General features: G+C 37.2%; 2 protein-coding genes across 6 annotated transcripts; both read right to left on the bottom strand.

Moving 5' to 3' along the window:
• Positions 1-15,558: 15,558 nt before the first annotated feature.
• On the bottom strand, positions 15,559-29,472 carry wsb1 (WD repeat and SOCS box containing 1). The gene is made up of 9 exons (XM_079823736.1): positions 29,106-29,472; positions 27,744-27,912; positions 26,071-26,342; positions 23,537-23,668; positions 22,654-22,754; positions 19,099-19,271; positions 18,892-19,005; positions 17,948-18,055; positions 15,559-17,565 (listed from the first exon to the last, which is right to left on the bottom strand). Exons 1-9 carry the CDS (start codon positions 29,143-29,145, stop codon positions 17,403-17,405), a joined length of 1,272 nt encoding a protein of 423 aa, XP_079679862.1. The 5' UTR covers positions 29,146-29,472; the 3' UTR covers positions 15,559-17,402.
• A 4,364-nt stretch (positions 29,473-33,836) lies between these two features.
• cuedc1b (CUE domain containing 1b) lies at positions 33,837-65,145 on the bottom strand (the record flags this gene model as incomplete). Of its 5 annotated transcripts, XR_013817126.1 has the most annotated exons (12): positions 64,904-65,145; positions 46,515-47,143; positions 44,816-44,943; positions 44,363-44,489; positions 41,121-41,337; positions 40,700-40,768; positions 39,366-39,455; positions 38,836-39,254; positions 38,639-38,694; positions 37,993-38,051; positions 36,411-36,480; positions 35,726-36,276 (listed from the first exon to the last, which is right to left on the bottom strand). XR_013817126.1 is itself a non-coding variant. In XM_079824598.1 (11 exons), coding segments are annotated over exons 2-11 (1,152 nt in total). In that variant the 5' UTR covers positions 46,812-47,143; positions 64,904-65,145. The 5 variants fall into 5 exon arrangements, 3 of the variants coding, with proteins under 3 accessions (XP_079680724.1, XP_079680725.1, XP_079680723.1); XM_079824598.1 differs by lacking the exon at positions 38,639-38,694 and having other exon boundaries at positions 33,837-36,276; positions 39,161-39,254; XM_079824599.1 differs by lacking the exons at positions 38,639-38,694; positions 64,904-65,145 and adding an exon at positions 51,266-51,622 and having other exon boundaries at positions 33,837-36,276; positions 39,161-39,254.
• Positions 65,146-65,862: the final 717 nt, after the last annotated feature.

The following is a 65,862-nucleotide window of genomic DNA, read 5'->3' as shown; positions in this document are numbered from 1 at the left end:
GCTATACTATATAATTTGCAGTGAAATAAATATTAAAGAACTGAGACACCATGTCCCATTGTAGCTGGCATCACCTTAAATAATGACAATGAACGTTAGATAAAATATGATTTTTTTTGTGCTTAATATCAGTATATTATACATTTACAATCCTTTGTTGGAACTTGTTTTGTCACATATCTGCTCTCTTGTGCTGGCTCAGCGATACAGTGTTCCCATTATGTCAGAGGCACACTTTGTATAAGGGCTGGAAAAACATGTTGAGTGTGTATATGCGTGTGTGTGTGTGTGTGTGTGTGTGTGTGCATGTGTGACTATTTACAGGTACTGATCTGCCCACTCAGATGAGAAAAGACTTGTTTTTTTTTTTTTTTTTTCAACTGAGTTATAACTTGCTGGGAACCCTTGAAGTGAATGTATTGTTTACAGTAATGAAATGAAATGAATATATTGTTTATTGTAAACTAACAAACAGGACGTAGACTGTTTGTGTTTGTGAAAATGTTTCCAAAGTGCTGCTTTATGTTACATAATGCACTACTTTAATGCATGTGCTGTCAGCATTTAAGCGACTGAGATTGTAACAGAGAGACAGCACCAACTTTCTGTTTGAGGCACACACTTTCCCATGGGAAAAATCTCTTCTCCTCCACAGCTTGCCAAGAAGGAGACATAATTTCAAAATTAACAGTAAGGAGGACTGAAGCCAGAGAAGAGGCACCGCAAATTGTCTGAGACAGTGAAGCAGAGACACTAAATTAAAAGGAAAAAATATAACCAATTTGTATTTTAGCTTACAACACTAAGAAAAAATGATTTGGCAGTTATTATGTCCACATCAGCTGCATGACAGAAGCTTGGTGGTTCTGTGAGCTGGTTGAAATGCTGCTCTAAACCTAGCCGCACACACCCGGTATCCTCACAGTAATGACACCGCAGAACAGGTTAGGCTTAATAACCACACTCTAAAACAGACACTCCCTCCATTCTAGGAAAGCATTCGTTTTTCTATGTATCAGTCAACATGTTCACACACTGGGCATGAACTGCATAGGTGGATGGCAGGCAGTTGTTCAACTATGGCTCCGCACATTATTAGCAGGTTATATAAACTGCAGCAGTTTGCAAATTATGTTATCAGATGTGAATTGAGACTTTATAACTCATATAACAGTTTAAGGAAATACATTCTCAATACTTGAAGAGGGAAATGTGCTTTTAAACAAATTATTTTAAATAAACGAAGAAAAAGACTAAAGCTGTTGCTTAAAATCACTTTCAATGCCATTTGGATGATGATCCTGAATAGGTGCATAAGTGAATATGGGTGAGCATATAGTGCCTCCTGCTGGACAAAGAAGTTAAGTAGCAAATTTATAATGAAACCCGGCTAACTCTAAACGTTTTGTAACATTATTCTGGCATATTGTTGATGTCACTGTTGAAGTTTACATCTTTGTTCCAGAAAATTCGTTTTCACTTTAGACAATTCACGTGATCCACACAGAATATGTCCTGGTGTGGTGCAACATCATGCAGGAAGTGATTCACAATCAGAAAAGTATTTAGTTCACAGGAAATTAGGACAATTGAAGGAAGGCAAAAAAAAAGACAAGAAAAAACCCACAGCACTAAATGTACAGCACGATTGCTACAGAACCGTCAAGGTAATGGGATTTTACCAAATAACTTTTGTTTGTTATATTATTATATTAGTGTATATACATATATCACATCATTAGAATTTATCATAAGAAAAAACACAGATCAGGCATAATATTGTGTTGGTCCCCCTTTTGCTGCCAAAACAGCCCTGACCCGTCGAGGCATGGACTCCACTAGACCCCTGAAGGTGTGCTGTGGTATCTGGCACCTTTCTATCAGAACCAGCATTAACTTCTTGAGCAATTTGAGCTAGAGTAGCTCATCTGTGTGATCAGACCACACAGGCCAGCCTTCGCTCCCCATGTGCATCAATGAGCCTTAGCCGCCACTGTTCACCACTGTTCTTCCTTGGACCACTGCAGACCGTGAACACCCCACAAGAGCTGCAGTTTTGGAGATGCTCTGACCCAGTCGTCTAGCCATTACAATTTGGCCCTTGTCAAACTTGCTCAAATCCTTACGCTTACCCATTTTTCCTGCTTTTAACACAGAAGGACAAAATGTTTACTTGCTGCCTATGTTATGCCTGATCGGTGAGATTTTCTTTTCAAGCGTCTTGGAAACGTTGTCTGTCTTATTGTTTTCTGTTTCTTCATGTAATCACAGACTGACTCGATGATGGTGAGATCAGATCTCCGTGTGGGGCATATGGTGTTGTCAGACTCCTTGTGCATACAAGAATCTCACTAGATTATTACAATTAATGGCAAAAGGAATGTTTGGAAATGTAAACTGATACTGACACACTACAGCAAATAATTGCCAGGAATTTACAGTATTAAAGAGTATTTTACAATAAATTACTGTAGTCCGAAATTGACAGTGAAATTAACGCATGCTGGGTCATTTTCTTACGAATTACTGTTCATTCATCTTTTTCTTTTACTGTGGATTCACATGATAAAGTTGTCTTTAACCATCCCACTGTAAGAAATTATATAGTTTAGTATAATCACAATAATGGTGATTAGTGTTCCATTTGCTTGGGATCTTGTATATTCATATTCAAATTTCAGATCTAGCCAAGTTGGAAGTGTGATAAATGAAAACGTGTTAAAACAATGTCAATCTTGAATATAAAATAAGCTAACTGGCTGATTTTAAGTTAGTAAAACCATACTATTATTAGCGTTAATTCAGCATAAAGATTTACTTTACATTTTTTAAAAGATTAATTTCAAATTCATATATTTTATAGATGTATATTTCGCAATAGTTAAGCAGCTGCTGAGACTTAATTTTGAAAGGTGTGATATCATTTTGCAACACTCAACTTTTTCCCCCATTGCCTCATGATGCACAGACATCAAACTCGACATACAAAACACAGCAATGGTGACACTCAACAAAGAATAATAATAAACAAAAAACACCAACTGCAAGTGAACCAAAAATAGGTTCAGCAGCACAGATAAAACCCACAGCACGGTGCACTGCATGCTGGGTACCTTCAAAGTACATGTGACCCTGGACCACAAAACCAGTCACAAGTCGCACGGGTATATTTATGGCAATAGCCAACAACACATTATATGGGTCAAATTTTAAAATTTTTCTTTTATGCCAAAAATCATTAGGATATTAAGTAAAAATTATGTTCCATGAAGATATTTTGTAAATCTATCTGTATATGTATTATTAGTAGTAATATGCATTGCTATAAGGACTTAATCTGGACAACTTTAAAGGCGATATCTCAATACTGCCATTCAAAAATTTTTGCACCCTCAGATTCCAGATTGTTCAATAGTTGTATCTTGGCAAAATATTGTCATATCAAACCATACATTAATGGAAAGCTTATTTATTCAGCTTTCAGATGATGTATACATCTCAATTAAAAAACAAAATTGACCCTTATGACTGGTTAAGAGTGCATATATTGTATATACTAAAATTTAAATAATAATAATAATAAAAAAAAAAAAAATAAAAAAAATAAAAAAAAAAATATATATATATATATATATATATATATATATATATATATATATATATATATATATATATATATAGCGCACACATATATTTTATTTACATTTTAGTCAAATGACGTCACAAGCTAATCTGCTTAAACACTTTTGAAATGTAATCGTTACAGTTTGTTATATGGTCAGCATGTAACAATCTTGACTGTTTCCTTCTCCCTTTTAAAAATTACATAGGTAGGCAGGCCCTAAATGTTTTTAGTGTGTGCAGACATGCACACACATCAGTCTGTCATCCCTGAACATACAATATATTATGCAATAAATACAAAAGGTAGATAGATAGTTGGTAGGCATAATATATTTTTCATGTAAACTTTCTTTTAGTGCTGTTTTAAACTAGATTAATCACACATTTTTCTGTTTAAAACACGTTTAGAGCACATTGTAAAGTGTGTTTGGCCTAAAGCGCTCCACAGAATATTTCTTGCATGCTGCCTTGAATGGGAATTCATTCATTCAAGTCATAGAGACAGAGCGTATTTAGGCCACGCCCACACCGGGGGGGGGGGGGGGGGCAATCCAACGCTCTCCATTGACTTTGCATTGCGGGAGGCTGCCTCATTGTCATTTCGGACTTATAACAAAAAACAGAACAATGTCTAAAAGCTGATATGTGACAAGGTGTACAGCAAACAAGCTAAAAAACACAGAAATACGTTTTTATAAGCTGTCGACCCAAAAAAACGAGCGTTTAAGAAGATAAAAGTGGATACAGGCTTCTGTGTATCCAGAAGTGACGCTTCAGCAGGATGAATGGGTAAATTTTGGGATCCTGACACTCAGTATGTCTCAGTATGTGTATGTGTGCAGTAAACATTTTGTCACTGTTAAGTCAAATATCCAAATGTCCGTTTTATATATTATATTTACTATCGCTGACGACGTTCCCCTCTAGTCGCCGTAGTTCTCAGTGTAATATGACCTGTAGCGCTCTGTCTCAATGGCCTGAATCCACTTTTTTGTCCTTAAACGCTCGTTTTTTGGGTCAACAGCTTATAAAAACGTCTGGGTTTTTGCTTCTGGGTTTTGTTTAGCTTGTTTGCAGTTCACTTTGTCACATATCAGCTTTTATACATTGTTCAGTTTTTTGTAATAAGTCCGAAATGACAAGGAGGCAGCCTCCCGCAATGCAAAGTCAATGGAGACGGTTTGATTGCCCCCCCCCCCCCCGGTGGGCGTGGCCTTCAGATTATGACGCGTGTCGCTCTGTCTCTATGAGGCTGAGTCGGCCAGCAGTTTTCTTTCAGAATATACAGGCCCTGAGAATATAGTAGGCTATACCCGTAACACCTAAAGAGTTTGCCACTGTTATGGATGCTATTCCATCTGGCATCTGCATGCTTTTCAGGAACAATACACACCTGTAGCCTAGCAGGTGACATATGTTTCGCCCGGAAAAAAGGGAGAAATGATAAAATAAGAGCTCTATTCCTTGAGAACAATTGTCTCTGCCCCTCCTGCAGTCTCGTAGGCTACTGGAACAACCTTTTTGATAATTTAAATTGGAAAAATATATGGTCCATTCAACATAGATTTTTCCTTACCAACAAAGTTAAAGAAATATCTTTCAAATTACTCCATAACATTTATCCTGTCAAACACTTTCTTAAAAACAAATTTAGATCTAATTTTGACTCTAAATGTTCCTTTTGTCAGAATGACACTGAAACTCTTGTTCATTTGTTTTGGTTGTGCAATTATACTTCCCAGCTCTGGAAAGATGTTAGTTTATTTATCTCAAGTTTTATCTTACAAGGATTTTCAATGAACCTTAAATTAGTTATTTTTGGATTTTTTGAAGCAGATTCAAAAGCCTGCTTTATAATAAATCTAATTCTTTTTCTGTGTAGATTTTACATTCATAAATGTAAATTTGCGAATTGTAAACCTGTTTTTGTAGTATTGTTACAAGAGATAAAACATTATTTACTTACAATTTCAGTCTCACTTAACAAAAAAGCTCTTAGAACATGTACAGTTTGCACAGCCTACAAACTTTTCACTGTACTCAATCTGTAATTGTTATTCATTTGTGTAATGCCCTCTTTTGTCCCTTTTCTTCCTTTTTTCTTCTTTTCTGCCAATTTGTTTTATTTTGAGCTATGGTATTGCTTGTTTTTTTCTCTCTTTTAGTGATGTTTTTCGTAATTATTGTTATGTTCTAAATTTGTTGTACCATATTGCAAACTGAATGTTCAAATAAAGCATAAAAAAAAAGAGTCGGCCAGCAGTGACTATAGCTGCAGCTAGATAGCGCGCGCTCACTGTGTCCTTTTCACGCACAGACTGACTACTACGGTGGCCCAGTAGTGCGCAACACAACTACATTTAAAGAGCAAACATAAGTTCACTACACAACAAAATCAAGCCACAACACAACGGAATCAATAGATATTTGTACTGCAGCTCAGAGAAGAAGAGACCCAAGGGAGCAGCTGAAGCAATCTGGACAGTGTGCGCATGCATACACAGACTGCGCATACGGTCACACCGACCGTCGTGTCTCAGATTGTAGTAGCCTAAACTTTGACTGCATTTACGGACTGGAATTTCCTAATGTTGCTTTGCAGAGGCAGCATAGGCCTATAGTATTGATTTTCGTTTGTCAGAAACAACATCATATCATATAATTGTAGCCTATATATTTTATCATTATTTATAGCCTATAGGCTAATTATTATATTTTATATTATAGGCCTAATAAAAACATATTGTGGATCATTTAATCTCAAACTCTCAATCTCTGACATGTTACTTTTTTGTTTTTTTTGTTTGATTAAATACAACGCGTAAAATCATTAACATTAAAATACATCAAACATGGTAGTGACGTCTTTAGAATTGCCATGACCGGATGACTGATTAAAAAATGTGCTAGTAAAGTGACCCCCACGTTTTTTCCCATAACAATTCTTATCATAAGGAATATTAAAACGCTGCTTTGAGCTAAATTCAGTATCTATTAATGTAGCCAATACATTTGGGGGAAATAAGCTTTTATTTTTAATTCTAAAATCAGAAGTGCAACAATACCTAAATACAATTTATGTTTAAAAAATAAGAAAGCTGTAAAATGTGTTTCTACTTGTAAACAATTTTTTAAGTTTGTCACTATTTTATTTTATTATTGTATTTATGTTTTACTCTGTTTATTCGAGGTACACCTGACTGTAGGCCTATTTGTGTTTGTATTTCTTTAAAACCAATAATTTTTTTAAAAAAAGTGACAATAGTCAAGCAATAGGTTGCTTTTCAAGATAACGTGTGTCAGTAGCCTACTGAACTGGAAACTTGTGAATTTGGTGGATGAGCGAAAAATAAATAAATATGACTGACAAGCGAAAAAAAACAAAAAGAAACATTTGCCTCAATAGCTTAGGCTACTATTAATTTCCTTTTAATTCCTATTATAACTATTATACTATATATATTTTTATTTTATTCACTTATAACTATTTTAACTTCATTTCTGTGTAAAGCACTTTGAATTGCCACTGTGTATGAAATGTGCTATACAAATAAACTTGCCTTGCCTTACTATTAAAATGAATATCTTGATCACAAAAAATAATTACAACTTAAAAGTAGGCATATTATTTATTGCATATTAGACGGGCAAGGTTTATTTTCTGAACACATCTGAGTTGCAAACAGCACCCCACAAAGTGACTGTATAGGCTATAATAAAATATTCTTTCTAAATAATAACTACATAGGTGTAAGTTTACATTTGTCCATTTGAGGACACATTTGTTTATCGTATCATGTGGTATGTTTTGGCTTGATGACCCACAGGCTGTCTAAATGATTTGAAGCTCTGATGTGTGTCATAACCCTGAATCCATCTGCTCATTCTCATTTTACACTTTTAGGTTATAAATAGCAATCTTTGGATTCCTTAGATTGCAGGATATAGAAGTGACTGTATCTGTCCACACTGTGCTTTCGTTTGACTGCTATGCATCATTCTTTGACATCAATAATTATTTTCTTATCCTTGTAGCAAAAACTTTTCTTCTTCTCAGGGCCATTAAAAAGGCCAGTCTTTGTGCCCCCACTCAAAAAAAAAAAAAAAAAAAAACTTTATACTAACTCGATTAAATTATGGACAGTGGTTCCACACAACCAACTTACTTTTATTAATATTAAAGGTTTATTTTTAATCTATGCAAAATCCTTTGACAACACAACTGACCGAGGAAGAATCGATTTAAAATGTTTTCTGAACATGTTTAGGTCTAGTAATAACTCTCCATTTATACAGTGGGGAGAAGTATTTGAAAATCCAGAAAATCACATTGATTGATTTTTTAATAATTAATTTGCATTTTATTGCATGACATAAGTATTTGATTACCTACCAACCAGTTAGAATTCCGGCTCTCACAGACCCGTCAGTTTTTTTTTAAGAAGCCCTCCTGTTCTCCACTCATTACCTGTATTAACAGGTAATTGTTCAAGATGACGGTCAATCTCCCTCGGTCTGGGGCACCATGCAAGAGCTCACCTCGTGGGGCATCAATGATCATGAGGAAGGTGAGGGATCAGCCCAGAACTACACGGCAGGACCTGGTCAATGACCTGAAGAGAGCTGGGACCACAGTCTCAAAGAAAACCATTAGTAACACACTACGCCGTCATGGATTAAAATCCTGCAGCGCACGCAAGGTCCCCCTGCTCAAGCCAGCGCATGTCCAGGCCCGTCTGAAGTTTGCCAATGACCATCTGGATGATCCAGAGGAGGAATGGGAGAAGGTCATGTGGTCTGATGAGACAAAAATAGAGCTTTTTGGTCTAAACTCCACTCGCCGTGTTTGGAGGAAGTAGAAGGATGAGTACAACCCCAAGAACACCATCCAACCATGAAGCATGGCGCTGGAAACATCATTCTTTGGGGATGCTTTTCTGCAAAGGGGACAGGATGACTGCACCGTATTGAGGGGAGGATGGATGGGGCCATGTATCGCGAGATCTTGGCCAACAACCTCCTTCCCTCAGTAAGAGCATTGAAGATGGGTCGTGGCTGGGTCTTCCAGCATGACAACGACCCGAAACACACAGCCAGGGCAACTAAGGAGCGGCTCCGTAAGAATCATCTCAAGGTCCTGGAGTGGCCTAGCCAGTCTCCAGACCTGAACCCAATAGAAAATCTTTGGAGGGAGCTGAAAGTCCGTATTGCCCAGCGACTGCCCCGAAACCTGAAGGATCTGGAGAAGGTCTGTATGGGGGAGTGGGCCAAAATCCCTGCTGCAGTGTGTGCAAACCTGGTCAAGAACTACAGGAATCGTATGATCTCTGTAATTGTAAACAAAGGTTTCTGTACCAAATATTAAGTTCTGCTTTTCTGATGTATCAAATACTTATGTCATGCAATAAAATGCAAATTAATTACTTAAAAATCATACAATGTAATTTTCTGGATTTTTGTTTTAGATTACGTCTCTCACAGTTGAAGAGTACCTGGGATACAAATTACAGTCTTCTACATGCATTGTAAGTGGGTTCTTGTTCTCCCCACTGTATATTGTCCTGTTGAAGAAGCAAACATAATCATGTTGGGCTGGTTTAATGAGTGCTTCTTAGACTAAATTGAAAGACATATCTCTCTATAATTTTGAAATACAATATAAACAGATTTCAAATAGAGGACCTAGAAAACATACAACCCCAAATCAGAAAAAGTTGGGACAGTATGGAAAACGCAAAAAAAAAAAAAAAGAAGTGATTTCTAAATTTACTTTGACTTGTATTTCATTGCAGACAATATGAACAAAAAATATTTCATGTTTTGTCTGGTCAACTTCATGTCATTTGTAAATATGCATCCTTTCCTGTCATTCAGACCTGCAACACATTTAAAAAAAAGTTGGGACAGTAAAGCATTTACCACTTTGTAATGTTGCCATTCCTTTTCACAACACTTAAAAGACGTTTAGGGACTGAAGACACCAAGTGATGAAGTGTTTCAGGTGTAATTTTGTCCCATTCTTCCTGCAAACAAGTCTTAAGGTGGGCAACAGTACGGGGTCTTCGTTGTCGCATTTTGCACTTCAAAACTCCACACATTCTCTATTGGAGACAGGTCGGGACTGCAGGCAGGCCAGTCAAGTACCCGTACCCTCTTCCTCCGCAGGCAGGACTTTGTAATGTGTGCAGAATGTGGTTTTGCATTGTCTTGTTAAAATATGCATGGACGTCCCTGGAAAAGATGTCTTCTTGAAGGCAGCATATTATGCTCCAAAATCTCTATGTACTTTTCAGCATTAATGGTGCCTTCACAGAAGTGCAAGTTAACTTTGCCATGGGCACTGACACAACCCCATACCATGACAGACCCTGGCTTTTGGACTTGTTGCTGGTAACAGTCTGGATGATCCTTTTCTTCTTTGGTCCGGAGCACACAGCGTCCATTCCTCCCAAAAAATACCTGAAATACTGATTCATCTGACCACAGTACACGTTTCCACTGTGTGATGGTCCATCCCAGATGCCTCCGAGCCCAGAGAAGTCGACGGCTCTTCTGGACACTATTAACATAGGGCTTCCTTTTGGCACAGTACAGTTTTAACTGGCATTTGTGGATGTAACTACGTATTGTGGTACTTGACAAAGGTTTGCCAAAGTAGTCCTGAGCCCATGTGGTGATATCGCTTATAGATAAATGACGATTCTTGATGCAGTGCCGCCTGAGGGATCAGAGATCACGGTTGTTCAGCTTAGGCTTGCGCCCTTGTCCTTTACGCACTGAAATTCCTCCAGATTCCTTGAATCTTTTAATTATGTTATGCACTGTTGAATGGTAAATATCCAAATCTCTTCCTATCTTTCTTTGAGGAACATTGTTTTTAAACATTTCAATAATTTTCTCACTTATTTGTTAGCAAACTGGCGATCCTCGGCCCATCTTTGCTCCTAAAGGATTAGACCTTTCTTGGATGCTGCTTTTGTACCAAATCATAATTACAATCACCTGTTGACATCACCTGTTTCAAATCACATCATTATTTAACCATTTTACCTCATTACTAGCCCTAAATTGCTCCTGTCCCAACTTTTTTTGAAATGTGTTGCAGGTCTGAATGACAGGAAAGGATGCATATTTACAAATGACATGAAGTTGACCAGACAAAACATGAAATATTTTGTGTTCATATTGTCTGCAATGAAATACAAGTCAAAGTAAATTTAGAAATGACTTCTTTTTTTTAATTTGCGTTTTCCATACTGTCCCAACTTTTTCTGATTTGGGGTTGTAGCATATTTGGAGTCAATATTTCATTTCTAAATAAATCTTGAAAATAAGTAAAAACTAGAGATGGAAGGAACTTACAGATGCTTTTATACTCCACGGGCATAGCCTCTTACTCTTACTGGGCATGGGTGGTCCAGGAAGGGACTGTGCAAAGGTATTGGGCTTTTGCCGCCTCAGATGATGAGGGATCCAGCATTTCCCTTGCTTTATGATTCTATCGAGCACTGACACAGACCTTCTGGCATGCACAGGCGCTCCCACTGGGATCCTGCCAGGTAAAGGTGTATCCTGTGGTGACTTGGCAAGCATGGGTGCTACTCCTTGTACGGAAGAGGCTTGGGGCTTTTTTTTACAGCAGCAGCTCCTTTCTCAGCAGCTCAGGGATCTTCTCTGGGACCTTGCCAGGGACAGGCGCTCCCTTCTGCTGCAGCATCTCCTGGCTTCAGTGGCTCTGGGATCTTTAGGCTTTGCCTCTTAGAGATATTGTCAGGCAGTTTTCCTGAAGAGAAGATTTAGGCTTCTGCTGAAGTAGCTCTTGTCTCAGTGGCTCAGGGATCTTTAGTTTTTCCCTCTTTGACGTTTTGTCAGGCATGGGTGCTCCCTGAAGAGAAGAAGCTTGAGGCTTCTGCTGCAGCAGCTCCCGTCTCAGAGGCTCAATTTGGGGAACATGGAGGCACTTTTGGGGCAGGCCCAGATGCTTTCTGTGGGGACTCGGCAGCCACTGGTGCTCCCTGTGTTTTATTTCTGCCTCCAATTTATCCGCTGCTCCGTGGTCTTCAGTTTTGCATCTGAGTGCAGGGCCTTCTCAGATGCATCACTGAAGATCAGGGGTCACACAGGTGCACAGGTGCTCCCTGTTGGGACCTTGCAGCCTCAGGTGCTCCAAATAAGGACAGGGCATGCACTGGTGCACCCTGTGTCTCCCAGTCGGGACCTGGCGGGAATGAATCAAAATAAATTTTTTAAAGGCCTACTTCATCATTGCCTGTTTAGCCCCGCCCACCGATTTGTGCATGACATGAATAGGTAGCCTAAGGCCCAAACACACAGTATGCGTTTTTGTAGCGAGAGGTGCCTTTTTTTAATAGATTTCTGTTGGCAGAGCGTTATGCGCGCTGCTTATGCGTCCCGGGCGCATCTCGCGTTTTAGAAGGAGTGCTCTGAGCACCTGAGGTTGAAAAAACCCCCCAACTCTGAGCAGAAAAGCGGCCGACGTCATTGCGTTTGTTTTCTATTTTCCATTCGAATGAATGGAGAGGCGGGCCTTCCGTTGTGGTGACGTTACCTTGATGAGACTGACAGGACAGCTGATTCGGGGGTTTCCTAGCAACATAAAAAAATAACGCATCACGTTTTCGAACCTGAAAAATGTGTTCTGTGTGATCGGGGCCTTAGTAACATAGGCCTTTGTGGTGTTAAACCAGATCGAGCTACCAAGCAATCAACATGCCGTTGAGGATACTGCCTGGACTCGACAATAATGCAACGTAAGTAACTGTGCAATGTACAATGTTCATCTCTGCAACATTTCATGCCACGATCTTAATATAGGCTAATGCCATAGATCTAAATGTAAAAACTGTAATAGTAAAAACACGCTAAAAGAGAGAGTAATACTTAGCTATTTCAAATGGAAAGGTGTTAGCCAATCACAGCAGTTGGCGTTTACTCGGAATTCTCACAGCAGACACGCCCCTTAAAACAGAGCGTTCAAACTAGAGGGCTAAAAAATTATTTTTCTTTTATTTATAAATGATGACAAATTTTGATGTAAAAAGCATTCTAACATTTTAAGAGCACCCCAGGAAACATCATAAAACAATAAAACGACCCCTTTAAATAAAGTGTAAAAGTGCTTTAGGCTGTAGAAACATCTGGAAGTTGAGTAACTCTAGAGTGGTTGGAACATACATACAAAAAAATAAATATACTTCATATACCAGGCCAAGGCCGTCATGACTTGAATGTGAAACATAATGATTTTGTCCCTTTGAAGCTTCTGTTTTATTGGCAGTATACTTAATATTTAACCCGATTACTGCATTACTGGTGCTAGTCAATTATTAACCCGATAATGACCTATCGTGCCTTTTGGACAGAGTCTAAAAACACTAAAGCTGTTCAGCAAGTTTCCACACTCTGTGGAATGTAACCAAGAAATTATTAAATAATTTATTTAAAAAAAAACTGTTTTGAATATGTCACCAAAAAGTGACATATCTAACTTATGTGACATATCATTACATATCTAACTGTAGCAATTTTAAGTTGCTAAGGGCTGAAGGTTGGAATGCTGTTCTCTGTAAGGGTTCTTGAGGAGTGACTTGTTTTGAGGAGCATGGGAAGATTAGCACAGCTGTGAAATCTCACAGTGATTGTTGTTGTTGTCACCAACTGGGTCAAATGTCCCACTGAACAGAGCTACCAACCTCTTCTTCTTTATTTAGCTTGTTTTGCTTCACATTTTTCTTTGTTATAATACCACTAAATAAATATTCAAATATAAATAAATAATTAGCTATAAATAAATTATATTAGCTATACTCTCATTCCTGCGTAATGATCAAGGAACTTTACTGCCGTAACATGAGTGCAGCGGCGCAATGATATTATACAACGCCTGAAAACAGGCTAACTTCCGTCAACATAACCAACGTGGCAACCTGCTTGCACAGAGAGCGTGCTGGGAACCATTTTCAGGCGCTGTGTAATATCATTGCGCCACTGCACCCATTGTACGGCAGCAAAGTTCCTTGATCTTTGAGAGTATAGTTCCTATCGGCCTAGAAAATTGTCGGTCTTCGTACACGAAGAGTCAAGTTTTAAATAGGAAAAATATCAAAACTCTTTAGTCATTTTTGAGCAAGATGCTAACGGTCTAATCAGATTCAATGATTTATGCTAAGCTATGCTAAAAGTTATTCTGCCAGACCCAGAGATCGGCTGAATGGATTTGAAAACGGTAGAACTCAACTGTTTAACTCCAGGGGAGTTGGAAAATTAGCCTGATTTAAAAAAATAGTGTCGTGTTCCTTTAAACTTCCTATTCAAAGATTCATGAAGTTTTCACATAAATATTAACCTGTTTAATCCCACCGGTAACAATTGTGACCGTGTCTTTTTTCTTATTTCTGAAAGCTCTAAAAGTGTTGTTGTTGGCTCTGGGCAAGAAATTTAACTTTTAAATGAAAAAATAGATTGTCTTGATTAAAATGTATCAATGTCATGTGACTAGCGTGAAAGGTCACATGACCAGATCAGTTTACTTCCTGCTTGCACATCTAGAAGATGATGTCTTCCTCGGACTACTACAAAAAGAAGTAAAACACTTTAATTAACAAATAGAACTACCATATTTTGTACATATATTCTTGAAATGGTCTACTACTGATATATTTAGAGAATTATATTCCTGCATATATATTTTGCTCGTAAGATGTGTACATTTGTTAACGGTCACAATTGTGACCAAAAGTATAACACAGTTTCAATTGAAACAACAGGTTTTAGGTGTTAATCCTAGTTATCATTTGTTTGTTTTTTTACACAGTTTAAAACTATCAGATGTGTTGGACCTCCTTGAAGAATGTGATCCTCCAAGTGCTGTGTGCAGCATAACCATCATCCCTACACTTGGAAAAAGTGGCAATTGAAAGTGATTGTGACAGTGATGGCTCAGATTGGGAGTACCAGGGTGAAACGGCCCATTTGCCAGGTAGATTATTGAATGGCGATGCAGATGTTCATGAAAAACAATTTATGTGCCCCATCCCATCACCTCCCCTAACTCAGAGGGCACAAATAAGCCTTTTTACAAAGTACGGCCCATCTTCAGTGCACTGAATGAATCTTACAAAATGATGCCATACCAAAAATGGTTATCGCTTGATGAAAGTATGATACCTTATAATGCAGGCATGTTTCCAAGAAATATATCAGGCGCAAACCAATCAGGTTTGGGTATAAGTTGTGGAGCATTTCATCACTTACAGGGTACATGTATCATATGGAGCCCTATTGCAGGGTGGTGTATGGTTTCCATGTCCTGGCTTCTGTTTTACATAAATTAATGAGCCTACCTCAGATGAGTTTGCCAAATGTGTTTGTATTATTGTATGTTTAAACATTGTGTAACATGAACAATAGAAATACATTTTTGAAGTAAATTCTAATCATATCTTATTCTTATATGTTGGATATGTTACTGTTATTTTAAATGTGTAAATGGGTCTAATTGAAGAATTTGAATGAATTCTGACTATGCTGTTTCCCACCGGTCACTATTTTGACCAAGTATTAAACCTAATATTTCACTAACTTAACCAACATAAAATCAAAGAAGGCATAAAGTTTGTGTGTTACGGAGGTCGGAGTAAATTGCATGTACTCAAATTGCAAGAAAGAATTTGGGATTAAACGATTTAAGCAGCACAACGGTTTTCAACATTGATAAGTCTTTTTTCTTTAGCATAAAATCAGCATATTGGAATGATTTCTAAAAAATACAAGGTCATACTGAACTTGCGTAATGGCTGCTGTAAATTTAGCTTTGCCATCCGAGGAATAATTTACATGAAAGATTCCTTCATACATATATTAAATGTTAATATATATATATAAAAAAAAAAAAAATGCTTCAAGACAACAAAATGATGTAAAATACTTTATTTCGACAACAATCAAAACAAACAAATCCCACGACTAGAAGAAGAAAAAAAAAAGTACATTCTTAAAATGACTCTTGTTGACAAATTGACTTGCTCCTGGTGAACACAGCATTAGGTATTCTGTCTGAAACAGATGGGCAAATTAACTAGTTTCCAAGCATCTCTATAATCATTAATTATTGAAAAATTCTACCACCGTATTCTAAATAAACTGCAATTCTAACATTTTAGTTGGAACACTGAAGTGCATCTATGCATCTTTTCTAGATTTACTTTATGAGAAGCAGTCTAAAGAAAACCCAATCTGTTGAACATCAGCATTCTTCATACACCCAAGCACAGAATAACAGACATACGTAAAGACTTTCAAGTTTAAGCCATAAACGAGGGAGAGGGAAAGAGAAAACTGACTATGCCAATCACATCAATAAGAACCCAAGGGGATCTTTGGCATCAGCTTTTTCAACACATTTTTATTGCCAAGACTGCATGACCAGCTTCCCATTCTTAAATGCATATAAACAGAATCATTCCATTTTGTTCCAAGACATCCAATAATATAGCCCCCCGCCCCCAATGACCAGTTCCTCAAAACGAGAGGTAGATGAGACATGGCCGCACAAAACCACACTTTGGCTCTCTCTGTTAAAACACACATGGCCATTCATCTAGAATGTCAAAGGGTGAACAGACTGAGGTTTGATTGCGAGTTAAGTTGCGATATAATGGTCAGGACAAGGCGATGTGTCTGGCCAGATCACAAGCACAGTTAAAGTGCCATATTTAATTAATCGCAGATACAGCAAAAGGAAGTCAGAGGCAATTTTGTGGGATCAATGAAATCAAGGATGTGAGATCAGTTTCGCTACTGATCAGGTACACATCTCAACAAACTGGTAGGCAGTCTCTCCTCATAGCAAACTTTTTTTGTCATTCCCCTACAAACCATCATCGCACAAGAGAAAACAACATGTACAGCAGACTTTCAATACAAGCATTATAAAGTGAAGGATGAGAAGCATGAACAAAAAAAACGGAGCTACATATATACATTTATACAAACATATGTATACACACACACTCAACAAAAACGTGCCTTTACAAATCTCTGTACAGGTAAAAAATATACAATTTCTGGAGAAAACAAATGAGCCCATGCGTTACTGTAGTTTTAGGTTTGTGACAATGAACATAAGGCCATTGCTGAAGCAGCATAAGCGTGTGGAGTTTATTTTCTCTAAAGAGGCACGTAAAGGGGAGGCACTGCCTGTGTCCCTGAACTACCAAACTCCGTTCCGTCTACAACATGCACGCGTTCATACACACTTTCACATTGTCATTTCCCTTCAGTCCCTCTCATAGCCAGCACGGAAAAAGAAAACACTGCAGAACATTTGGGAGATGATCCCCCGTCACATTGCTTTTAACTCAGGAATACCTTGAACTGAGTCCAAAGCAAGCACAACTTTCACCCATCATTTAGCATCTCCTAAGGTGCTGTACAAGTTGTGCCAGATGAAAAAAAGAAAGAAAATCACAAATGAAAAGGACGAAACATGGTCCACTGATATATTAAGGCTGTCTGTGAAGACCACTACCTGATAAGGACATAGGGGGGAAAAAAAGACGAAAAAAAAATCTCAACAAACTAAAAGTACTGAAATATATTTGGAACTAGAAAAAGTCAATTTTTCAAAATAAAAAAGATAAATAAATACAAAAAGAACTGACAGCACCAACTTCAGGGGGTCTGTATGAGCAGAAACAAAATGTTTATAATGTTTGCAACAACAACAAAAAAATCCTTGGTTTCACAGATCGCTGTGGTTAAAGTGTCTTGTAGGCCAGATAGTCTTGCATGGAGAAGGGAATGGGCAGCGTATAAACCTGCTGGGTGGGCATGACTCGTCGCAGGGTCATACGGCACAGGTGCTGGAGGCTCGCAATGCTGTGTGGGGAAGCCCAGAAATGCACACTGCCATCACGAGACCTGCGGGAGGACAAACAGAAGCACTTAAGTTTATTTAACTTGGCATTGAAACATTCCACTGTTTTAAGAAACTTAAAAAAACAAACAGACATCATGATCAAACTGGTTTGTACTGTGTTTATACCGTACTAGTCAATTGAACTGTCAGATTGCGGTCATGCAGAAAGTATAAGGGTGTGACAGCCAACTGATCGCAATTCATTTTATATATAAAGGAAGCTGCGGAATCCAGTTTGCTGCATTTTTTTTAAAATAACGGATCGTTCAAGATACAAGAAAGTGTGATGAATATATCTTTGGCATCATCCCAAAACAAGAACAGTGAGAAAGCAAGATAAAGATTTGATTATGTAGTAACACTATCCACCAAACAGATTCGTACCCAGCAGCCAAAACACTTCCGTCAGTAGAAAAGGCACAACAGAGGCCATTAGTGAGAGGGGCGATGGCTTGAGGACTCTTCTCATCGATGCTCCAGAAACGCACCAGCCTGAAAAATGAAAATACAAGTAGATCGTTTTATAATTTTTAAAGCACACAAAGCATGTAGTTCAAATAACTAGTGTATTTTATACACTAACATTCAAAAGTTTGGGGTCAGTAATACTTTCTTTAAAATAAATGAATATTTTTATTCTGCAAGGATTAAAGGAAATGAATAAACATTGACAGTAAATTTATTTATAATGCTACAAATGATTTCTATTTTAAAAAAATTTTTTTTTTTTTTTTTTTTTTTTACTTTCCTTTAATCAAACAACCCCGAAAAAAACACAAAAAATAAAAAAGTAGCACAACTGTTTTCAACATTTCCTGAGAATCAAATCAGCATATAAGAATGATTTCTGAAGGATCATGTGACACTGAAGACTGGAGTAATGATGCTGAAAATTCAGCAGGAAATAAACAGCTATTATTATTATAATATTTCACAATATTACAATTTTTTTGATCAAATAAATGCAGCCTCGGTGAGCATAAAATGAAAGTAGTGTAATTTAATTTGTACCTAAAAACAAAATCATACATGAAGTAATGTAACTTTCTTTCTCCGCCATTTTGTAGAGCACAAATGGTTTAATTCACTCAGTACGAGAGAGACGCCTCCACCCAGAGTCGGCAGGAGGCGCGGCGAAGGCAAACTAGGCGCCTCATAGTGATTAATGGATGTCATATGAGAGGCATGTGATCTTTCCCAGAAAGAGGCCCTGCTACAAATCACACACTCTTTCTTGAGCCCCTATCGCTTAAAGCAAGCTACTAACTGCAAAACTAACTATCAACATCGTGTTGAGGGCAAAAAACCAACTAGTTGCATAATCTTACCTGTCATCAGTGACGCTGGCAATGTGCCGACCATCATGACAAAATGCGACAGAGCGAACCCATCGATCATTTGCTCCTCCTGCAAATATGGGGGAGGGAGGAGGGAAGAGATGCCTGGGGAAGATAAGAGATCAGTCAAACAACATGAGCTTAAGGCAAGCAAAAGTTTAGAAAGAAAAAAATTTGGTGGTAGAGAAAGTCACATACCCCAGCTCGAACAGGACAGTGGCTGCATGAGGGTCCCACACTATGACACGGGTGTCGTAGGAGGCGGTGGCCAGCAAGGCCCCGTCAGGAGAGAACTCGCAGGACACCACATCGTTATGATGGCCCTCCAGCTTTCGGATCAGAGTGTACTTATCCATGTCCCACAGGAAGACCTGTAATGCAAGAGACATGCGTTATAGCCTACTGTGTTTTTCCACGCCGATCAGAGACAAAGATTTCAAACAAAGAATTAATTCAAATTAAACAATAAGATCAAAATTTGCTCAGTGTCATTTAAGGCAAATCTTAAGCGCTACAAACCAAACCCAGTAAAAGGTAGCACATGCCAAAGAAACAGCAAGGCTTAGTTGCACAAAACTGCACAAATGTCAATCTCTAGCAAGACTTTAAATTACATCACTGCTCAATTTTTTCAAAATTAAAATGCAAACACTACAGGGTACATATCAAATTATATTTATTAAAACATTTTTCCAAGAATTACTACATAATGTGGAAATTAAAAATAAATAAATAAATAAATAAATACAAATAAGTAGTAACTTAAGGTAACATAATGTTACTCCACTGGCATCCCCTTTCAGTTTTAGTTCACTTGAGTTTACAATAGGCTTGCACCGCGCCGGCGGAGGCCTACGAAGAGACACAGATACTGCAAGAGAAGAGAACATTTGATGGCCAAAAGGTTGACGCCTTTGGCAAACACACAATACAGACACGTCACAACTGCAAACTCTACTAAAGAATCAACCATGAGTTTCTAGTGCTTATAACTTTCTAGTGCTTCTTTTGCTCCAGCACAATATTTTTTTATTTTAGAAAGGGTTAAGCTGCGGTCACAAGCTGTTGGCAAATTTTGGATGATATCTCGATTTGACAATAGACAATGCGGAAGGGAAGTTTGACCACAAAATTTAATTAAATGTGATCACACCTTAAAGGGATAGCTCCCCCAAATTCTTTATTCACCCTCAAGCCATCCTAGGTGTATGACATTCTTCTTTCCAAGCGAATACAATCAGAGTTATATTAAAAAATGTCCTGGCTCTTCCAAGCATTATAATGGCAACCCAAAATTTGAAGCCCAAAAAAAGTGCATTCATCCATTATAAAAGTAATCAACACGGCTACACTGGGTTAATAAAGGCCTTCTGAAGAGAATCGATGGTTTTTTTTGTAAGAAAAATAACCATATTTAACACATTATAAAATAAAATATCTGGCTTCCGGCGGACAGCCTTCTGTATTCAACTTACGAAAGTGTAACTGTTGCAACGATGACGTCGACGTAGCGCAAGTGTTTTGAACTGCGAGAAGCACTACACTTTCTTCATAAATTGAATACGCATAATACATTTACCTTATTACGAGTTAAATATGGATATTTTTCTTACAAAAAACCCATTAATTTGCTACAGGAGGCCTTAATTACTGTTAACCCCCCGATAATGGATGGATACACTTTTTGGTCTTTAAATTTTGGACTGCCATTATAATGCTTGGAAACATTTAATATAACTCTGATTGCATTTGCTTGAAAGAAGAATGTCATATACACCTAGGATGACCTAGGTGTGAGTAAATTATGGGATCATTTTAATTTTTGGGTGAACTATCCCTTTCAACAGTGTATTTCTGAGTGCCAAGTAGTCAAGCTCCATGTAATATTAGAGAAACATTTTTGGTTATTTTTCATAAGCTACAGACATTGCACTTGAGCAAAGGTGTGCATATTATTCAATAGCTATTTGCAATTTAAACACTTTGGTGTTGGTGAAGAAACTACAACGGTGTGTAAACAAGGCTAATTTACCATTTTCTCTAACTTTGCAATGTGAGATGAAAGGGCTTCAGGGTGCATGACTACTGCCAGCATTCAATACTAAGACAAGCCAGATATCTTTCACATGGAGGGAACATTATTTTGGTTGTACTAGTGAAATTTTACCTACTGTAGGAAAAATAAATGCATTAATAAGTGGTACCTTATAAATTAGGAAAACATGCTGTTGTTTGCTAAAGCTCTTGACATCATTGAAACAGACTCTGCTTTGAGAACACGATAAATTGGGTTATTCACAAATGGAAAACAAAATGCGCTTTCAAATAGCAAATGCAACCAGCATGGAAAGTACCCACAGGTCTTGCTTCATGCATGACGCAACAGGGAATGATAAATTTGTGTAAACCTGTTTTCCCGATTGGACTAATTCCTCATTAGAGTGACATTATCAATCTGTTGAGGCACAAGGAGCCCTTTCATTGCTCACACATGCAAACAATGCTCCCAATGCATCCCCCACCCCAAATATTAACTCCATTACAAAAACGTCTGACTAGGGCATTACGTACAGAAAAATTGACCAGCGACCGAGCATTGCGACTCAAGGGTGTAGTGAGTTCGGTTAACAAAGGGTACTAATGAGTAGGAAGGGGCTCTACTGGCTGGCTTGTGTACACATACAGCACACACAATGCCTAGCACTCCCGTTTTAGGGGTAAATGTGGAGATAATAGGAATGCTACTGAATATAGAGATGGAAAGGAAATAAGGAAGTACATATGGGTAGGGGGTAGGCGGGGAAGGGGATCTCACTGTCAACTCTTCTGAGAGATAAGGTAAAAGAAGTGAGAACGGTGACAGCGAGAGTTAGACAGACAAGGAGCAGAACCTACGTACAGGAAGCCCTTGTGGGCAGGAGCATGGAAGCCCCTGGGGCGTGGGCACGGGCACATGAGTGTCCAACGGGGGCCGCGATGGCAGCCGTGCCCCGCGTGGTCCGCACCGGCTGCTCTATATGTCAGCGCGGCGCTTCCCTCAAAATCACTCAAACACAGAGCTCTGCCATCACCTGGGACAGGGAAAGCAAGACACTTATGGACACACACAACCGTACAGTTCAATCACTGCAGCCTGTTCATAGGTGGAGAGTTAGGATCCAGAAAGACTCTGGTTTCAGAGACGTCTTACTGACGGCTGGAAAACTTTGCTTGTTGTGCCATAAGGGCTTTCACACGCAACTAGTATGACAATTGTGTTTTTTTTTACAACTTTAAATAGACAAGTCTATTTATTTGGTCAAAAATACAACATTATGTCCTCTATTATCCAGTCTTCAGTGTCACATTCCTTCAGAAATCATTCCAATATACTGATTTGGTGCTCAAGAAACATTTTTTTCTTTCTTTCATAAATGTTGTAAAAATCTGTGCTGCTTAATATTTTTGTGGAAACTGAAACATTTCAGGCTTTTTTAATGAATAGGAAGTTTAAATCTTTAGGGTGGAGAAGAATTATGAGCTTTTTGCATTTCTATCTACATGTGCACAATAATCAGGCACCCATTTGTTTGAACAACAGCAAACCAGAAATCAAAACTACAGGCAGGGTTTATAGAAGCAGGTTATGGCACTGAGCATTATGATAAAGATTCATTTAGCATTCATTGATTGGTCTTAGAATTATTAACAACACACCAAGAAAACACACCAAACAGGTAGTAATAAAGAGGAGGAAAGAACTCCAAAACATACCGCTTTGCCAGCGCCAACAGAACAAAGGACCGATGAATCAGGTGAGAAAGCACTGCAGTAGACCCAGTTTTGATGACCACGGAGTACTTTCACCATGTTACCTATTTAGACAAACAATTTAGATCGTTTATGGTATGGCAATAGCTGTAGCTAGCTTTCTGTTAACATTTTTAGTTGTTACCAAATAATTTCATAGCACAAAAAGAGAAATGTTAAGAAAACTTAAGTTACATTTTACATAAACTTCCCACAAACACTGCAGAATAAAAGCCTTAATCTGAATACAAAATGTATCCCTTGAAAACAATGCTGACGCACAGGGAACAATGAAACAAATTTACTTAATCTAGTAGCTAAGTTTCTTAGCTACAATCTCAATGGTGTCCACTTTGAGACTGGAGGAAATTAAGCTGAACTCTGGCCAACATTCCTTCATGATTAGTTAAAAAAAACCCTCCATTTTATCTCACAGTTCCCAGCATATAAATAAGATTCCTGTGATCCTATTAAAAGCAAGTCTGTCCTAGGATTTCATAAGAAAAAAGAGAAAATATCAGCAAACATTCCTTTGGGCTTGGCATCCAATTATTTTCCAACAACCCCCCCCCCACCCCAAAGTGCTAGAATCTTCGAGAGGGTGTGCACATGCAGGCTTCAGCGTGCGAGTGTGTGTGTGATGAACTCCATGGAGATACGAAAATAAAAACAAAGCAGGCTGCTGTGCAGGAAACTTCAACTGCAGAGACTTTTCAGTTTGGGGTTACGCACTCAGACTTAGCATGTTAATATTATGTAAAGCACTTGCACAAAAAGTTGTCATTTTAATATACAAATTACTCCAATGTGCCAAATTACTCATACAAAATCAACACTTGTTCCTCACCGTCATCTTTGAGGTCCCACACACGTAGGGTCTTGTCTCTTGAGGCAGAAACCAGTACTAAACTCCCATCTGGGGCAAATGTCAGGTCCCGCACAATGTCTGTGTGGTCCATCAGGTTCAGCAATAGCTTTCCTGTAATAAAAGAAAACAAAATTGAGGGGGGAAAAAAAACACTGTTTAAAGCACAAAGTCCATGCTAATCGATACAAACTGTGTCAATGTTACATCAGTATCAACCTCTTAGGAGCTGTATTTCACACACACATTTCACTTTTTAGGAATTTTTTTGTTGTCTTAGGAATCAAAGAGAGAAGGATTATGTTTGGGGCTTTACACTTATTAAGCAGGTGTCAAAAAGGCATTTCCCAAGGCGTCGCAGAAACAGAGTAGGTTATACACCCGATTAAGCTCTTCATTTATAAGCAGTATCGAATTGCCTTGAGGCATATGGAAGTACAATCACTGACACTTGCCAGGCAAATCCGAAAGTAAATCCCTACAATTAGTTGCACCTACAGTGACTAAAAATCTTTAACATGTATTTCTGGAAATATAATTGGGGTTTAGTAACGGCCTATTTGCAAACTGTTTAATGTGATAACATACATTCATTTAGCTCTGTGAATGACGGGTATATATGGCACAAATCCTGTCGAGATACTGTACAATAGACTGCTATCAGATTTCCAGAACGTTTTCAGAGCGGAGAAAAAAATATAATGGCAGTTGGAGGAGGAGTCTCGCACCCTGAAAGAGCAAGTCTGCTGGGTAAATTTATGGCATTGCGGTTTTAGTTAGAAGGGAGGTGGAGTCATCCACTGAAGAAAACATCTCTATCCCCTCAGAACAACCAATGGTGATGTCCGTACAGGACCTGCCCACCTATTAATACATGATGCAGCTGAGCAAAAATTAATTATATAACTGAAGAGCTGCCAGTTCTCTGAAGTCAACAACTACCTCTCAGTTTTAGATTCTCCAATAGCAGATTCACATGTTATGATCATTAGAACTGTGAAAACTGATCGGAGGCACAAAAGCAGAACCTCAGTGACCAAGGAACGAATGCCAAAGCAGTTCAAAGGTTCAAAAAGTAGAGAGATGTACTGTGAAAGGGAGAGCGCACCTCAAAGGTTGAGCAAATATGTACTAAAAATAATTTATTACTAACTGACGACTGCATAAAAATACTAAAAAATTGTCAGGTGGTGTATACAAGAGACACATTTGGAAAACAATGACATGACAAAAAGGTAGGGCTCAAGATCATGTCAACACGTTATATAACCCCTACCTCCCCTCTCTCTTACACACACACACGCATCTGTTGGGAAAATGAAAAACAGGAAGCGGGCATGCAGAAGTGTTAAGAGAGGGCAGCATGGCTGGACTGTGATTTATAAAACATTTACTCAATAGCGCAGAAGCATCAATAAAAAAAAACCAACTCTATTAACCCACCAGTTTATTAGTATTAATTGTTAGGATTATGTTTGTTTTTAACGCCATGCCAGCTTGTGTGGCTATTTTCATGGCGAGAAAAATGTATGGTAAAACTATATCAGGTCTTTACTAAAAGCTCTAAAACTATATTTGGTTTAACTTTGTGTTTACATAATCCTAAGAGTTGCTTTTGAAGAAATTAACAGTCACAGGGTTCCCACTCTTTTTCAGCAACCATTTTCCAGGACATTTTCAATTTTACTACGACGGGAATAAAAGACAAGGATCGTACCAAATATTGCTCTTTAAAAGGCGTACAGTTTATTGCCATGACTTAACTATAACATATTTTTTAATATGAGCTCTTAAAGGCACAGTATGTAAGTTTTCACCTCTTATTCAAAACAATAACAAAGGCGTCGTGAATGAGCATGGAATCATGGGAGTTGTCATCTTCACCTCCACTGCTGATGGAAAGCGATTTGATGGGACTTGGGCAGAAATCATGTTCATGGATGAGCTAATGTATTAAAGTTTTATTAAAGTTGATGTGGTATGAATTCCAGGATGTGGCAGATTCAAATAATTAGACTAATCGTATTGAGTTAGCCTCTATATAACAATGATTCGTTTTATGTCGATAAACCAGTATAAAACACATACTATATAAGTAAAATCAAAATTGTGATTCGGTAACTTCATAAATTGAGCACTTAATAGGATTAGCTAACTGCTGCAAGTGGCCACACAAGACTAAACAAACTCAGCATTTCTGAACATAGCATTTTCTGTAACTAGCGGTAATTGTTTGGCCCAGCGATAAACTATTTATACTCCACTAAAGAAATAACTTTTTTTTTTATGGACAACAGCAATATTTTCCTGTTCATTTCCCCTAATTTTCCATCTGTTTTCCAGGACTGGAAAATTTGTAATCTATTTTCCAGGTCCAGTGGGAACCCTGCAGTCACCTGGACTAATGCCACATGACCTGCAGCCTCACTACTACAACTTTTCCCAGTTGCTTAAACTGATTAACACACTAGATTAGTCTGTGATGCTTGAGTCTGACACCCCGAGAGGACCCTCACCTGTATAGACGTCCCAGATTTTGATGCGGCCATTGTTGAGGCCGGTGGCAAGCAGCAGCTGGTCCTGGCCGAACTTGAACCGGTGCCATTCAATATTAACGCAGCGACTTTGCTTCTCGGGAACAGAAGAGCCGAAGGCCAGGCCCCACACAATGTCACCACAGTCGATGGTGTGCTCTCTGGGCTCGCCTGGCAGCAGACTGCCCTCACTGTTCTGCCGGGAGAGTCGTCGAGGACCTGCACTGCTCGACCGATCTTCCTTCCTTACAGAACTAGGGTGAGGGAAAGAGGAAAAAATTATTGCGGCGTGTTGGTGTGAGAATAATGTCTCCTCCGCTCGATGTAAACAGATAAATTATCTTTGATAAATTAAGAACAGCATGTGTTACTTCTTAAAAAGGTTATCAAGAACGTCTGTTGAAATATGCTGAACATTTTAACTCTTTGGGATATTTGAACCCTAAGTAAACTCCCAGTCTAAGAGATTACAGAAGTGTTGCATCAACTTTGACCCATTTAACGTCACTTGCCCAATTCTACAAGCTCTTGTTCATTAAATGCATCAAGTGTGAGGTTCTAGAATCATTACAAGAAGTTATTGTGTGAATACAAAGCAGGCGCTGCAGAACTGAAATAGATAATGCGTGCCACGTGTCCGCTCAAGCTTTTTATGGCACAGTGGCTTCCTTCTGCTTTAATATTAAAGGAACAGTTCACTCAAATGAAAAATCTGTCATTACTCACCCCCCATGTTTATATTCATTTTTTATTTATTTTAGTGCATCACGTTAAACTAAATAAAAATTAGCAATGTTGCCTTTGCAACTAGCCAAAATAATTGTATTTCACCAGTCTATAATAACCCTGACTGTGAATTATTTTAGTTCAGTAATAACCATTCCTAACTAAACTTAATTCATCTAACAGCTGCCACGTGAAATCCTTTGTGTATATAACTACTAATAAAGTTACTACACTTTACTGTATAACAACTGAAAAAAGTTTTACAATACCATGCTTCTCTTTTATGGACACATGTAGAAACTGTTTGTTTTACTTGCAACTATTGTAAATTCTCTGTTAAACTTTTACCCTGTCTGCATAGTTCATGTTGCAATGTTATTTTTGGTGTTTTTATGAAGGCTACTAGCATGAACAAGTCAGAAAAAACTGTAATAAAAGCACAAGATTTTTTGTTTTTTTACATTAATGCAAAATAAGATTTAATATACTGACCGCGGAAAGAAAAGTTGGATAGATAATTTTGCACCCAGCTCTATTTACATTCATATTGGCAGAGGAAAGTAAATAAACAGCCCAAAAAGTTGCTCAGTTCAAGGCAAGTAGCCAAAGGGCAATGATGTGAACCTCATAATGAGGACTTCACATTCAGAAGAGGACAATGGCTGGTTGGCAGGGCTGCACGCTCCACAGTGGTCTCTAAATCCACAGGGTAAGGTGAGATGATGACTGGTGACCTACGCTGTGCCGCTGAATGCTACACAAGCCCAAACACTGGGCAACACCGTGGCATAGCCACCATGTGAAAGCCCAGAGGACTAGATCAGACAACCAGCACACGCGTAGACTGCCTTTGTCAGTCCATCAACACACAAGCTGTATTGTAACAATTCACCATAGTGGGAAACAAAGAGGTCAGTGTGTATACTCACAAGCTGGCTAAGCATGTTTTCCATGGTACAAGCCTCACAATTCGATGCCCTTGAGACCAAGCAAAGTAGGAACCATCAGGTGCAAAAGCTACAGTCCAAGTCTCCCGTCCAGACTTCTGGTCAAAGGGTGCAACTGGAGGTAGGAGCTCCCCGATGAACTTAGCTTTACCTGTTGCAACAGAAATCACATTTTAAGCCTTTAAAACTTTTCGTAAAACCAAATGTTTAACTAGTTGGCAGACAACTTTATATTACAGCAAATGTGTGTATGAATTCATAGCTTTGAGTTATATCCTAACTGCAATTTCTATTCTATTTTTTGCAAATAAAAACCTATTAAATTGATTTAAATATTTTTTTAAATAGATAGTTCACCCAAAAATAATAAATTCTTTCATAATTTCGTAAATTTACTTACCCTGACGTTGTTCCAAACTTGCATGACTTTTTTTTTTTTTACAAGAAGCTATGTTTGTAACCAAAGAGTTTTGACTCCTTGACTTCCAGTTTATGGAATTTTGCTAAATATACATGTAAATGATGAGAGAATTTTCGTTTTTGGGTGAACCGTCCCTTTAAATCTATTTAAATTATACTTAGGGACTGTTTTAACAAAAATAAAAGTTATGTTGTGTAGCATTTATGTTTGTGTCACTAGCTAGTAAGCAATCAAGTAGTTGAATTTCACTAATAACTATTCATTAGGTATCAGTACTTATTACAAGAGTGAATATGCTACAATTTAACGCATAACGTACTAGTAATCAGTTAAATGTCCGAACTAATAATCCTGCAGAATTAAATGACAAAAAATGAACAATTTGTTACCAGCGGCAACAATGAAAGTTACTTTTCACTAGGATAGCAACAAGAAGTAACATTAGTAGGCTACCTCGTGATACGAGGCACACTATGAATACGCCGATGATATTAGAATATTTCTCCTACAATGTTATTGTTTATATAATTAACACAAGCGTAAACGTGTTCACATGGTGACTCCCTGGTGTGTTGAGTCATTCAGAGGGTCTGACGGTGGGGGAGGGTGTCGAAGCAATATGGGTGTGAACGTGGGGCTCAAGAAACCACGAGCATAACTAAAATAAATGTCATTGTTTGACAGTGTTTAACATTGTCCAATTTTAATGGCCATATATAAAGTATGCGTTTCGTATATGATTAATATGTATAGACAAACACTGAAATGAGTAACGTTACTTTAGCCGCATTAATTCATAGCTGCACAAATGTAAATACCGGTAACTTACGCAATATATAAAGGAATGCACGAGTTTAAAAGAAGAAACTAAAAATCAAGACCCTCCCCCATTCAAAGCAGCGGTGAAGAATAAAAAAACTCACCTATTTCATTTTCGTTGACAAAATCTGGGAAGCTTGCCATCTAAATCGAAGCGAGTCTCTTCAATCTAAATCTTCTTGGTTAACGAAATAAATGCGTTAAAATGATTTTCGAGTGTCTCCGATGAGTCAAATGCCTGGGAATGCGGTGCGTCGACGCAACGCTGCCTATATTTACATATACGACTGTTTAGAAAATAGACAATTTTTTTGTCTTTCAAGTACAACTTGAGCTTAATAAAAACTGGGATTTAAACAAAGAAAATGAGCGAATAATAGACTGGTCTGTTTAAACCGCGTTGCACCCAGCTTGAATACAGTGGTATAATGGCTGCGAGCGTCCTCCTAACGTTTCAAACACACACACACCGATGGGAGGGATATTCTAGCGACGTCATAAAAGTTGCCGAGGCAACGGAGCAGCACAGCTCTCTGATTGGCCCAACGCCGTTTACACGTGGCCTTTGATTGGCTGGTCACTCGAGAATATGAATGAAATGGATTCGTGGAATACGTGCTGATAAAGAGTGTGACGATGAAGCGCTAATCCAGTGGCGAATTTAAATCTTTGTCTCTGAAAGAGCAGCCAAATCTTAAATTAGCTGATGAAATAGCTTGAAAGGCTTCAGAAATTGAAAGTAAACTTTATTTCGTTTTATTACTGATCTATTGAGCTCGTGTTGTGATAAATTCCACTGAAGCACCTAGAGAACAAAGGAAGTTCTTCTTTTCTAGTATTTCTTTATAATGTTACAACGAAAATGCTAAGTATTTCTCTTATAATGTGGATGTCTTCAGCGTTATATTAAAAATTATATTGTTCTTCAAAATTTTACTTTGAAAAAATCTGAATAATTTACCAACAGTTAACACCTTAGGTAGTTCATTCTCTGAAGAATACAATAACAAGATATATGTTCATTTTTATCTCCACCTTAATGGTACAGTTGCATATAAATTGGGCTATTGTCATTTTTCTTACAATAAATCCATACATGTATATTATTTTATTATATTATATAAAAAATGCTGCCATGACCATGCTGGAGGTAAACCGGGAACACTGTAAAAAACATTTAATTATTTAGTTGTAAAAATAAAATAACAATTATTGGAGAATGTTTACCAAGAAAATACTCATTCTACTTCAAAATTTCACATTTAATTATGTGTTACTTGCCGTGTCTTTGTAATTATTTGTGAAATTAAAAAACAATATTGCACTCTAACACAAAAGAGATTAGGTTGTACATTGAGCAGACAAGAAAGAAGGTCAGCTGTTGCCAGTGAGTTTTACAAAGCCCTGAAATAGGAGAAAATGGCCAGAAATCAGTCTCTTCAGCATTTCACAGCTTTGACCTCAGGTTGAAACAAGCAGTCCAGCCCCATTCCTGTGAATTGCTAGAAGCCATACGATAACCTGAAACATACTGAAAGAAAACGAGGTTAGATTTGAGACTAAATTGTATGTATTTGGCCTCAAAGAAAAGACAGTAAAAGTTGGAAAGTGTGTTCCTATTTTAAATGCAAAATAGATGATGGATCCAAAAACAGGTGGTTCCTGTAAAACATGTTGTAAAGAGCTGAAAAGAAAGACACAAATGCGAAAGCTATAGACATGGTTTGGAAGAATTATTGGTTTTCACAATGAATCTGCACTTGCAATTTTCTTGTCATGGTAAAGTGATGTGAACTATTGACTTTTAGACAATTTGTGTGTTGAATTTATTATGGGTGGGGGGTGAAACTGTTTCTAAAGTTTCTGATTATGCAATAAGGCTCCCAAGGCCAAACTGTGTTATGAATATAGTAAAGGATAAAGTTTGTTGTCAGGCATGACACGCAATGGACTGACTATTCACTGAACACCAGAGCCTCAAAGCCCTGAAGGGATAGTTCACCCAAAAACAAACATTTTGTCATCACCTGTATGAATTTCCTTCTTCGGTTCTTCTATATTTTAAAGAATGTTGGTAACCAGACAGTTGACGGTAGACATAGTCAGAAAAAAAATACACTATAGAAGTCAATGGCTACTGTCAACTGTATGGTTATCAATGTTCTTTATATATATATCATCTTTTGTGTTCAACAGAAGAAAGAAACTCATACATGTTTGGAACAACATGAGTAAATGACGGTTAGTACATATTAAAATAATCTTTCTTCTAGAAGATGCTATGGTTTTATATCAAGTATTTAACACACATGAGCCAGAAGATTCTGTTAGCACAGTTGTGATAAAACAATAATGTATGATTAATTAATAATGTTGTGATATCATCTTACAGTTATGTTTGTTCTCCTTCTCTATATGGGCTTATAGCTAATGGATTTGGATCAGTGTACAAAGATGATTATCGACAGAGTTTTGGAATAAGATATCTGGTTCAATAGAAGTGCATGTTTATTTCTTGCCAGATCATTATGTGTTAAAGAAGGAAGGGTTAACTTAGTGTGTCAAACAGATAAGTGTGTTAGATACAGGAAGATTTTCTTTTTCTTGCCATGTTGACTCACAATGCTTGATAGTGGAATGTTTTTATTTTGTCTTTGGGTGATAACTGAGGTGTCATGGAGTTGTTGGTTAGGGCTTTCTTCACGGTTGCCTAATTCCAAGAAATACCAGTTCACAGAAAGTTGGTCAAGGGTCTAAGTGGGTGGCCTGCCATAAGTAATAAACCAAGAATGGTAAATGATTTAAAAGAAAAATGTATGTAAATTAAACCTTAAAATGCAGCAATGTTGAAAAACCATAAAAATTATTTTGGGAAAAAACACATCCATTATAAGGGACTGTACTGCCCTCTACTGGTTGCATTTATATTGAACAGGGGGTTTCAACTTAAATGGGCCATTCTACACAATGTTTCAAAGCCAGAATTAGAAACATCTTTTAGAAACAAATTTCATATGTATGCAAATTGTATAATATCCAAGGTACACATTTCTAGTAATTGTGCAGTTAATTCTCATATTGTATTTTCAGATTTCTTGCTATTTTATTAAAAAGCTTGCACAGGTAAATCAATAACAAATACAAATTTAACAATATCTCAAGTGTATTTTATGAGATGTGTTATATTTTGAATCCAATTTTTATTTGTAAAAATCATAAAGTTCATCATACTGATTTCAAAGTTAAGGATTCATTAGTTTGAATATACATTGAACCAAACACTATAACATCTCAGTTTTTTTTTTGACAAAACATTCCATGTTTCGGTAGTGACAGGGATGTTCTGGTAGCGACCACATCACATTACAGAATTTGAACTCGCATATTAAAATTGCATAATAAAAATATTATGGGGGAAAATAAACAAAATTTACTACAGTTCCCTGTTGAAAAAAATAATAATAAAGGACCACCTTTTTCTTAGGACCACCTTAGGACTAGCACAAACCAGCTTATGACCAGCTAAGGACCAGCTTAAACCAGCTCCCATTCTTCAAAACATATAGTGGGGAGTATTTGATACACTGCCGATTTTGAGGGTTTTCCTACTTACAAAGCATGTAGAGGTCTGTAATTTTAATCATAGGTACTCATCAATTGTGAGAGACGGAATTTAAAAAAATCAAGAAAATCACATTGTATGATTTTTAAATAATTAATTTGCATTTTATTGAATGACATAAGTATTTGATCACCTACCAACCAGTAAGAATCCCGGCTCTCACAGACCTTTCAGTTTTCTTTAAGAAGCCCTCCTGTTCCCCACTCATTACCTGTGTGAACTTGTTACCTGTATAAAAGACACCTGTCCACACACTCAATAAAAAAACAGACTCCAAACTCTCCACAATGGCCAATACCAGAGAGCTGTGTAAGGACAATAGGAATGCAGCTTGGAGAGAAGGCAACAACTGTTGCCGCAATTATTAGAAAATGGAAGAAGTTCAAGATGACGGTCAATCGCCCTCGGTCTGGGGCACCATGCAAGATCTCACCTCGTGGGGCAACAATGATCATGAGGAAGTTGAGGGATCAGCCCAGAACTACACGGCAGGACCTGGTCAATGACCTGAAGGGAGCTGGGACCACAGTCTCAAAGAAAACCATTAGTAACACACTATGCCATCAAGCCAGCGCATGTCCAGGTCCATCTGAAGTTTGTCAATGACCATCTGGATGATCCAGAGGAGAAATGGGAGAAGGTCATGTGGTCTGATGAGACAAAAATAGAGCTTTTTGGTCTAAACTCCACTCGCTGTTGGAGGAAGAAGAAGGATGAGTACAACCCCAAGAACACCATCCCAACTGTGAAGCATGGAGGTGGAAACATCATTCTTTGTGGATGTTTTTCTGCAAAGGGGACAGGACGACTGCACCGTATTGAGGGGAGGATGGATGGGGCCATGTATCGAGAGATCTTGGCCAACAACCTCCTTCCCTCAGTAAGAGCATTGAAGATGACAGACTTCTACATGCTTTGTAAGTGGGCAAACCTGGCAAAATCGGCAGTGTATCAAATACTTGTTCTCCCCACTATATATATATATATATATATATATATATATATATATATATATATATGGGCCATTCTATTTATATATAAATAATATGTATATAATACATATACTTGAATATATATGTTGAAACCCCCTGTTCTGTTCAGTTAGCACAGCTGTTATATATACATTTATAATAAAGTTGTATTGTTATAAATCATTTTTGTAACAAGAATTTCTGTTGAATACTTGACTTTGTTGGAAAAAATGACATGATCAGACAGAGTACAACAATTTTATTATTTATTCCAATAGCTAATAAACATCTGGATTGTAAGAAAAGTCCAGAACTTGAAATAGTCTTAAGTGAATGATGTGATACTGAACAATCACATTTATTATAGGGCAAATAGATGAAGAGTCAAATTAATTAGGTGAGAATCATATTCTTCAAAAGAAAGGGGACAGAAAAAAGAAATGTATTTTACGTAAAAAATATAAATATTACATTCCACTAATTGTTAAGAGCCACTTAAAAATCATGTGGCTCGTACACGACTCTCTGAACACATACACTGATACACAGTTGATTTCGCCTCTATCTCTCCCATGTAAAGACGGAAGATGAAGAAGCAGATCTTGAAAACATTTTGGGTAAACACGCAAGGACATGTGATCAAGAAAAGGAACTTGGCTACATACTGAAGCAGATCATCCACAGTCCTTGAATGGTTCATATCAACCTAGGCTACCTAGCCTATTAATGAATATATGCGCTAAGAAGTTTTTTAGTTTTTTTAGTTGTGCTTTCAGCAGAAAGTGAAATGAGAGCAAGTTCCCTGAGTGAAATATGTCCAGAAATATGCTAACAAGAAGGATGGAAGGGAAAAACCTCACGCAGTCGTGCCTGTGAATCGCAGACGACGACGGTAGACGTTGGGAACATGGGCGCTGTGCTTGTACGCGTTACTACTCAACAAGGTTTTGCTCTTACAAAACCTTTGTTCTTTCAATTCACATCATTTTCAAAACAAATTGCTGACTAGTTGCTCTGTGCCATCCATAAAGATCAGAATCCCCCCCCCCCCCCCGTAAAAATACACCATGCAAATATGCATTTCATAATGGCTATTCAACTTCACAGAACATATAATTACTGTATATGCAATATACGTCATTGATGATGCTTATGGATACCTATAAATTTTTTTTAATAATGGCAAAAATCATATACTCACAAATTGATGATATAAACATGATAACTTCATTTACTGTACATAATGCCCTTTAACTAAAATTAGCAAGCTCCAATAGCCATTTCAGGAGCTGTGTCAGTAACATGGTGGAATCCAAAAAGTGTGCTTCGGCACATGTAATACTGTGACTAGGTGGTTTCAAGCTAACAGATTTACCAGTCGGACAATCTGACATACATAAAATACAAAGAAACATCATCACTGTCACACAGGGTCCTCCAATAGGCTACTTTACACTGAATCAATACTGGGATGCACAACACTAAAAGGAACATAGTGGCACATTCTTATTGGTGGATCACAGTTAGACCTCTGACCTTATGACATAGTCACATGACCTACTGGAAGCACAGCGTTAGGGTAAGTCATTCGGTGTGATTTGCAAAAAAAAGAAGCAAAGCCCACAGCAGCGTTTTGGTTGATTCAAGGACAGTATCATTCAAATTGTTCTCTGCTCATTCTGTTCAAAGATAACTAAAAAACATGTTCAGATGGCAACTATACTGGCTCAAACAAACAAATCTAAATCACTTTCACAAAGAAACAACTGAAAAAAAAAAGCATTCAAATATTTTATAAAACAGATATGGCAGTGCAAACATGAGGAGCAGGCCAATTTTTCAGTTGATCTGCAATTAGCCTTTCTCTTTTTGTGTAAAAATGACTCAGTTTTGGCATTGACTGTGCATTGCCTTACTTGGACAGAGACCACTTAAAAGAGGTCCTCTCATCTGAACGAACTCCATTTTGATTTAACTATGAAAAAGTAGTATGGAAATGGAATATTCAGCACCCTAAAATCACACCAGACTAAATGGAGACCTGAATAATGGTGTTTTTTCCTTAACAGCAATGATAAAGAAAGGAGGAAGCATTTCGAGCAATAAACGTGACAATCTGGGTCCATTCTTTGAGGAAATGCTGTTGATGTTTAATGTGCAGATTAGACTCTGAAAGCAGCAGAGTCCATTGAAATAAGGACATAGTTATATACTAATGTGCTGAAACAACTGACAGTTAATTGAGTCACTTCTGGACACTGTGGATAGTAATAAATCAATATTTGCCTCTTTTCTAATGGGGACAAGTCAAAATATAAGTGGGGAAAGAAATTCCTCAGGTAACTGATATTTTTAAACAGACATGATGATTAGATATACAAAAGTATGTAGGAAATCAGTATTATAGATGCTGAGTTTTACATATGAAACCAAAAATTAACAAACAGTTACAATACAATAATTATAATAGTAATCAAATGTAGGTAACAATAATCTTAGGCTTCCAAAAGGCTGCTACAAAATGATCATACAGTCCTGCCTCGGCTGGTCTGGGCGAGGCTGTTCCTCGTTTCGAGTCTGGGATTGCCTGCACTGGAGCCGCTGAGATAAGGAGCTATCAGCCATGGGTCATTCTGAGGTCACCATGGAAACCCTAATTTCCCAAGAGCACAGAGGAGGGATCTGGAAAGAAATGATTAAGAGGTTAGTTACAACTAGAAATCTATGTCAGTTAAAGGATTATTATACTAGTGGAACGGATATGAAGCACACAGCACAAAAGGAAAGTGAAGAATCTCACTGCATGAGCCACTCACCATGATAGTGGTTCCTTATGTGACTTCTCCTCTTCCTGTGCAGCCAATCGTCTGTGTTGACTTTCTTCATCTATATATATATATATAGATGATATATATATATATATATTTGTTAAAGCATTAATATTTTCAGCAATGTCAGCAATTTACTCTACCTAAGTAAATACACATTCAATTAACTCTTTCAGAACCATTTTTTTTAAAGTTTTATTTTATTTATAAAAAACATTGCCGCCAGCGTTTTTTTGATTTCTTTTTTTTGAAAATTTTGATTTCTCTGATCTACATTATGTGCATTTTTAATAAGTTTGAAGGCCAAAGTAACTTTCAAAACCATGTCAGTGGGCAGTAGATTATTTGACAATACCCCCTTAAAGATGAGCTCTGACTAGTCTTTTCATTTTCGTCTGTCCCTGAAAAGGGTTGGGAACTTTTTTTGACCAAAGAGCCATTTTTTTTCTTCATTTTTGGTAAATGCATTTTTCCAAAAGAGCCACAGTAAAAAATTATATAAAATTATTATTAAAAAGCTTTTTTTTTCAATAAAATGTCAACAGTAGTAATTATTAGGTCCATAACTAAAAACAAATAATTATGCAGCAAACAATAAATAAGTTGCAATATGGAATTAATTGTGCAGGGCTTTCACTGTGAGGTTGACCAACTGATGAGTATAAATCCTCTTGGTGTGTGTGAACGCCCACAGTGCTTACATCTACTATGTTTATGTTTATGTGAATACTCGACTTGGCATTTTGATATATTTCTGTGTTTATTTGGCCGTTTAGGCGCGCAACCGAAGACAAAGGCTAGTGCGCGTGTCCGTTTGTCCGTGTTGCGCTCGGAGTGCGCGCACAGCATCCTGTCAGAAATTCAGTTGTCTTTCGTGACTTATCATGCTTTTATTATTTATTTTATCATGACACTCGCGAACAGCACTGAACACACAACTTTAATATTATTATCATAAACTTGTCATTAACTTCGGTAGGCTGTACAACAGAGGAATTGTAATTGGCTGCTTTTTTCTGCAGAGAACAGATCTCTGTTGATGTGTGTCTAATCTTTTTTATCGATCATGTTAGTAAATGTTAGATATGTTGGTAAAGTGTGAGAGACCTGGCGAGCCATAGGTTCCCAACCGCTGCTCTAGCCGTTCGCGGATCTCCATGGTAACTCACTGTTGGAATTGTGACGGTTTAACCTTGATGGCTGTGGGCGCGGTGCTGAACCAGAGAACGCAGCGATTAATGCATTATGACGTCTGATAATTCCATTTAGCCTGTATTTGCCAGGAGACGAACAATAATTGAAGTCTAATAACAATATTTCGTGCTGAAGGAGACGGAGCTGAGCTCCAGCAGGGTGTGTTGTGGACCTGAGGAGGCGGAGCTGCGCTCCTGTGCGCTCCGGCCCAATTTAACCTCTGCGTATAACAGTGAAAACATGGACTGTTGGAATATTCCGTCAATTCCAGGGAAGCGTTGGGTCATAAATTATGGAACATTTTGTCTATGGTTGGGAAAGAGTTAACCAGAGGCATAAAGAAAAATGGCTTGGAAAATTGGAGAGAAAATCTTACCACATGGGTTTCCTTCCACATCGTCTAGGAGGTTGGCAGTGGAGTTGGCTGTGCCCAATCTGAGAAAGTGCAGTCAAAGTAAACAGTCAACACTAAATTTACTCAACTTAACTGAACCAAAGTTAAAGTTCAAAGTTACTTTGCCAAGAACCATAAATAACATGGATGGGGAATTCACTGAACACAAAACAGGGCAGCCACTGAGTTTACAGCATCATAACTCAGTCTATATCTCTAAATATATTCCTCTAGCTTAATTTCTATTTCATGCTTGCTCTAAAAATATTCTGATTTCACATAATTTTATTTTTTACACTCCTACTGTATTGATTTAAGTCCCCCTGTAGTCAATAATGACCACCAAAATGACATTTAGATTTTTCCCTGTGAAAATAAATTTCTTCATGCCTTATTTTAAGGCTACACTGGAAATAATGGTTTAATTCAGCCATATATGTTTGACCCAGAAAATGATTCAGAAGAAGAAGTGGTGAATTATACAGGGTCATCTACAAATTGATGTATCAGAATGGTAATACGTTTTATGTATTGCTCTCTACAAAGTCAGACACATAACAGTGATTAATATGATTAACCTTTTGCTTGACTGTTATCAAACAGCATGTGTTGCTAATGTTACACAAACCATGTTCAAATTCGCCATCTCAGTCTGCCTTCTAGAAATCTGCATCCTTAGAAACGCTTTGAACATCATATAACGTCAGTGGAGAAAGGCATATAGATCATCATAACATCATAATATACATCATATACATTATTCGCCCACTATATTGCTAAATGTACCCGATTTTTCATATCAATAGAAAAATATACTGAGATAACCTGGCTTCTATTGAGACTCCACTGCTTCGCAGCATAGTTAATGATATGCCCTGCGTTGACGGGATTGGTTACGATGGCATTTGTGATGTAGGAAACAACTGTGATTTCAAACCACGTTTTGTTTTTCCACTGCAGTTTTAAGGAGAAAATACTCAGCAATGGTGTTGTTTGACTGATGAATTTGCACATGGTTTGTCTTAAAGCATATTAAAAACACCACATGGGCATATAAACAACATTAAAAACCAGATTTTCACCACAGGGGGTATTTAAACTAATGTGGTTCTGGCACACTAATGTGGTTCCAATGCACTTTGAAGGATACGAATGATGCCGCAGCAACGTTCTTCTTTTAGACTTCCTCCGCTTCGTCTTCTCCGAGAACCCTCTGGCAATTTCAAACAGCTTCTTTCTGGTTGCTGCAGATGAAAATGCAAAATGTTACAATGCACGCAACGTCCTATAAAGTACATTTTTTTAACAAACAATTATTTTCAGATGAACTGGGGTGTTTCAGGCACGACCCTTACATTTCCCCATGTGCTTTAGCTTGTCTCTGAACAGAGCGTCATCTGAGACTGCTGTGCAGGCCTCAACAGACCCGGAAGCATAGTGATCACCTGTGTTTCGGAAAAAAAAGTAAAGTATCTTGATGTCTACAACAAAAATGTTGCAAAATGGGTTAAATTTTTTATGTTACACTTTCTACCCTTTAATGTGAGTAATTGTAATTACTTGTAATTGAGTGTTGAGAATTTCGGGGGTTTTGAAAAGAGAAAATTAAGACCCTTCAAGCTAAATCAGGCCATAAGAATGTTCGTTCGAAACAGCTTGCTAAAGCGATCTTCGAAGCGAAAAGCCCGCTCTGGCTGGAAAACAACTCAAACTACCATTGGAACGAGGCGATAACATAATAGGTCGGTGTGGTCTGTGGCTCCACCTTCTTCGTTGTGGAAATCATCTTCAGTTAATTTCTTCTGTTCAGTCTGTCGAGTCGACTTTGTGACTTTCTACTTTTGTTTAGGGAGAGGAAATGGCTAATAAGTCAATAAGTTCTCCTCTGCCGCCATCTACTGGCTATAGTGGCAATTTCATGTCATTTTTTAAATAAACATGTCTGTTTGTCACGGACTCGGAGTGTTAGTTTACCTACATCTTTCAATTTTTTGTTTTGCAAATCATCACATTAAAAATAACATTAAAATTGGATACTATTTAGAGCTTCGAAAAGCGCTTGAATTTCACTCTCAAAAGGTTGTACGAATCCTGAGATGAATAAAAAACATTTGACTATTTCTGCAACAATATCATGGTTCCAGTTAGTGTCACTACATTAAATGTTGAATGTTGTTGATTTGTGGACTGAAAATCTTTCTAAAACTTCATTCACGGCCCAATGTTTCTCCTGATTTTCCACCTCAGCACTGTTTGATCTGATATTTGTGGTTTACAATGCTCCTCACTATATCTCACTGCAATATTAATGCAGCAGCAAATGTAATTTTTTTTTAAATTCTATTATTTGTCCGAGCTGAAAAACGAATATTAAACAAAGCTCGAATGTATAGTGCACTTCCACTTTTGTATTGTTCGCCGTTTGATGTTTCTCATATGCAACAGAAATGTCAGCTCTTATTAGCTGGGTGGTGGAACCAGTGTGATTTCTAAAGTGAAAAGCTAACAGTGGCTAACAGTATACTGCTGCAAATGTATTTCAAACTTTTTTTTACCCCTGAGTGAAGAACGTAGACCTTCGCTGTGAGCATATCAGGGAGTGTATGCATATGCGCATAGACACAGTGTGACGTACATGCTTAAACACAGGCAAACATGCACAACCACAGTTCAGGTGAATGATATCTACCTGTGGAGTTCTCCATGCTAGCTGATGAATGACTGGATTTGGATTTCTTTGACTCGTATTTTAATCGATCTAAAACATAGAAGGCAGGTGTTATGGAAGTATTTGACATTTTGCATTCAACAAGGATATGAAATCATCCAACGAGGACCATTCATAGGTTCAAGGCATATCAAATAATCTGTGTGGAAAAGCACGAAATGTGTACGACAAAGCATAACAAAATCTTTGCGTCGAGTAATAGACTTTGCAAATGGCCTTGGAGAGAAACCAAAACCGTCAACGTTCACAGCTGGGCTGAGTAAATTAGCACAAGAATTCACTCTTTAGGATTTGTGTAGGTGGAACTGTGAAAGGAAGGGAAGTGGAGTATGTCAGAATCTGCTCATTGTCCCATTTAGTGCGTGGGCGAGCGTCTTCCTACCTCTTTCCAATGCAATGAGGAACTCTCGGTTCCTCTGCAGCTCCTTCATGAACTCCTCGTTCTGCAGGAAGAGAGCGATACGCTCATCCTCCAAATATTGCTTCAGTTTGCATTCTTGCTCTGAAGCTCCACCTGTTCCTGTGGCAGCTGCCACAGTGGGGGCCTTTTGGGGTACTGAGGAGGAGGAAGAGGGCTTGGAGACGCTACTCTGAGAGCTCTGCGGAATATTAAAGGGTAAGGAACATGTAAGAAAATCAGACTCGCTTTCATGAAAAATCCAAAAGTTCGAAAAAAGGAAAAAAGAACTGGCAAAATTTAGTAAAGGGTTGTTTTAGTGCACTTCTCTATAGTTTGAATTTTGTAAAATAAACATTTCAGAAAACATTTAAGAGAATTGTTCAAATTTTAATTCCAGTTCCCTAATGGAATTAATAACAGTTTCATCCCATACACGCATTTAAAAATATTTATTAACACTTTATTTTAGCGTCCTTGTTACATGTATTTACTACAGCAATATATAGCATTATAGCATTTTATTTTATTATTACACACATTTAAATAATTTTATATTAATAACAATTTCAACCTCAAATCCAAAGAAAAATTATTTAGCATATAGTAAATGAAGCCTCTTTTTCCAACTTCCGATTTTTTTTGCATTGTTTCACTTATCATAAACACAGTTTCCAACATTTGCATTACCATATTTCAGATTTTCATCAGTCTTACTACTATAATAAAAGTAATTTTATATAATTTTTGATGAAGAAATACTATATAAATTAAAAAACTATTTTCGTATGGTAATGTCAGTGAGAATTTAATTTAATAACATGAGAATGTCATGCTGCCATAGTGAATGTCAACTGCTTTATGTTTGAATGTTCATCATATGCAGGAAGACTGTAAAAGTACAATGGATCAACAACACCATTATAGTTAATCTAGCTATTCCAAGAGCATGATATGGCAGAAGTGCTTAAAAGCAACCGCATAATGACCCCTCTGCTGCACTTCTGTATTGCATTAGCATGATTTAATGACCAAACCTCTAAAAACTCTAAAGATGTTTCTGAGCTATTAATGAGCTATTAAATATTTTTTTTAATATTGCTGAATAGCAAAAGAGCTGGAGTAAAATCAAAAGGCCAAAAATTAAAGTTTTTGACATCAAGCCCAGAGGGCACTTGATAAAAAAAAAACCTGCTTGGAATCAGAGTTTGTGCTAATAACTGATAATGTAGACAGTGTTTTAACCCTTAAACAGTGTTAAAGTCATTGTGATACTCTAGTTCAGTCTAAGATACAAGATACATTTGAATGTTTTTGATAGTTTCTAACTAAAGAGCTGTTCACACCAAGAAGGATAGCTATAAAGAACAATAACTATATTAGCATCCACACCAGCAGATGATATTGTTCTGTTTATTCTAAACGTGCGCTACAATTTTGTCATCTGCTGCTTTAAATGCTCAAGCTCTTTAAAGCAAGATGGATTCTGATGTTTTTATCGTTAAAGGGGGGGTGAAATGCTGTTTCATGCATACTGAGTTTTTTACACTGTTAAAGACTTGTATTCTCATGCTAAACATAGACAAATTTTCTGAATAAAAGTTGGACGTTTGATGGAGTATTTCTGTGCTAAAAATACTCCTTCCGGTTTCTCATAAGTTTCAGAAAATGTTTTTCGAGTATGGGCCAAAGTGACGTCAAAAAGGGCGGAATGTCCTTGTACGGCCCGTACGGGCTCTTCTCCCGGAAGGGCGCGTGCACGCGACTAGTGCTCGGCTTTAGGGAAGTCATCAGCTGCGCGCTGCAGTCACAGGACTTCACAAAATCAACAATGTCACCAAAGAAGTTTGTTTTTGGTTGTCAGGGCAAGACAACCCTGCACAGCTTCTCAAAGAACCCTGCATTAATGGGACAGTGGATAGAGTTTGTTTTTCTCCAGATTTGTAGCTCGTCTAGTGCTGAAAGATGGAGCAGTCCCAGCGATTAAGGTTCACGGTCGTGTGTTGGAAGCAGGCGGTGAGTAAAACTGCTTCAAATGTCTTTTTGTTGTTAGCTATCGACTCGTTCATTCAAATGCGCTACTATTCCATTGTTTTTCTATGTAAACACGCACTAGTCTGACGTGCAAAACTGTTCCGCTTGCTACTGCTAACATTAAATCGTATACAATAGTCCATAAAGAAAATCATGTCCTCATAAACCACGAGTAAACACACAAAAATGTTGTAAAACTCGCACATGACAAGCCGCTAAGCAAGTATATAAGTAACAGTTACAGTAAGTTACATACCATTGAGACGTCCTGCTGTAGTCGTTGCTGCTTCTCCTGTTCAATTTCAGCCTCTAGATCTGATTTTGGATCATATATGTATGGCTAAATCTGATTGATCTCCATGGTCCACGTTTTTTTTTCCACGTTTAAGGATGTCACAGCTTTCAGGCACTCTCAACGCAATAGCTGCGTGCGCTCATGATTCTTTAGCTCCGCCCACACGACAAGCCTCAAGCCGCTCGGTTTTTACAGCGTTTCTGTCTTTTATAAATATAATAAAACTAAAGACTTTTCAGAGATATGAAGGATGCAATACTACTCTATAGGCACTCAAGATTGACATGAGATTGACATGAGATTGACTGAAACTGAGTGTTTCACCCCCCCCCCCCCCTTTAATCAACAGGAAAATATATAATTTCTCTGTGCTGTTATCATTATAGTTGTGGTGTGAACTCTGCTATTCTGTTATATTCTGAACGATTATATGAACTTTATCTTTATTGTTATCGTTATTGTCCTTAGTGTTGATAAAAATACAATAATATTGTGAAATATTATTAAAAAGTAAAATAACTATTTTCTATATTTTCAAATCCTATTATTCTAAATTATAAAATGAAATTTATTCCTGTGATGCAAAGCTGAATTTTCAGCAACATTACTCAAGTCTTCAGTGTCACATGATCCTTCAGAAATCATTCTAATATGCTAATTTGATATTAAAGAAACATTTCTTATTATTATGAATGTTGAAAAAGGTTGTGCTGCTCAATATATTTATGGAAATCATAATAGAAAAATGTCAGTATTCTCTGATGAATATAAAGATGCAGCATTTATTTTGACATTTATGGTAACTTTTGAATTTAATGCATCCTTGCTGAATAAAAGTGTCAATATCTTATTGACCCCAAACTTTGAAACATTACTGCATCACATGATAAATGCTCACCTGTATACTGTCCAATTGTTGGGGCAGGATTCGCAAGAAGTCATCAGGCAGATTGCCAAGTAACGGTGGGTTCCAGTTTTTGTAACCTTGAACTTGCCCGTGTCCAGGGAGAGGCTGGGCCTCAAATCTGAAAGATAACAGAGCCCAATGTAACTGACACTTGTTTCAATGGCTACTCTCATCAGACTTATGATTCAATTATAGCCCCTGCAATGTGTCTGACCCATTTGTGAATTAATGAGTATTACATCTGTGAAGAAATAGAATTACATGCATCTTGGCTATTAAACCACAAACAAAAGGATCAACAGGAATTGCACTATGGTTTATGAACACCAGGGGGCATCAATTTAAAGAACCGTGACTAAAATGAACAAGGACCTGTGATGACCCCATTTCCAAGACGCATGTTTCAGTAATTCTTTTAAAACTGCTCTCAAAAAGGTTTATAACCTGGGTGGAGGAACAGGAGGAGCATCAGGGTATTTCCTGTCATATATGTGCATGTCATATGTTGGCGGTGAGTAGACAGGGGGCGGCTCTTCATCCGAGCTGTCTGGCTCGAGGGTCCGCTCAAGAATCTGATAAAAAGCACAAGGGAAAACAAATGCAATTTGCAGCAACAAAAAACTTTTATTGAGAAAAAAAAAAAAAAAATTATATATTATATTATATTATATATATATATATATATATATATATATATATATATATATATATATATATATATATATATATATATATATTTAATATAAGTCAGCTATTCATTTAAAACCTGTAGCCTAATTGTAGAAGGAAAATAAAAAAATATGGGTGATTAGGTACCAAGTTGATAATTAAATACAACTTGACTAGTCTTTACTTGAACAAGCCATTGCTTTAGTTAAATTAGTTAATATTTAATTTTAAATAAAAAAATTGAAATTAAAATAAAATTTAAAAAAGTTAACTTCTGGTATCATGACAATCCTAAATGGTAGTTAAGGATCTAATTTGTACCCAATGTAATGAATAGCCTACTTTTATTTTGTATCTCAGATCAATGTGCTGTACTGCATATGCTGTTTGTATGAAAATCACAGCAAATAGAATATTAAATTCAGCACATATAGATACAGTTTAAACAAATCCATCTGTTGATACTAAAATAAAAAAAAATAAAAAAAAGTAGTGTTTTTACTTGAAAGCAGCAAGCCATTTTTAAATTGAATTGGTCATTATTTAAATTAAATATCATCAATACATTTTATAATAAATACATTAAATACAAACATAAATTATAAATTCAATTAAATATTTAGGCTATAATTAGGCTATATAGTAGAATGGTATTGGTGTCGATCAGTGATAATCGGTCAGTGTTTGCTATGGTTTTCATACAAACAGCATTTGCAGTAAAGTACATGCACATCCTGTTCCAACAAATCCCCATCTAAACAGAAGATTATAAATAATGCAAGAGAAAAAAATATACCAGTGGGGAATGTCCTTAAAAGCAACTACACACAGAATCGTAGCAGAGCGTATAAACAAAATGCACTGCAGTTTATGCTTCACTTAGGATCGAATCGAAGTCTAATGGTAGAGGATCTCCACTGGGCCATGAAGCAGACGGAGAGACAGACAGATATACCGTAATGTGTCTCAGATCTGTCTCCAGGCCAAGCCAGTACTGACACACTTTCTTATCAGAGCAGTCAGGTATAAGATCATTGTGGGTAAGACCCGTATTGATTATTACACCCTGCTTAAAACAAGCACAAGCTTGGACAGCTTTTAATTTATTAAAATGTCACCTTTCAGCGTGAAAGATACTCGGGACAGTTCACAAAATTGTCACTTGTAGACCTACCTGAAAAACTAAAAGCACTGATCATTTCAAATGTATTTATTTGTGGATTTGTTCTTACTTTATTACTGACTGTTTACTTGTCTTTAACAATGTTTGACTTCTGTGAATTTTGGAGTCATAACCCTATTTACACGAGACAATTTTATTTTATTTATTACTTTTTTGTGGTGTAGTCAGTAAAAATGTAACCCACTAGCCTGACCAGGCCTGCATTTAATCCTTAGCGTTGAGCCCTGCTTTTGTCTTCCACTGAAGAAGTGCAATCCTATGGGCAATATAGGTTCTTTCAAAGACACTGACCTCTGGTGGTATGCTGTCATCTGAATCCGAACTGTCATCTGAGCCTTGCCCGTCGATGCTCATCTGCAGGAGCTGGTCGATGGTGGCGTCCACAGCCCCATTGTTGGAGCGTAGGACGCACTCGATCACCTCATAGTCCATGGTAGGGAACATGGTTTTAAAGTCCTCCATGGCCTGGTTGAACTCCAGCCGTCGAACTTGCCGGTTGGGCCTGGAGTTGTTGAGCTCGCCTGCTGCCGAGCCTCCGCCACCCCTAGACCCCCCATTGCTGTTGCTGCGTCGGAAAAGGCTGGTCATCCTACAGGATCCCCGTTTTCTTTGCCCGACCACGACCAATGACGCCACGTAGGAAACGATGGCGCCCACTTCAGCCCGATGTCCCCCACAAATATCTCTGTCTGTCTCACTTGTTTTTTGGTTTCTGGAACTATTCAAGTTCACTTTTCATCATACCAAAAACAATCTAGTCCGCTGGAGTGAGAGAAATCCTTTCTTTCGCTTCTTCTGCTTATTAAGCTGCATCCAACACGACAGTACGGAGTCCCTGGCACAAAGGAAGTAGACGGTCTGATCTTGAGCGTTTTAGCTGTGTGTCCAACTGTGTGATCTCCCCATTAGTTCTGCTCAAACTAAAAACAAATACAGAGACATGCAGTTAACAAGACATGGTTTGAAAAGATACAGTTCATTATAAAAACCTTTGACTGCCAAACATCAACCAGTTAATGGCCTGAACTTGTGCTTCTCATTGGCTTGCTCTGGAGACTAACCGCCCTGTATTTAGTCCACACACGTTGCTACACAGCCATCTATCCCTGATAGACGGATATAATGACATCCGCAGATATAATGACACTGGCAGATATAAACAGACGAAAGAGGAAGAAGTAAAAAAAACTAAGCAAGTGAGAAGTTTGGATGACAGAAAGGGTATCCAAATACTTCATATGGAAATTGTTAAATTCAACATTAAGAAGCATTTTTGTGCTAGACTGGTGGGGCCAAAAGTTGATTTGTACTTGCCCAACCATGCCAACATTTTCACAGGCACCACAAATATCATTTTTAATTTTTAGAATCATTACTCCAGTCTTCAGTCTCACATGATCCTTCAGAAATCCTTCTAATATGATATTTTGGAAACATTTCTTCTTATTATCAATGTTGAAAATAGCTGTGCAGCTTAATATTTTTCTGAAAATCGTGGTACTTTTTCTTTTTTGATAAACAGAACAGCAAGTATTTGAAATTTACAATGTAAAAGTATTTACTGTCACTTTTGATTAATTTAATGCATCCTCGGTGAATAAAACTATTAATTTCTTTCAAATTAATATAAAATTCTTAATATATATATATATATATATATATATATATATATATATATATATATATATATATATATATATATATATATATATATATATATATATATATATATATATATATATATATATATATATATATATATATCTTAGTAACCTTAAACTTTTGAATGGTAGTATTATTCCAGGAATACATTATTGCAGTTTCAACAACAAAATATTCATGTTAGCCACCTAGATACTGTAACTTTATTTATTATTATTATTTACTGTCACTTTTGATTAATTTAATGCATCCTCGGTGAATAAAACTATTAATTTCTTTCAAATTAATATAAAATTCTTAATATATATATATATATATATATATATATATATATATATATATATATATATATATATATATATATATATATATATATATATATATATATATATATATATATATATATATATATATATATATATATATATATATATATATATATATATATATATATCTTAGTAACCTTAAACTTTTGAATGGTAGTATTATTCCAGGAATACATTATTGCAGTTTCAACAACAAAATATTCATGTTAGCCACCTAGATACTGTAACTTTATTTATTATTATTATTATTTATTATATATTATTTAAAATATAAGAATTTAAGTATATTTTATATACATAATTAAAAAATGCATACAATTATATAATATTTAAATACATTATTAAATGTACAAATGTATACGTGTCTAATTTTATAATCTTAAAACATTGTTTATTTCCAGGTTTAAACATCTATTTCCAGTATGTTCTCTTTAGGACCTATATCAATCAGATTTTGCTGTTTGCCACTAGTACTATTATTGTCAAGTTTAAAACATAATTTTAGAAGCAAGTGTATTCATTTACCTTCAGACTACTTAAAGCAAATCCTAAACACTCCTAGCCCCAGTCCTCTCGACATCTAGTGGTCCAAAGTTTTCCAAATACCAGCTTTCAAGAATGCTAAAAATGCACAAGTCTGCAGAGCATAGCTACAACATTGCAGTGATGTTCTGGGATCTCATATGCCTTGCTCATTAGTTGCCCCATTTCCACCCTCCCTTTCTCTCTCCTCTCAGTGCAGGGCAGAGAAATCCCTGCTTCGGTGAAACAATACACACAGCCGAGCCCGAGCCAAGCCCACATGGCACTGCCAGGACCCAGCACCCCTCACCAGCCTCTCGTTGGCATGGAGACATTTTGTGATGTAAACAGGATGCTTCGCCGTGCACTAACATGAAAGCGTATGCACGCCTGCAGGGATGCCCGCGAGAGAGCAGGGAGCACGGTTTAGTGATCGAGGAAAAATTCCTCTCGTGGCCAATTTCAGTGGCTTGTGTGAAAAGGTATTGTTTTAGTTCCCTACTGAACTAAGCGCCTGTTTTGCATCTACTTACTCATTCGGCTTAGACTCTGCGATGCCTTGACAACGCACAACAATAAAGGTCACAGAAACAAGAGTGTTTTTTTAAGAGTATGACCTACTTGGCAAGTTGTAATGCCAACTTAGAAAAATAAGCCGAGGAGAACTATGACTTCTGGAAAATCCTCGGCCCATAGGATAATTAATTAACAGGTTTTTTTTATAGTGCTTTCAAAGCGGTGCTGTATTAATATATTCCTCAAACATGCTTACATGCAAACAATGTTCCTTGAGCATCAAATCAGCATATTAGAACGATTTCCGAAGGAGCATGTGACAATGAAGACTGGAGTAACAGCTTTGCCATCACAGGAATACATTTTTATATAGAGTCAAACCAAAAATGATTAGACACCAGATATAATGGTGACACTATAGTTAATTTGTAAATGAGGATAGCAAAATAAAATAAACTGTGACATATTATACCCCAAAATTCTTCATACAGTGGACTACCAGTAAAATTGATACACATTTGGGACCAAAATTATTCAGACACTTTGACCTGACCATGTTTTGCTTAAGTGTTTTTTCTTTAATTGCTAATGTGACTTTTTACTAGCCTAGAAATCTAGACGCACCCTAGAGGCATCAAATGTAATTTGCAGCCAGGGTCGTCTAGCAACTCTCCGTTGGCGTGCGAGCTGGAAAAACCAAACTCTGGTCAGGCCAATCACATCGTGTATAGAGTTGGTGGGCGGGCTTAACATAATGACGCCAGAGTTGCGGCGGTTCTGCGTGCTACTCGTAAACAAAGAAGCTGGCGAACAGCGGTCTTTCGAATCGGCTTTGGCCGTGACTCTGGAAGACTTGGAGTTAAGCTTTTCTTTGAGAAAAGACCGTCACTGAAGTCATTCTTAAGAAAGGAAGATGCGTTTGGAGTTTTGCCGACCGGATACGGCGAAAGTTGAATCTATCAACTAGCTCCGCTTCACCTTCTTCGCTGCTCTGGTTGGTTGTAGCGCTATCCTATTGCGTGCAGAGGGAATTTGAAAGACAACCGTTTATCCCGCCCCTCGGATTGAGCCCTGCCAATGGTGAGTTCCCAGACCCAACATCTTGATATGGGTCTGGCTTGTCAGGCTAACCTTTTACACCACAGACTGAACAAAATTAAGCATTCCATGTTAATTGGCTGAGCTAAATTGGTATTGTCTAATTGTGTACTTAAATTTAACAGCTGATTGGTTGATTGTAATCTATAACATACCTTTCTATCAAAGTTATCTGGCATTATCAAGATTAATTTGTTCTGAAAGAGTTTAACTCTGAGTTCTTGTCATATTTTATTACCATTTTTGAAACTATAGCGAATAAACTGAGATCATGTGAGAAAATGTTAAAGATGTCTGAATTACAGATTTATATTAATAGTAAAATTCCATCAAATCTTAAAAAAAAAAAGTTAAATGTGGGTGAGCATAAGAGAACTCTTTCAAAACATAAATCCGACCTCAAAACTTTTGAACTGTAGTTTACATATTTAGCTATAAATAACGAGTTTTCACTGCAATTACAATAATTAAACAGTATTATTAATAAAAAAAACATTTGATTTCAGTTAAATTTCATGGTCTATAAAACACAGCTTGGTCACTAGGCCTGCAAAGTGATCCTCCTCGGAACCAAAACTATATTTAGGTTGTCTGTTGGAATATTTCAGTATGGAATTCTTTCTGCATTACATCAACTCTCATCAGGGATTCCTGGAGACAGGAAATTGGGAACAGGATGCTCCATAACAAAGCCTTTAGAAGTACCAGAGTACCACTTGTAGCATGTTTAGTGCAAAGACTATATTCGATAACATAAAATGAATGTTAAAAAAGTATCAAAGATCTAGTAAACTACTGTTCAAAATGTAGGGCTGCAAATCTCTGGAGTTTGATGCAAACGAGGTACAAAGAGCTGTAGTCAATATATAGATGAGCTTATAATCAGCTGAAATTCTAAACATCCCACTTTCCACTTACCCTTCCTGCTTGAGACTCTCACTTCCTGTTGTGAAGTACCCGTCTGACCCATCACTAACACCCGATATCAACGAGCTTTGAACTGAACAAAGCAGAGATGACTTGCAGTGCACATATAATGTGTGCGCTCAGAGTTGGCAAGGACTGCACAGAGAAAAGGCCATGCATTCCACTGAGCTATTTTTCACATGACTATGATCTGTATCCGAGAACCTTCTATATTTACTAATGGGAGCCAGAGCTCGATTTTACTCCTCCAGAAAAACCAGCTCACTGTCTCCACTGCCAATGTCATGACAAAAAATTTCAGAGCAGATGTAAACCAGTCATGCTAAATGTGCTTCATAAATCTGTTCTGTTACCTGCTTAGAAATTGTGTCTAGTGGGATGTTTTACAAACAAGCAAAGGTTATGGAACTTTGGGTAGTTTGTCTTTTTACTAGGCAATAAGTAACTACAAAAAGTAATAATTCTAGGAAAGTCCTTCGACCACAATCCTCTACATGCTTTAAACACTTTTAAAAATGAATTTATAACCAAAAAAAATAAAAAATCAAAGAACGTCTCTTTTTGGAGAGACAACATATACTTACATGTGTATCACTTTTAGCAGTGGTTTATGAAACGTCAACGGGTTTCCTTTAAAATGACACCAAAATTGTGTATTTAGACCACTGTAAGTCGGTATGGGAAGCTTTTCAATTTGGGTGGGCCAAATCTAGGCGGAAATCTCAAAATTGGTCCCAGAGCTTAAGGTTAAAAACGTAAAAAAAAAAAAAACCTGATTTAAAAATCTATGCAATATACATAATGCTACTTAATTTGGTATCTTCAGCAATATAGGCCTATTATTGAATATGTTGCAACAGAAGTCAACACCCAGCACCTAGTTGAACTGATCTGATAGATCAATGAAACGGGATCTGAAAAGAAATCTAATACAGATGCCCGTGACACAGGATAAGAAAACAACTGCCAGCCACAGCAGTCCTGAACTCTTGAACCAAGGATTTAGCAAACTCATCCAGGTTAGTCAATAACTCACATGGTGCACAGGCGGTTTCCAGATCCAACACATGATGTGAATTATGGGAAAAGAAACACATCATATCCTGTCTGCAAGCTGGCTGCAGTCCAGTGGACATCCAGATGCTGCAGTGCTTTAAAAACGCCATATAGAAAAGCCTGAACACCATTACCTGCTCTGAGGATACATGGATGTGAGATGCCCACTTTCACATGCATTATTCAACTCTGTTCAGTCTTATCGTTTAGACAAAGATGGATTAAAGTGGGCAGATCTTGATGGAGACACAAAACGAAAGAATGTTCAATACTTTTAACACCAAACAGTGCTTGCTAACACAAAGCATGCTTCTAGTTAAGAGGCATAATAACTGGCAGGCCTGAGTTTAGGAGTATTTTTAAGTGCTCAAGTGCACACACTCTGTGGACAGAATCTGCACAATTCAGAGGAATGGATTTACACATAGTATACACATCCAGGCTAATAGCAACAACAATAAAGATTGAACTTCACATATAAGTGCACTTACCAATAATATTACATAATGTCTCATTATAATGCCAATTTGACAGCAAAGCAATGAATTTCAGTTGAGATGCAAGCAAAAAAAAAAATGAAAAACTTACTGATATCAACAACAGTAAAAAAAAAAAAAAAAGGTACAATCATGCATGCCCTCACTACAATGGTTAAATCTAACTATGGTTTCTATAAAACTTTTTTTGGGAAACGGCCATTTCATAAATTAATTATAAATGAATTCCTAATGTCACTGGTAGCTGAAAATCCTCAAATTATCCAAAATAAACAAGCATGCAAGAGGCAGGGGATTTGTAGAGATTTGTGAATAACGGCCATTCCAATTCTGGGCAAATCTACGGAGCTTTCTGCAGATGCTGTTTGTGCCAGCAAATAAATTATCTTAGAATCAGGGTTATAGATGGTTGACCCATTAATAATTAAGTGAGAATCTTCAATAAAAAAACAAAACAATATTGTCACTTTGGATAAAAGCATCTGCTAAATGAATAAAATATCTAGGGCTGTAATCTCCCAGTCGATTAGTAGATTGTTAGTCGATATGTTCTGGAACTTCTGGCTCGACCAAAATTCTGATTGGTCGATTTTTTTGCCACGTTCATTTCTTCAGTTTTGCCGCGTTCATTTCATCAGGTGGAAAGCACTAATTGCTAATGGGGGTGTTTTCAGAGCAACAGGTTTCACAGGTAACAGTCTGTCTTCAGAAAACCCCCCTTGTTTTCATGTCTTTTGGATTAGCCCAACCCACTGGAGAAGAGAGACATATTGAAGTCATGATTGAAGTAGGCTACTTTGCTGTATTTTATTTATTTAATTGTGAGAGCATTTTCCTTGTCAGTCCTCTTCTACCATGTCAACAAAGACATCGGCAGTGTGGCAGCATTTTTTTAAAATAGAAAATGGGAAAAAAGTTGAATGCAAATTTTGCAAGCAACAGTTTGCATATCACAGCTCAACGACAAACATGTCATATCACCTAAAGACGGTAAGCTAACTTTTCTGCGTTAGTTTGCCCCGTCTGTTTTGAGTAGGCTATATGAACATATCAGAATTGCCATATTTCAATAGCTGTTTCCATCCACCTATTTTTATGCACATTTTGGGATATCGCATCAAAAAATGCTGAATGGAAATGCCAAGATACGCATAAATTCTAAAAATGTGCATTAAAAACGTATGCGCTCGTTTGAGTCGGATACATTTTCTATCCGATATGAAAACATGCGCATAAACTACGATGGAAACGCATAGAATACATTCCTTGATGCTCATAAAGAAAATCATGTGACTTTTGCGATGTAACAGCATAACTGTACTAACCAGCGGAACAATCTTGTTTGCACAGCATCTGAAATGCTGTTTTGGTCTTTAAGAAGTCTGTTGTCAATGATGCTCGGTATATTTCCCTCCTAGAACTGTCTTACACGACTGCGTTCCCAAACAGCAGCATCTGCCTCTGAAAGCATGACAACAAGTTTGTTGAGACGCACAAGTTTCTCTGAGACGCAAATAATTTATTATAAACGAAAATTATTATATATGGTGGCTTCTCCTATGTTTCTTAGTGATTTTTTTAGCAGTAGTTTATCAGGAAGTGACGATTATGTTCTCTTCGACTCACTGGATGGAAATAGGGATGAAACGATTACCGGTTTCACGATAAACCACGATAAAATTTAGTGACGGTTAGTAATATCGTATAAAATTTTATTATCATTAAAACCGCGTGTGATTATCACGGTTGTGAAAACTCGCGGTAAATCTTGTCCAGTCAGCGTCAGTCTGGCGCACCGCTGTTTTCTGAATGAGGAGAAATGGCAGAAAGCAGTGACAGCACTCGGGGGATTGTTCTGCCTTCTAAAAGGACCAAATCTGAGGCGTGGTCATATTTTGGCTTTTACAAAAGTCCTGAGGGAAACTTAATCTAAGATGGTCACCCTGTCTGCAAACATGCCAGAAGAAAGTCGCTGTAATAGGGAAAACACTTCAAAACTACGAACGCAAGGCAAGTGGACTTTGACCTCAATACCAAACCTACGTCTGGGAAATAATAACGTGAAGCGAACGAACAAATTCAGACAAGACTAGGGTGACATTTAAGGGATAATAATCAGGGTTTGACATTAACAACCGCCATTTGCGGGTGTAACGTTATTTCGGCTGCACACTAGCCACTCTGGCTGTTGAACTTATTATAGTCTTCTCAAAAGCCATCTGTTATAATCGCGTTGCGCATTATAAGCACTTACACGTGCTTCTATTGAGTTTATGAATGCAATATCTCATAATCAGAGGCGTTCAGATTAGCGGAGTTTTGTTCAGAGCGTGCGCCGCTCTCACACGCTGAAATCTGCACTCAAAGCAGAGATAAACGTGCGATGCACGCAGGAGATTCACTGATCATACAGTGGTTGACTGTTTTTGTTCTATTTCAGCAGCGAAAATGGTTTAAAAAAAACACAGCAGAACCACAGCGCATCTGATATGACTGGCATAACGCAGGCGAATTTAGGGACCGTCAGTAAAGTTACATACAACATTGGTAACGTTATACACGTTTCAAACTTCAATAGCATTTGAAGAGAATGACAGTCATAAAAAGACTGTAAAGTGTTCATCTAGGTGTCAGGTATGATGCACACATTTTGATATTTAATAAAATAAACTGTCAAATCATATGGAAATATGGATATGCATTATTTCACTAGGATACTGTTTGGGCTCTAACACAAAATATGCAATGAAATTGTCCAGTTATGCTGTCTCACATGATCTGTTGAGGCAAAGCCACATGACTTTTTCATGTCTTCTTATCGGATACAACATTTATCCACCTCAATCGAGCGCATACATTTTGTATGCATTTTTTGAATTTATGCAATTTTTTTTACCCGAAATCCCACATTTTGCATAAAACTAAGTGAATGGAAACATTGCTAATGATAAGTCAAAAAAGTCAACCCACATAAGTGCACCATCGCCCTGCCACAGTGACTCCAGCCGCCCTGATTGTGGGCACCAAATTGGTTGCACTCAACTTGTTTTGACAGCTGATAAAGGCCAATTAAAGCCTGCAGGTTGTGTTTTCACAGGCCTTGTATAGGGCGTTATCAAGAAGCTTTTTTCCGAAATAGGTTTCACTTTACATTAATAACGGTAAATCTGACAGACCGCCAAATGCTGAGGCTGAAGGACTTCAAAGAAGCATAAAACGCAGGCGTGTGTGCTGTGATCAATATTTAACAAAGCTCTAATAATGTCAAAGGGCCTTTAATATAAGAGTGTGTGTAAGAGCAGCTTTGGTTTGAACCTGCTCAAAAAGTGCTGAAGACCGAAAAGCCATCTGAACAGACTACGTAAAACCACCAAACCACTTTTCAGATTGGAAACTATCGGTCAACATCAGCACAAGCTAAAAAAGATAACAAACAGGCCAGCAAACCAGGGGGGAAAAAAAGAAGTGAGAGAAACTCTTTTCACCAAGAGCAAAGAGAGGAAGGAAAAAAACATGGGCTTGTTGACAGAAGATCTTTTCTGAGCAGTGCGTGCCATGGTCAAAGAATGCTAAATCTGGATGCTCAAATATCAGGGCGTTACGTTCCTTCGACACAGCCTGGCTTCAAACTGTCAAACACAGATTAAAGACAACGCTTGCTCTGTCGGGTGCAAAATCAATCTGGCATAGACAGACAAAAGTTAAGTTGACAAATAGACAATGACAATAGTAGGTCTGGTGATTATATTCTGAATCAAAAAAGGCAAATGGAGCAGTCAGAAGCAAAAATATGGCTGTTCAGCAAGCAGATGAACAGAACGGACCCGCGGGGGGAGAAACTGGAAAGCCTCCATGAGTTTTCAAGTGAGCCAGTCAGCTCCAACACCTTGGCAAGAGCAAAACGAATTGCAAAACAGACCCTAAACGGAGGAACAATCAATTACGCCGTCTGTGATGTCTGGCTGCTTTTGCTCATATGTGTTTCTGAATGAAGGAAGTGTGAAGACTGCGAAAGTAGAATAATTAATGACTGAAAAAGAGTAACTCACTGCTATCTGCCATCTATCTGAATGCATCGCTGACTGGATGAATGCCACAAAGCCATTCATTGGCAAAATCACTTGAATAGAGACACAAAACAGTTTGGTTTGATTCATCACCGTTTCTGGAAGCAAACTCTAAAAGACCCGTATGTGAAGTTTATATCCACAGTATTTTTGTGGAAAAGCACTTTTATTTGTGACTCTAGGTCAGATGAATGAGCAGAAATCAGTCAGGCAGGCACTGAACCAAATAGCATGAGGGCTTGACAATCCCCTCCTCCTCTCCTTTCTTCCTCCTCTGACCTGGTTCCAAAGCCATAGCCAAAATGAGGGAACTGAAGTTTCTGAAACAGGAAGGAGGAAAGAAAAAGGCTGACTTGACTATGACACCCCCAGCATGTCTCCCGTCCCGCTGCTGGAGGATCTTCTTCAGCGTGTCACCCCCCAAGTGCATCTGTTGAGGCTCGCGCCATAAACCCAATAAAGATGATCTTAACAGACCTTTTTTTGGGCCATCTGCCACATAAGGAACAAAAGTCTGCCATTGTCCCCTGGGAGCCCAACACACAATACATTTGCTAAAGACAGTGTCTGAAAGCACATTAGCACCTTTTAGCCAAACTTCCAGTACCAACTCAAAAAAAGACATTAACTTATTGTAAATGCAGTGATATGGCAGGTGTATAAAAGTTCCATCTAAGATTTTGTCAGCACTAGGGCTGTGCGATATTGAAGAAAAATGCGATATGCAATATCCTTGTTAAATAATGCGATATGCGATACGATATTGCTTTAAGTGTGTAAAATAAATCTATTTAAATTATATATAAAAAAATATTTAAAAACTGAGAATGATACCATTTATGTGTTTCACATTCTTTCTGGGAAAAGAAAGCATCGCTACAACTTCTGAAAGTGACCAGCAGTGTTTTAGCAAAAATCTGTCACAAATCTGATAAAATAATTTTAACATCAATGTAAACAAACAAAAAAATGTAATGCCAATATTTAAATACCAAAAACTCTTTTCTTGTCTTGGTAATATATAGTTATATCAACCAAAAACTTAACATCAAGAACATCCAGGTAAACAAAGACACATGAACTAGGGGTGGAGGTGGACAATTATTTTTGTTATTTTAATTTATCTTTGTTATTAAAAATCAGAACTAAAAACGGTAGTCTTCACATGAATTAAGTATACACTGATACATAATAAAGCTACAAAGGTTATTCAGCCAAGAGCACTGAGTGATTTTCTCTTGTTCTTTTGTTGTTTGACAAGACAGTGGCAGGTTTACTGTATTAGCAGGTTTACTGTATTAGCAGGCTGTCACTTTAAGACCTAATGCACGGATCCTATTGACACGCATTCGGTTTCTTTCCCCAACTGATATTGTTCACTTAAAGTATAACCAACAGTATTTACATGAATACTCATCAACACAGCCATTTTGACATAACTTTGTGTGTATTAGACAGTTCGAGTGTGTAACAAGACACAAAAAAAAGAACGGCTTGTGCGCACGTTTCGGTGTGTGTGTCAGACAGCGCGAGACTGCACGGAGTTGTTTTTCACAAGTTATTGTGTTTAATAACTCTTTTTAACATCAAGCAAGTCACATAAGTAACAGTCGTGTGCCCAGTCTATTCTCTGCTATATGCATCGACCTAAAATGTACAATTTTCACAATGTTGAAGCAGCCTATTAAAATCATTCAGATAATGCGTGCCCTTGCGATATGCATATTGTGATAGGTACATCATGCGATATTCCGATATATTGTGCAGCCCTAGTCAGCAGCTTGGTGAGCATATGAGACTTCTTTCAAAAACATTACAACATTTTACAAGAACAATCCTCTTCTTAATTAAAGTTTTTTTTTTACCAATCCCAAACTTTTAAACGGTAGTGTATATAAGGGATAATTCACGGCCAGCTGAGCATTAAACAATTTTAATGCATGTTTTTATTGATGTTTGCAGCACAATATTTGACCAGAAGAGTAAAAATGGCGGTTATTTTCACCAGTCATGGCTCGTTAGATCTAGCAGTATGCGTATGCATCTGTGTGCTTCAATGAAAACATATTAATGAATTAATATAGAGCAGTGATTAAACTGATTTGGAAGTACCTGAGCTTTAAACGGTTTTATTGCACACCTTCCAGCCAATCAGAATTGAGTATTCAGACAGACCATGGTATAAATGAAAACAAATGTAAAAAAGTGTAAACAACACATTGCCATATGCACAATCAATATCTGCTAGTGTTAATTTAACACTGGGAATTTTGCAGTGTAATAATACTGGCACAAAGTAAGTTTAATTTATTTATTTTAATATGAACTAGAGATATGTTGCTTAAACAATGCTCGGAATGTGGCGCAGCGCGACACTGTTTGAGAGGGGTCCCTTTTCCCTGTTGCACTATAGTGAGGGCACAGCTGAGATCGCATTACAGCGAAGAATTCAAACAACACGCGGCACGCGCAAGAGAGCGTTTTTTGCGCGGAGCATCATTTTGTGGGTCCTTGCAAACCTGTATTAATTCTAGTGTGGAATTTTTCTACAATATCAACTCATCATGACAGTAAAATAGGGCATTCTAAGTCAATCTACTGCAGTATTTCCTCTCTCAATCAGTAGAAAATGTGCTTAACACCCGGTCATGCATGGGGTCATATAACGCGAAACCGGTATGATTTGGAAAAATATTGTGATTATACATTTTTGGTCATACCGCCCAGCACTACAGTATACAAACAAAAATATACTTTTCCTGGATGCAACATTTTCATAAAAAAACAAGTGAAAAAAAAGAAAAAAAAAAAGAACAAATAAACATTTCAAACAACAGCACAAATAAATGCAATAGAATAAAGAGAGATATGAAATAAACATGGCTATAAAGTTTTTCAGCTGGGTATGCAGTATATTCAGGTAAGAAATACTACAGAAATTAAAATAATCAAATGTAAAATAACACTGGATAGTTCTCATTGTAAAAATTAAATACAGATTAATGCTAATAAGTGAATACAGCCTCTTAATCGCTTAAGAGGTAATCATAATGCTGCTGTTATTTTAACATATATAATTGCTGCCGTTATAACGGCACATTTCAATTGTTTACATGCTTTTCTTTCTTTTTTTGAGCAGTGATGAAATATCTTGCTCTTGTAAATACTTGCCAGCATTTCAGTAATACAAGCCTAGATCTTTAAAATGCCTCCGAATAACAGCGAAGCACAACCGCACAGTGCTCTGCAGTGGCCAAAAAGGATATAAACAGTGAATTCTGAAGGGATATATTATTGAAAACTCAGAGATGTGGATTCAGTAGCACCACACGACCTTGGTGTTTGTCAAACAGTAAGTTAGGTAATTCGGCAGGAGATTTTTACACGGGTGGTGGGAGAAAAACACTGATATTCTGGATTAAGACGACAATAAAATCACTGACTAGCCCCTGTAAATGATGAAAACACCTTACGACCGCAGGACAAACAATTACCGTCCGAATAGGGCTAACAAACCCCGACTGGCCGCCCATTGGTCCCGTTCACTCACCGCAGCTGCATCTTCTATAATGCCCCAAGAGTGGGGCTTGAAGAGAGTGATGTCGCCTGCGTCTGCGCAGTGAGACCTGATGCAGCCCCTGAATGAGACACACAGAAATACTGCAAAATAATGATAAAAACGCGACTTTGTCTCGTCTCATTTTCGTCAACGAAAATGAAGAGACATTTTAGCATAGTTTTTATTTTGTGAACCACATTTAGTCTCGTTTTTATTCGTCATCGTCACATGACCAGCATTTACGTTGCGTCTCATCTCGTTTTCGTCACGTGATAAAGGTTCGTTGACGATGATATTTAGTCATACTTTTCGTTGACGAAAGCAACACTAGCTGCAGCTATCGATTATTTTAGTAATCAAGTATTCTACCAATTATTCCATCGATTAATCGGATAAGAAGTACTTTTTCTTTATTAAAGAGCAATACTAAATATACAAGAAATAATAAGACAGGTATATTAAAATGAACAACTAATTTGTTTCCTTTTTAGAATTTTTTTTTTATTGATGAAATTGCATACATTAATATCTGTGAAAACTAAACCAATTTAGTGCATTCAATTGCCATATATTATACTCAAAATACAAATATATAAATAAAAAAACTCAAATAAAAATCAATTTCAAATTAGTTTAAAAAGGTAAACATAGTACAACCTAAAATTAACCTACAACCTATAAATCAAAATAATAGTAATAATAATGCCTAAACATTGCATTTATGTTGTGCAACTTAACTTTCAAGTTTCAGCTTCAGTTTCAGCGGTCTTTGATCTGGAAATGAGCTGAAAACGAAAGTTAAAGAATGACACACATTCATTGCGTTTTACTGTGAAATGAGAGTTCCGCGTCTTTATTAAAATCAACACATTAACTATTTATTTCTCATCCGCCATTAGGCTACTTTACCCACCTGACCCGTGGATATAACCGCAATCCGCGCATACAAGTCCTTACACACTAAATTTATTTCTGCAACATGACCGTGTGTAGTTAAATGGACTACACGAAGCTTCGAGGCAAATACATTTTTGATTGATTTACTGACACACAGACAAAGAACACCTGAATATATGAATCATTACATTTCAGATTAGGCATTAACACAGTTACTTACATGTTGCATTACTGTCGAGCCCAGGCACTGCATAATATTTTGCAATCCTCAACGGCATGTTTATTGCTTGGTAGCTCGATCAAGTTTAAAATTTAAGTAACATGCGCGAATCGGTAGGCGGGGCTTAACAGGCAGTGATGAAGTAGGCGTTGATCTTCTTCTGCAGAGGCGGTGCTTCACCACACTCAGATGTCACAGGTCGACATATTCTGAGATCTCTCGTTTGCTGGGCCTGGTGTCAATAAAAGCTTTTTCAATTAACTTTTATATATCAGAGGCTGAATGAAAAGGTGATTTCTCAATTCATGACCCCTTTAAGGGTTTTAATAAACTTTTGTTTTTTTTAGAGTGCAGCCTTTTGTTGTATTTTTTGACTATAGATACATAGGTCTTGGCACCTAATTGGCTGGGAGAGCGCGGTAAGTGCTTTGATTGAATACGAACACTGAAAATAAAGATAACTTGCAGCGCAGAAAGTGAATCCGATGTTGTAACATTCGTCAGACTGATTCGAACTGGAAGTAACTCATATTTTAAAACTGTTAATTATAACAATTGGCACATTAGAGAAATTTGTTTGGAAATCAAGTCTACATTGGTCACGCTGTATGGTTTTGTTTTTGATTCAAACATGCTGCCTGAATCCACCAGCACAGAAACACAGAGAAGATCTTTTTAAATGTTCTTCGTCAGCTTTAATAACTACAAACACCAATAGAGTTTAAATATTATGCTTATTTATTGATATTTATATGTACAGTTCATCAAAACTAATCGGTTTATGATAACTGTTTGTATTATGCCTCCTTTTATAAAAAGACGCTTGGGAAGTTGGGAGTTTGTTGTCCTAAGGTCATACTTTAAAAATACAGAGGCTTAAACACATTAGACAGTGATGAGCTATTTTGGTACTAAACGCATTTAGGATTAAATCTCTCAGAATATATCCCAGGCATGCACTTCATTCTGCCTGCACTTCATTCCCAAAAACCTAACCAAATTATCTGACTGCAACTATTCTCATGCTCACACAAAACTAATTCATAAACTAACAAGCCTTTTAATGCATTTATGCAATTTGAGCGCTGACATCGCCAATAAGGAGGGGATCTGAAAGGGTCAACCTACATCCAGTTCCTTACCCCCGAGGTCCTGGTGGATCAAGCAACATTTAAAAGCTTTCAACGGGATAATGCCATACAATATGGGAGGTGTGTAAGTGGATACGATGTGTCCATCAACCACTACAACATCTTCAAGAAGGGCAAAAAACAGGGTCAGTGGCCGTATGGAAATCAAGACTCTCTTAAAGGGAGAGGAGTGGCACCAGATGTCCGACAGACAGACCTTCACCACCTCCTTCATCATTTATAACACTGCGAGGACCAGGAATATGGCTGCCAGACATCTAGATCTTTGAACTAAGCAGTGTGCTTCACAAGCCAAACACAGTTGTTTTAATGTGACGGCTTATTGTGAGTCTTAATGTGAGTTTTCTAATAAGGTTTGCATCCATGAAAAAGTACTTCAGAAAATAACAAAGAAAAGTTGATAGACTGGTTGATTAAAAAGCAAATTCCAACTGTGCAAAAAAATTATTTTTTTAGAATGCTATCCCTAGTACTACATGATGATAAAGGTCCCATGGCATGAAATTTTCATTTTATGAGGTTTTTCAACATTAATATGAGTTCCCCTAGCATGGATATTGTCCCCAAGTGTCTAGAAATTTCGATCGGTGTAAACTAAGTTCTGGCTGTCTCTGCCTTTGAGAAAATGACAGCCCAGAAGAGTTTATCTTGAATTTTCCTGTTATGACGTCATAACAGGAACGGTTACCTCCCTTTCCTCGCCCAGAGAATTTGGCACGCCTATGCGAGTGCCATATTTGTCCTCGAGAGATCATGGCTTGTGAACGAGTGAATGCTGGCAGTTTCTCAGTGTTTGGATGTACAAATGAAAACACGTTGAGTAACATTGTACTCATTTATAAAATAGTAAATATTAAAGTATTTTATAAAATGAGCAGCTAAAACTGGTTCCTTCGTGTAACGTTGTAAGTAATCTGTTAAAAGTGTCATGAGCAAAAACATGCCATTGAGATCTCCTGTTGCCTTCACTAAGCCTCTATGCTGGTTTACACACTTTAATTTTTTGTCAAAACAGGCATATGACGCCCAACTTTACGATATGAATGTGCAAATTATGCCCAGACCACATATTTCCGTAAATCGGTTCTTACGAAAAGCTTGTTTCAATGATGGTTCAAAAAAAGATTCAGCAGTTCATTATCATGTGACAAGCTACATGCATTCAACATTTCCAAGGAATATTGTTATTTATGATATTTTTTTATAATTAAAAACCATACAATTATTATTTCTTATTAAAAATAAATGGTTAGGGCTTGTAACGGCGTTTATTGTAAACGCATGTGTCCTTGTTCAGTTCATTTCAGCCATGATAAAAAAAATATATATATATGAAATATAAAATTTCTCTCTCTCTCTCTCTCTCTCTATATATATATATATAAAATAATATGTAAACGTTTACATAAAACACTGAGAAGAATTTACTAACATACCTCAAATTGTTTTAATAAAATAACATGCATTCCAATCTCCAAAAGAGTCAGTTTTCGCATTTTAATCCGAATTATTAGGAAGTAAACAAACAAAAACAATTTTTTTCTGTTCATAAGTTAGTTAAACAGAACTCGGACATATCGTCCAGAATAGTCGCTGACTCAAGAACCACTCGAACCGATTCCCTTCGATTAAAAAACGAATCGTTGAGACAGATTTACTAAAAGATTCGTTCATGACTCCGAATTCGCTATCGAACAATGCAGACCAACAAATTCCATTCGAACTCGACTACGATTCACAAACAGACTGTTTAATAAGTAGACAGCTTTTAAAACGCAACCAATCAGATTAATGACAGAAGGACACACCGCTTTTCAGATCCAAGATGTAGACTTCTCTGACTTTATTTTTTAACACGCACACAACAAAATCCCCCTTCATGCATATATATATATATATATATATATATATATATATATATATATATATATATATATATATACACACATACAATTGAAGTGTAAATAAGACATAGGGCCGCAGCAGTTCGCAACACTCTTCGACAACAGCTACCAAACAGCCCTACGTACTCTAAACAAAGACGTGTAAAACAACCATAAAACTACGACATAGCGAATTATCTGCGTAGTAACTAAATGCCTGTCATGTAATGGTAACATAAATGTGAAATCCGCAGCATAGAATGTTAACGCAAGCTAGTGTAAAAAACAAAGCTACTTACTCTAGATAAACAGAAGCAGACTGCCCCAGTGCACGTTCCCAATCCGTTTCGTTTTCCTCTTTTATCATACATATAAACACTATTTGCTCATTTTCGCTGTCTTTGAAAGACTATTCACATCGGCATGCATCATCTCCATCGACACCGATTCGGTATGGGTCGGTGTGTTCATGCCTCAGCGCCTGAAATCCCACAGAAAGGGAACTAGCAGTGTGTTGTTGTGTATGGGATGAATCAAAGAGATGGGAAAAAATCTGTCACAGCCAGAATCCGTGTGTGAGGGAACAAAGAGCCACACGGCCGCCCAGTGGAACGAGAGCGGAATTACACCCGCTGAGTCCAAAAAGCTGGGAAATGTTTGACAAAAAAAAATGAGTATGAATATAATTATGTATTTCTAAAGAAGAATATGAATAAATTAGAAATAACTAAGTTTACATTAAAAGTAATACAATTAAGTCATATGTATTTAATGTTTTAATTGCATGTACTTATTGTGTTAGGCTACATGCATATTTTAGAAATATATTTTGTAAATGTAATCAAAATAAATACATATACATTTTAAGTACTACTGTTTAAGTGTACACAAACGCTATCTATATGTTTTAATTGTACTTAGGCATTCAGTTTTCAAATGTAGCCTATATAATTTCAATTAATATGCATACGTTTAACTATTTATATTGTGTAAAAGTGTTGTACACAGTCTATTTACAAATAAGTGATTATCTGCATTGCAATTCTTTAAAAACATTACAGACAATAAAATATAGAGAGCCTTCAGTGACTTAATCTCTCTCTAATATACGACATACATTTTGCTAAATTGTTTAAAATGGTTACGTAACAGGAATGGTAGCAATATAAATACTTTACTATTGATTTTGATCAACTGCAATGTACTTTGTAAACTGGAACCTGGATTATACATTTTGCAAACCTAGTTTATCATCATC

The sequence above is a fragment of the Gobio gobio genome (genome assembly GCF_949357685.1).
Source record: "Gobio gobio genome assembly, chromosome: 8".
Classification (NCBI taxonomy): domain Eukaryota; kingdom Metazoa; phylum Chordata; class Actinopteri; order Cypriniformes; family Gobionidae; genus Gobio; species Gobio gobio.
This window is presented reverse-complemented; position numbering and strand designations above follow the sequence as displayed.

Coding starts and splice junctions, on each gene's coding strand:
- wsb1 (XM_079823736.1), bottom strand. CDS start 29,145: ATGGCAAGCTTCCCAGATTTTGTCAACGAAAATGAAATAG. Junction 23,669..26,070: donor AATCTGGGACGTCTATACAG/GTGAGGGTCCTC, acceptor CTTTTATTACAG/GAAAGCTATTGCTGAACCTG. Junction 17,566..17,947: donor GGAAGTGTTTTGGCTGCTGG/GTACGAATCTGT, acceptor GTCCTCCCGCAG/GTCTCGTGATGGCAGTGTGC.